At 28.6% G+C, this 58,257-nt stretch overlaps 23 non-coding genes across 23 annotated transcripts; all 23 read right to left on the reverse strand.

The window, feature by feature from the left end:
• Positions 1–13,820: 13,820 nt before the first annotated feature.
• Positions 13,821–13,893, reverse strand: TRNAF-GAA (transfer RNA phenylalanine (anticodon GAA)). The gene has a single exon. It is a non-coding gene; the product is annotated as a tRNA-Phe (tRNA).
• A 4,034-nt stretch (positions 13,894–17,927) lies between these two features.
• TRNAF-GAA (transfer RNA phenylalanine (anticodon GAA)) lies at positions 17,928–18,000 on the reverse strand. Its single transcript has one exon. It is a non-coding gene; the product is annotated as a tRNA-Phe (tRNA).
• Positions 18,001–18,977: 977 nt separating this feature from the next.
• Positions 18,978–19,050, reverse strand: TRNAF-GAA (transfer RNA phenylalanine (anticodon GAA)). The gene has a single exon. It is a non-coding gene; the product is annotated as a tRNA-Phe (tRNA).
• Positions 19,051–20,027: 977 nt separating this feature from the next.
• TRNAF-GAA (transfer RNA phenylalanine (anticodon GAA)) lies at positions 20,028–20,100 on the reverse strand. The gene has a single exon. It is a non-coding gene; the product is annotated as a tRNA-Phe (tRNA).
• Positions 20,101–21,077: 977 nt separating this feature from the next.
• TRNAF-GAA (transfer RNA phenylalanine (anticodon GAA)) lies at positions 21,078–21,150 on the reverse strand. Its single transcript has one exon. It is a non-coding gene; the product is annotated as a tRNA-Phe (tRNA).
• A 949-nt stretch (positions 21,151–22,099) lies between these two features.
• TRNAF-GAA (transfer RNA phenylalanine (anticodon GAA)) lies at positions 22,100–22,172 on the reverse strand. The gene has a single exon. It is a non-coding gene; the product is annotated as a tRNA-Phe (tRNA).
• A 977-nt stretch (positions 22,173–23,149) lies between these two features.
• Positions 23,150–23,222, reverse strand: TRNAF-GAA (transfer RNA phenylalanine (anticodon GAA)). Its single transcript has one exon. It is a non-coding gene; the product is annotated as a tRNA-Phe (tRNA).
• A 977-nt stretch (positions 23,223–24,199) lies between these two features.
• TRNAF-GAA (transfer RNA phenylalanine (anticodon GAA)) lies at positions 24,200–24,272 on the reverse strand. Its single transcript has one exon. It is a non-coding gene; the product is annotated as a tRNA-Phe (tRNA).
• Positions 24,273–25,249: 977 nt separating this feature from the next.
• TRNAF-GAA (transfer RNA phenylalanine (anticodon GAA)) lies at positions 25,250–25,322 on the reverse strand. Its single transcript has one exon. It is a non-coding gene; the product is annotated as a tRNA-Phe (tRNA).
• A 976-nt stretch (positions 25,323–26,298) lies between these two features.
• Positions 26,299–26,371, reverse strand: TRNAF-GAA (transfer RNA phenylalanine (anticodon GAA)). Its single transcript has one exon. It is a non-coding gene; the product is annotated as a tRNA-Phe (tRNA).
• Positions 26,372–27,348: 977 nt separating this feature from the next.
• On the reverse strand, positions 27,349–27,421 carry TRNAF-GAA (transfer RNA phenylalanine (anticodon GAA)). Its single transcript has one exon. It is a non-coding gene; the product is annotated as a tRNA-Phe (tRNA).
• A 977-nt stretch (positions 27,422–28,398) lies between these two features.
• Positions 28,399–28,471, reverse strand: TRNAF-GAA (transfer RNA phenylalanine (anticodon GAA)). Its single transcript has one exon. It is a non-coding gene; the product is annotated as a tRNA-Phe (tRNA).
• A 977-nt stretch (positions 28,472–29,448) lies between these two features.
• On the reverse strand, positions 29,449–29,521 carry TRNAF-GAA (transfer RNA phenylalanine (anticodon GAA)). Its single transcript has one exon. It is a non-coding gene; the product is annotated as a tRNA-Phe (tRNA).
• Positions 29,522–30,498: 977 nt separating this feature from the next.
• Positions 30,499–30,571, reverse strand: TRNAF-GAA (transfer RNA phenylalanine (anticodon GAA)). Its single transcript has one exon. It is a non-coding gene; the product is annotated as a tRNA-Phe (tRNA).
• A 977-nt stretch (positions 30,572–31,548) lies between these two features.
• Positions 31,549–31,621, reverse strand: TRNAF-GAA (transfer RNA phenylalanine (anticodon GAA)). The gene has a single exon. It is a non-coding gene; the product is annotated as a tRNA-Phe (tRNA).
• A 977-nt stretch (positions 31,622–32,598) lies between these two features.
• TRNAF-GAA (transfer RNA phenylalanine (anticodon GAA)) lies at positions 32,599–32,671 on the reverse strand. The gene has a single exon. It is a non-coding gene; the product is annotated as a tRNA-Phe (tRNA).
• A 977-nt stretch (positions 32,672–33,648) lies between these two features.
• TRNAF-GAA (transfer RNA phenylalanine (anticodon GAA)) lies at positions 33,649–33,721 on the reverse strand. The gene has a single exon. It is a non-coding gene; the product is annotated as a tRNA-Phe (tRNA).
• Positions 33,722–34,697: 976 nt separating this feature from the next.
• On the reverse strand, positions 34,698–34,770 carry TRNAF-GAA (transfer RNA phenylalanine (anticodon GAA)). Its single transcript has one exon. It is a non-coding gene; the product is annotated as a tRNA-Phe (tRNA).
• A 977-nt stretch (positions 34,771–35,747) lies between these two features.
• Positions 35,748–35,820, reverse strand: TRNAF-GAA (transfer RNA phenylalanine (anticodon GAA)). Its single transcript has one exon. It is a non-coding gene; the product is annotated as a tRNA-Phe (tRNA).
• Positions 35,821–43,030: 7,210 nt separating this feature from the next.
• Positions 43,031–43,103, reverse strand: TRNAF-GAA (transfer RNA phenylalanine (anticodon GAA)). The gene has a single exon. It is a non-coding gene; the product is annotated as a tRNA-Phe (tRNA).
• A 977-nt stretch (positions 43,104–44,080) lies between these two features.
• Positions 44,081–44,153, reverse strand: TRNAF-GAA (transfer RNA phenylalanine (anticodon GAA)). Its single transcript has one exon. It is a non-coding gene; the product is annotated as a tRNA-Phe (tRNA).
• Positions 44,154–53,584: 9,431 nt separating this feature from the next.
• TRNAF-GAA (transfer RNA phenylalanine (anticodon GAA)) lies at positions 53,585–53,657 on the reverse strand. The gene has a single exon. It is a non-coding gene; the product is annotated as a tRNA-Phe (tRNA).
• A 4,043-nt stretch (positions 53,658–57,700) lies between these two features.
• Positions 57,701–57,773, reverse strand: TRNAF-GAA (transfer RNA phenylalanine (anticodon GAA)). The gene has a single exon. It is a non-coding gene; the product is annotated as a tRNA-Phe (tRNA).
• Between the last annotated feature and the right edge of the window lie 484 nt (positions 57,774–58,257).

A 58,257-nucleotide genomic window follows, 5' to 3' on the forward strand; every position in this document is an offset into this window, starting at 1 on the left:
TATCTTTAAATCGTATCAATTCAAATCCCTTAAGCTTTATGATAAGATAGTAATAGGGTCATCACTTTACCTTTGAAGGCGAGAAAGTTTAAGAGTTTGGTTTTTGTTTAACAAATCATAGAACAAAAAATTTACCCAATTTCGATTTTATATGCCTCTCATTCCGCAATATGTTATAAATAGATGTTATTACCTTTCAAATATACCCGATAAATCATATAAACATGATTTTCAAATTTACTAAATAAAATATATAAGCATATTATAATGTGGTGAGTGTGGATCGAACACGTGACCTTCAGATCTTCAGTCTGACGCTCTCCCAACTAACCTATCCCTGCTAGTCATTCTTTTGGGCTTCTTAGTGATATATTTTGCGTATGATACATTAGTTGTTAATTTTCTACTCTCAGATGATACTAAACAAATGAAAAACAAGAATAACGTTATTTTGACACAAATTTTTGACCTAAATTAGATGTTAGTCACAAATTTCATATGTAATTATTGTTAATTTGAATGATGGGTCTTAAGGATAACAAGGTCTTCTAACTTATTAGCCTTAAACATGATTTAATGAACCATACATTTTAATATTATTTTAAGTGTTGAAATACAGATATGTGTCTTTCAATCATCCAAATTCTATTGAGCTTAATGGTTTTAAACTGATTGGTTATTTATGTTGAGTATGTTGTAATGAGCTCCTAAGAATTTTAGTATTCATTAGACTTCAACTAATTGTGTACATTTTTTCATATTAGTATTGCATTAACCATATAGCTTTATTTATTTAATTTGTGTTAGATTTATGAAATAAAGCAAAACCATTATAATTGTTCCAATATTAGTGGGTCGCGTTCATTGTGTTTAACGCCTTGTGTCATCCCGTTGTGAAAGTGAAACTTACAAAATTGATAAAATACAAAATGCTGACAAAAAATAATACGACTCCCATTATCTAACCTATTCCTACAGAAGATGACTTTCTTTAGAATGTATATAATGATATATAACTCATCACTTTTGTCACAATATAAAAGCAAAATGTATCTTTAAATCGTATCAATTCAAATCCCTTAAGCTTTATGATAAGATAGTAATAGGGTCATCACTTTACCTTTGAAGGCGAGAAAGTTTAAGAGTTTGGTTTTTGTTTAACAAATCATAGAACAAAAAATTTACCCAATTTCGATTTTATATGCCTCTCATTCCGCAATATGTTATAAATAGATGTTATTACCTTTCAAATATACCCGATAAATCATATAAACATGATTTTCAAATTTACTAAATAAAATATATAAGCATATTATAATATGGTGAGCATGGATCGAACACGTGACCTTCAGATCTTCAATCTGACGCTCTCCCAACTAACATATCCCTGCTAGTCATTCTTTTGGGCTTCTTAGTGATATATTTTGCGTATGATACATTAGTTGTTAATTTTCTACTCTCAGATGATACTAAACAAATGAAAAACAAGAATAACGTTATTTTGACACAAATTTTTGACCTAAATTAAATGTTAGTCACAAATTTCATATGTAATTATTGTTAATTTGAATGATGGGTCTTAAGGATAACAAGGTCCTCTAACTTATTAGCCTTAAACATGATTTAATGAACCATACATTTTAATATTATTTTAAGTGTTGAAATACAGATATGTGTCTTTCAATCATCCAAATTCTGTTGAGGTTAATGGTTTTAAACTGATTGGTTATTTATGTTGAGTATGTTGTAATGAGCTCCTAGGAATTTTAGTATTCATTAGACTTCAACTAATTGTGTACATTTTTTCATATTAGTATTGCATTAACCATATAGCTTTATTTATTTAATTTGTGTTAGATTTATGAAATAAAGCAAAACCATTATAATTGTTCCAATATTAGTGGGTCGCGTTCATTGTGTTTAAGGCCGTGTGTCATCCCGATGTGAAAGTGAAACTTACAAAATTGATAAATTTCAAAATGCTGACCAAAAATAACAGGACTCCCATTATCTAACCTATTCCTACAGAAGATGACTTTCTTTAGAATGTATATAATGATATAGAACTCATCACTTTAGTCACAATATAAAAGCAAAATGTATCTTTAAATCGTATCAATTCAAATCCCTTAAGCTTTATGATAAGATAGTAATAGGGTCATCACTTTACCATTGTAGGCGAGGAAGTTTAAGAGTTTGGTTTTTGTTTAACAAATAGAACATAAAATTTACCCAATTTTGATTTTATATGCCTCTCATTCCGCAATATGTTATAAATAGATGTTATTACCTTTCAAATATACCCGATAAATCATATAAACATGATTTTCAAATTTACTAAATAAAATATATAAGCATATTATAATGTGGTGAGCGTGGATCAAACACGTGACCTTCAGATCTTCAATCTGACGCTCTCCCAACTAACCTATCCCCGCTAGTCATTCTTTTGGGCTTCTTAGTGATATGTTTTGTGTATGATACATTAGTTGTTAATTTTCTACTCTCAGATGATACTAAACAAATGAAAAACAAGAATAATGTTATTTTGACACAAATTTTTGACCTAAATTAGATGTTAGTCACAAATTTCATATGTCATTATTGTTAATTTGAATGATGGGTCTTAAAGATTACAAGGTCCTTTAACTTATTAACCTTAAACATGATTTAATTAACCACACATTATAATATTATTTTAAGTGTTGAAATACAGATTGTATCTTTCAATCATCCAAATTCTGTTGAGGTTAATGGTTTTAAACTGATTGATTATTTATGTGGAGTATGTTGTAATGAACTCCTAAAAAATTTAGTATTCATTAGACTTCAACTAATTGTGTACATTTTTCATATTAGTATTGCATTAACCATAAAGCTTTATTTATTTAATTTGTGTTAGATTTATGAAATAAAGCAAAACCATTATAATTGTTCCAATATGAGTGGGTATCGTTCATTGTGTTTAAGGCCGTGTGTCATCCCGATGTGAAAGTGAAACTTACAAAATTGATAAATTTCAAAATGCTGAACAAAAATAATACGACTCCCATTATCTAACTTATTCCTACAGGACATGACTTTCTTTAGAATGTATATAATGAAATAGAACTCATCACTTTTGTCACAATATAAAATTAATATGTATCTTTAAATCGTATAAATTCAAATCCCTTAAGCTTTATGATAAGATAGTAATAGGGTCATCACTTTACCTTTGAAGGCGAGAAAGTTTAAGAGTTTGGTTTTCGTTTAACAAATCATAGAACATAAAATTTAGCCAATTTCGATTTTATATGCCTCTCATTCCGCTGTGTTATAAATCAATGATATTACCTATCAAATGTAGCTGATAAATCGTATAAATCGTATAAAAATGATTTTCAAATTTACTAAATAAAATATATAAGCATACTATAATGCGGTGCACATGGATAAAACACCTGACATTCAGATCTTCAGTCTGACGCTTTCCAAACTGAGCTATCCCCGCTAGTCATTCTTTTGGGCTACTTAGTGATATATTTTGTGTATGGTACATTAATTGTTAATTTTCTACTCTGAGAAGATAGTAAACGAATGAAAAACAAGAATAGTGTTATTTTGACACAAATTTTTGACACAAATTAGATGTTAGTCACAAATTTAATATGTCATTAATGTTAATTTGAATGATGGGTCTTAAAGATAACAAGGACCTTTAGCTTATTAACTTTAAACATGATTTAATGAACCACACATTTTAATATTATTTTAAGTGTTGAAATATTATAAATCAATGATATTACCTATCAAATGTAACTGATAAATCGTATAAAATTGATTTTCAAATTTACTAAATAAAATATATAAGCATATTATAATGCGGTGCACATGGATCGAACACCTGACATTCAGATCTTCAGTCTGACACTTTCCCAACTGAGCTATTCCCGCCGGTCATTCTTTTGGGCTACTTAGTGATATATTTTGTGTATGGTACATTAATTGTTAATTTTCTACTCTGAGATGATAGTAAACGAATGAAAAACAAGAATAGTGTTATTTTGACACAAATTTTTGACCTAAATTAGATGTTAGTCACAAATTTAATATGTCATTAATGTTAATTTGAATGATGGGTCTTAAAGATAACAAGGACCTTTAGCTTATTAACTTTAAACATGTATCTTTAATTTGTCACAATATAAAAGCAATATGTATCTTTAAATCGTATAAATTCAAATCCCTTAAGCTTTATGATAAGATAGTAATAGGGTCATCACTTTACCTTTGAAGGCGAGAAAGTTTAAGAGTTTGGTTTTCGTTTAACAAATCATAGAACATAAAATTTACCCAATTTCGATTTTATATGCCTCTCATTCCACTGTGTTATAAATCGATGATATTACCTATCAGATGTAGCTGATAAATCGTATACAAATGATTTTCGAATTTACTAAATAAAATATATAAGCATATTATAATGCGGTGCACATGGATCGAACACCTGACACTCAGATCTTCAGTCTGACGTTTCCCAACTGAGGTATCCCCGCTAGTCATTCTTTTGGGCTACTTAGTGATATATTTTGTGTATGTTACATTAATTGTTAAATTTCTACTCTTAGGTGATAGTAAACGAATGAAAAACAAGAATAATGTTATTTTGACACAAATTTTTGACCTAAATTAAATGTTAGTCACAAATTTCATATGTCATTAATGTTAATTTGAATGATGGGTCTTAAAGATAACAATGACCTTTGACTTATTAACCTTAAACATGATTTAATGAACCACACATTTTAATATTATTTTAAGTGTTGAAATACAGATATGTGTCTTTCAATCATCCAAATTGTGTTGAGGTTAATGGTTTTAAATTGATTGGTTATTTACGTTGAGTATGTTGTAATGAGCTCCTAAGAATTTTAGTATTCATTAGACTTCAGCTAATTGTGTACATTTTTTCATATTAGTATTGCATTAACCATATAGCTTTATATATATAATTTGTGTTAGATTTATGAAATAAAGCAAAACCATTATAATTGTTCCAATATGAGTGGGTCGCGTTCATTGTGTTTAAGGCCGTGTGTCATCCCGATGTGAAAGTGAAACTTACAAAATTGATAAATTTCAAAATGCTGACCAAAAATAACAGGACTCCCATTATCTAACCTATTCCTACAGGACATGACTTTCTTTAGAATGTATATAATGATATAGAACTCATCACTTTAGTCACAATATAAAAGCAATATGTATCTTTAAATCGTATCAATTCAAATCCCTTAAGCTTTATAATAAGATAGTAATAGGGTCATCACTTTACCATTGTAGGCGAGGAAGCTTAAGAGTTTGGTTTTTGTTTAACAAATAGAACATAAAATTTACCCAATTTTGATTTTATATGCCTCTCATTCCGCAATATGTTATAAATAGATGTTATTACCTTTCAAATATACCCGATAAATCATATAAACATGATTTTCAAATTTACTAAATAAAATATATAAGCATATTATAATGTGGTGAGCGTGGATCAAACACGTGACCTTCAGATCTTCAATCTGACGCTCTCCCAACTAACCTATCCCCGCTAGTCATTCTTTTGGGCTTCTTAGTGATATGTTTTGTGTATGATACATTAGTTGTTAATTTTCTACTCTCAGATGATACTAAACAAATGAAAAACAAGAATAATGTTATTTTGACACAAATTTTTGACCTAAATTAGATGTTAGTCACAAATTTCATATGTCATTATTGTTAATTTGAATGATGGGTCTTAAAGATTACAAGGTCCTTTAACTTATTAACCTTAAACATGATTTAATTAACCACACATTATAATATTATTTTAAGTGTTGAAATACAGATTGTATCTTTCAATCATCCAAATTCTGTTGAGGTTAATGGTTTTAAACTGATTGATTATTTATGTGGAGTATGTTGTAATGAACTCCTAAAAAATTTAGTATTCATTAGACTTCAACTAATTGTGTACATTTTTCCATATTAGTATTGCATTAACCATAAAGCTTTATTTATTTAATTTGTGTTAGATTTATGAAATAAAGCAAAACCATTATAATTGTTCCAATATGAGTGGGTATCGTTCATTGTGTTTAAGGCCGTGTGTCATCCCGATGTGAAAGTGAAACTTACAAAATTGATAAATTTCAAAATGCTGAACAAAAATAATACGACTCCCATTATCTAACTTATTCCTACAGGACATGACTTTCTTTAGAATGTATATAATGAAATAGAACTCATCACTTTTGTCACAATATAAAATTAATATGTATCTTTAAATCGTATAAATTCAAATCCCTTAAGCTTTATGATAAGATAGTAATAGGGTCATCACTTTACCTTTGAAGGCGAGAAAGTTTAAGAGTTTGGTTTTCGTTTAACAAATCATAGAACATAAAATTTAGCCAATTTCGATTTTATATGCCTCTCATTCCGCTGTGTTATAAATCAATGATATTACCTATCAAATGTAGCTGATAAATCGTATAAATCGTATAAAAATGATTTTCAAATTTACTAAATAAAATATATAAGCATACTATAATGCGGTGCACATGGATAAAACACCTGACATTCAGATCTTCAGTCTGACGCTTTCCAAACTGAGCTATCCCCGCTAGTCATTCTTTTGGGCTACTTAGTGATATATTTTGTGTATGGTACATTAATTGTTAATTTTCTACTCTGAGAAGATAGTAAACGAATGAAAAACAAGAATAGTGTTATTTTGACACAAATTTTTGACACAAATTAGATGTTAGTCACAAATTTAATATGTCATTAATGTTAATTTGAATGATGGGTCTTAAAGATAACAAGGACCTTTAGCTTATTAACTTTAAACATGATTTAATGAACCACACATTTTAATATTATTTTAAGTGTTGAAATATTATAAATCAATGATATTACCTATCAAATGTAACTGATAAATCGTATAAAATTGATTTTCAAATTTACTAAATAAAATATATAAGCATATTATAATGCGGTGCACATGGATCGAACACCTGACATTCAGATCTTCAGTCTGACACTTTCCCAACTGAGCTATTCCCGCCGGTCATTCTTTTGGGCTACTTAGTGATATATTTTGTGTATGGTACATTAATTGTTAATTTTCTACTCTGAGATGATAGTAAACGAATGAAAAACAAGAATAGTGTTATTTTGACACAAATTTTTGACCTAAATTAGATGTTAGTCACAAATTTAATATGTCATTAATGTTAATTTGAATGATGGGTCTTAAAGATAACAAGGACCTTTAGCTTATTAACTTTAAACATGTATCTTTAATTTGTCACAATATAAAAGCAATATGTATCTTTAAATCGTATAAATTCAAATCCCTTAAGCTTTATGATAAGATAGTAATAGGGTCATCACTTTACCTTTGAAGGCGAGAAAGTTTAAGAGTTTGGTTTTCGTTTAACAAATCATAGAACATAAAATTTACCCAATTTCGATTTTATATGCCTCTCATTCCACTGTGTTATAAATCGATGATATTACCTATCAGATGTAGCTGATAAATCGTATACAAATGATTTTCGAATTTACTAAATAAAATATATAAGCATATTATAATGCGGTGCACATGGATCGAACACCTGACACTCAGATCTTCAGTCTGACGTTTTCCCAACTGAGGTATCCCCGCTAGTCATTCTTTTGGGCTACTTAGTGATATATTTTGTGTATGTTACATTAATTGTTAAATTTCTACTCTTAGGTGATAGTAAACGAATGAAAAACAAGAATAATGTTATTTTGACACAAATTTTTGACCTAAATTAAATGTTAGTCACAAATTTCATATGTCATTAATGTTAATTTGAATGATGGGTCTTAAAGATAACAATGACCTTTTGACTTATTAACCTTAAACATGATTTAATGAACCACACATTTTAATATTATTTTAAGTGTTGAAATACAGATATGTGTCTTTCAATCATCCAAATTGTGTTGAGGTTAATGGTTTTAAATTGATTGGTTATTTACGTTGAGTATGTTGTAATGAGCTCCTAAGAATTTTAGTATTCATTAGACTTCAGCTAATTGTGTACATTTTTTCATATTAGTATTGCATTAACCATATAGCTTTATATATAAATTTGTGTTAGATTTATGAAATAAAGCAAAACCATTATAATTGTTCCAATATGAGTGGGTCGCGTTCATTGTGTTTAAGGCCGTGTGTCATCCCGATGTGAAAGTGAAACTTACAAAATTGATAAATTTCAAAATGCTGACCAAAAATAACAGGACTCCCATTATCTAACCTATTCCTACAGGACATGACTTTCTTTAGAATGTATATAATGATATAGAACTCATCACTTTAGTCACAATATAAAAGCAATATGTATCTTTAAATCGTATCAATTCAAATCCCTTAAGCTTTATAATAAGATAGTAATAGGGTCATCACTTTACCATTGTAGGCGAGGAAGCTTAAGAGTTTGGTTTTTGTTTAACAAATAGAACATAAAATTTACCCAATTTTGATTTTATATGCCTCTCATTCCGCAATATGTTATAAATAGATGTTATTACCTTTCAAATATACCCGATAAATCATATAAACATGATTTTCAAATTTACTAAATAAAATATATAAGCATATTATAATGTGGTGAGCGTGGATCAAACACGTGACCTTCAGATCTTCAATCTGACGCTCTCCCAACTAACCTATCCCCGCTAGTCATTCTTTTGGGCTTCTTAGTGATATGTTTTGTGTATGATACATTAGTTGTTAATTTTCTACTCTCAGATGATACTAAACAAATGAAAAACAAGAATAATGTTATTTTGACACAAATTTTGACCTAAATTAGATGTTAGTCACAAATTTCATATGTCATTATTGTTAATTTGAATGATGGGTCTTAAAGATTACAAGGTCCTTTAACTTATTAACCTTAAACATGATTTAATTAACCACACATTATAATATTATTTTAAGTGTTGAAATACAGATTGTATCTTTCAATCATCCAAATTCTGTTGAGGTTAATGGTTTTAAACTGATTGATTATTTATGTGAGTATGTTGTAATGAACTCCTAAAAAATTTAGTATTCATTAGACTTCAACTAATTGTGTACATTTTTCCATATTAGTATTGCATTAACCATAAAGCTTTATTTATTTAATTTGTGTTAGATTTATGAAATAAAGCAAAACCATTATAATTGTTCCAATATGAGTGGGTATCGTTCATTGTGTTTAAGGCCGTGTGTCATCCCGATGTGAAAGTGAAACTTACAAAATTGATAAATTTCAAAATGCTGAACAAAAATAATACGACTCCCATTATCTAACTTATTCCTACAGGACATGACTTTCTTTAGAATGTATATAATGAATAGAACTCATCACTTTTGTCACAATATAAAATTAATATGTATCTTTAAATCGTATAAATTCAAATCCCTTAAGCTTTATGATAAGATAGTAATAGGGTCATCACTTTACCTTTGAAGGCGAGAAAGTTTAAGAGTTTGGTTTTCGTTTAACAAATCATAGAACATAAAATTTAGCCAATTTCGATTTTATATGCCTCTCATTCCGCTGTGTTATAAATCAATGATATTACCTATCAAATGTAGCTGATAAATCGTATAAATCGTATAAAAATGATTTTCAAATTTACTAAATAAAATATATAAGCATACTTTAATGCGGTGCACATGGATAAAACACCTGACATTCAGATCTTCAGTCTGACGCTTTCCAAACTGAGCTATCCCCGCTAGTCATTCTTTTGGGCTACTTAGTGATATATTTTGTGTATGGTACATTAATTGTTAATTTTCTACTCTGAGAAGATAGTAAACGAATGAAAAACAAGAATAGTGTTATTTTGACACAAATTTTTGACCAAATTAGATGTTAGTCACAAATTTAATATGTCATTAATGTTAATTTGAATGATGCGTCTTAAAGATAACAAGGACCTTTAGCTTATTAACTTTAAACATGATTTAATGAACCACACATTTTAATATTATTTTAAGTGTTGAAATATTATAAATCAATGATATTACCTATCAAATGTAACTGAAAAATCGTATAAAATTGATTTTCAAATTTACTAAATAAAATATATAAGCATATTATAATGCGGTGCACATGGATCGAACACCTGACATTCAGATCTTCAGTCTGACACTTTCCCAACTGAGCTATTCCCGCCAGTCATTCTTTTGGGCTACTTAGTGATATATTTTGTGTATGGTACATTAATTGTTAATTTTCTACTCTGAGATGATAGTAAACGAATGAAAAACAAGAATAGTGTTATTTTGACACAAATTTTTGACCTAAATTAGATGTTAGTCACAAATTTAATATGTCATTAATGTTAATTTGAATGATGGGTCTTAAAGATAACAAGGACCTTTAGCTTATTAACTTTAAACATGTATCTTTAATTTGTCACAATATAAAAGCAATATGTATCTTTAAATCGTATAAATTCAAATCCCTTAAGCTTGATGATAAGATAGTAATAGGGTCATCACTTTACCTTTGAAGGCGAGAAAGTTTAAGAGTTTGGTTTTCGTTTAACAAATCATAGAACATAAAATTTACCCAATTTCGATTTTATATGCCTCTCATTCCACTGTGTTATAAATCGATGATATTACCTATCAGATGTAGCTGATAAATCGTATACAAATGATTTTCGAATTTACTAAATAAAATATATAAGCATATTATAATGCGGTGCACATGGATCGAACACCTGACACTCAGATCTTCAGTCTGACGTTTTCCCAACTGAGGTATCCCCGCTAGTCATTCTTTTGGGCTACTTAGTGATATATTTTGTGTATGTTACATTAATTGTTAAATTTCTACTCTTAGGTGATAGTAAACGAATGAAAAACAAGAATAATGTTATTTTGACACAAATTTTTGACCTAAATTAAATGTTAGTCACAAATTTCATATGTCATTAATGTTAATTTGAATGATGGGTCTTAAAGATAACAATGACCTTTTGACTTATTAACCTTAAACATGATTTAATGAACCACACATTTTAATATTATTTTAAGTGTTGAAATACAGATATGTGTCTTTCAATCATCCAAATTGTGTTGAGGTTAATGGTTTTAAATTGATTGGTTATTTACGTTGAGTATGTTGTAATGAGCTCCTAAGAATTTTAGTATTCATTAGACTTCAGCTAATTGTGTACATTTTTTCATATTAGTATTGCATTAACCATATAGCTTTATATATATAATTTGTGTTAGATTTATGAAATAAAGCAAAACCATTATAATTGTTCCAGTATGAGTGGGTCGCGTTCATTGTGTTTAAGGTCGTGTGTCATCCCGATGCGAAAGTGAAACTTACAAAATTAATAAAATTCAAAATGCTGACCAAAAATAATACGACTCCCATTATCTAACCTATTCCTACAGGACATGCCTTTCTTTAGAATGTATATATGGATAAAGAACTCAACACTTTTGTCACAATATAAAAGCAATTTGTATCTTTAAATAATATCAATTCAAATCCCTTAAGCATTATGATAAGATAGTAATAGGGTCATAACTTTACCTTTGAAGGCGAGAAAGTTTATGAGTTTGGTTTTCGTTTAACAAATCATAGAACATAAAATTGACCCAATTTCGATTTTATATGCCCTTCATTCCGCTGTGTTATAAATCGATGATATTGCCTATCAAATATAGTTGATAAATCGTATAAAAATGATTTTAAAATTTAATTAATAAGTATATAAGTATATTATATTTGCGGTTAATATGGATCAAACACGTGACCTTCAGATCTTCAGTCTGACGCTCTCCCAACTGAGCTATCCCCGCTAGTCATTCTTTTGGGCTACTTAGTGATATATTTTGTGTATGATACATTAATTGTAAAATTTCTACTCTGAGGTGATAGTAAACGAATGAAGAAGGAGAATAATGTTATTTTGACACAAATGTTTGACCTAAATTAGATGTTAGTCACAAATTTCATATGTCATAATGTTAATTTGAATGATGGGTCTTAAAGATAACAAGGTCCTTTAACTTATTAACCTTAAACATGATTTAATGAACCACACATTTTAATATTATTTTAAGTGTTGAAATACAGAAATGTGTCTTTCGATCATCCAAATTTTTTTGAGGTGAATGGTTTTAAACTGATTGGTTATTTACGTTGAGCATGTTGGAATGAGCTCCTAAGAATTTTAGTATTCATTAGACTTCAACTAATTGTGTACATTTTTTCATATTAGTATTGAATTAACCATATAGCTTTATTTATTTAATTTGTGTTAGATTTATGAAATAAAGCAAAACCATTATAATTGTTCCAATATGAGTGGGTCGCGTGCATTGTGTTTAAGGTCGTGTGTCATCCCGATGTGAAAGTGAAACTTACAAAATTGATAAAATTTAAAAATTCTGACCAAAAATAATACGACTCCCATTATCTAACCTATTCCTACAGGACATGCCTTTCTTTAGAATGTATGATAAGATAGTAATAGGGTCATAACTTTACCTTTGAAGGCGAGAAAGTTTAAGAGTTTGGTTTTCGTTTAACAAATCATAGAACATAAAATTTACCCAATTTCGATTTTATATGCCTCTCATTTCGCAATATGTTATAAATAGATGTTATTACCTTTCAAATATAGCCGATAAATCATATAAACATGATTTTCAAATATACTAAATAAAATATATAAGCATATTATAATGTGGTGAGCGTGGATCGAACACGTGACCTTTAGATCTTCAGTCTGACGCTCTCCCAACTAAGCTATCCCCGCTAGTCATTCTTTTGGGCTACTTAGTGATATATTTTGTGTATGATACATAAATTGTTAATTTTCTACTCTGAAATGATAGTAAACGAATAAAAAACAACAATAATGTTATTTTGACACAAATTTTTGTCCTAAATTAGATGTTAGTCACAAATTTCATATGTCATTAATGTTAATTTGAATGATGGGTCTTAAAGATAACAAGGACCTTTAACTTATGAACCTTAAACATGATTTAATGAACCACACATTTTAATATTATTTTAAGTGTTGAAATACAAATATGTGTCTTTCAATCATCCAAATTCTGTTGAGGTTAATGGTTTTAAACTGATTGATTATTTATGTTGAGTATGTTGTAAGGAGCTCCTAAGAATTTCAGTATTCATTAGACTTCAACTAATTGTTTACATTTTTTCATATTAGTATTGCATTAACCATATAGCTTTATTTATTTAATTTGTGTTAGATTAATGAAATAAAGCAAAACCATTATAATTGTTCCAATATGAGTGGGTCGCGTTCATTGTGTTTAAGGTCGTGTGTCATCCCGATGTGAAAGTGAAACTTACAAAATTGATAAAATTCAAAATGCTGACCAAAAATAATACGACTCCCATTATCTAACCTATTCCTACAGGACATGCCTTTCTTTAGAATGTATATAATGATATAGAACTCAACACTTTTGTCACAATATAAAAGCAATTTGTATCTTTAAATCGTATCAATTCAAATCCCTTAAGCATTATGATAAGATAGTAATAGGGTCATAACTTTACCTTTGAAGGCGAGAAAGTTTAAGAGTTTGGTTTTCGTTTAACAAATCATAGAACATAAAATTTACCCAATTTCGATTTTATATGCCTCTCATTCCGCAATATGTTATAAATAGATGTTATTACCTTTCAAATATAGCCGATAAATCATATAAACATGATTTTCAAATATACTAAATAAAATATATAAGCATATTATAATGTGGTGAGCGTGGATCGAACACGTGACCTTCAGATCTTCAGTCTGACGCTCTCCCAACTAAGCTATCCCCGCTAGTCATTCTTTTGGGCTACTTAGTGATATATTTTGTGTATGATACATAAATTGTTAATTTTCTACTCTGAGATGATAGTAAACGAATGAAAAACAACAATAATGTTATTTTGACACAAATTTTTGTCCTAAATTAGATGTTAGTCACAAATTTCATATGTCATTAATGTTAATTTGAATGATGGGTCTTAAAGATAACAAGGACCTTTAACTTATTAACCTTAAACATGATTTAATGAACCACACATTTTAATATTATTTTAAGTGTTGAAATACAAATATGTGTCTTTCAATCATCCAAATTCTGTTGAGGTTAATGGTTTTAAACTGATTGATTATTTATGTTGAGTATGTTGTAATGAGCTCCTAAGAATTTCAGTATTCATTAGACTTCAACTAATTGTTTACATTTTTTCATATTAGTATTGCATTAACCATATAGCTTTATTTATTTAATTTGTGTTAGATTAATGAAATAAAGCAAAACCATTATAATTGTTCCAATATGAGTGGGTCGCGTTCATTGTGTTTAAGGTCGTGTGTCATCCCGATGTGAAAGTGAAACTTACAAAATTGATAAAATTCAAAATGCTGACCAAAAATAATACGACTCCCATTATCTAACCTATTCCTACAGGACATGCCTTTCTTTAGAATGTATATAATGATATAGAACTCAACACTTTTGTCACAATATAAAAGCAATTTGTATCTTTAAATCGTATCAATTCAAATCCCTTAAGCATTATGATAAGATAGTAATAGGGTCATAACTTTACCTTTGAAGGCGAGAAAGTTTAAGAGTTTGGTTTTCGTTTAACAAATCATAGAACATAAAATTTACCCAATTTCGATTTTATATGCCTCTCATTCCGCAATATGTTATAAATAGATGTTATTACCTTTCAAATATAGCCGATAAATCATATAAACATGATTTTCAAATATACTAAATAAAATATATAAGCATATTATAATGTGGTGAGCATGGATCGAACACGTGACCTTCAGATCTTCAGTCTGACGCTCTCCCAACTAAGCTATCCCCGCTAGTCATTCTTTTGGGCTACTTAGTGATATATTTTGTGTATGATACATAAATTGTTAATTTCTACTCTGAAATGATAGTAAACGAATGAAAAACAACAATAATGTTATTTTGACACAAATTTTTGTCCTAAATTAGATGTTAGTCACAAATTTCATATGTCATTAATGTTAATTTGAATGATGGGTCTTAAAGATAACAAGGACCTTTAACTTATTAACCTTAAACATGATTTAATGAACCACACATTTTAATATTATTTTAAGTGTTGAAATACAAATATGTGTCTTTCAATCATCCAAATTCTGTTGAGGTTAATGGTTTTAAACTGATTGATTATTTATGTTGAGTATGTTGTAATGAGCTCCTAAGAATTTCAGTATTCATTAGACTTCAACTAATTGTTTACATTTTTTCATATTAGTATTGCATTAACCATATAGCTTTATTTATTTAATTTGTGTTAGATTAATGAAATAAAGCAAAACCATTATAATTGTTCCAATATGAGTGGGTCGCGTTCATTGTGTTTAAGGTCGTGTGTCATCCCGATGTGAAAGTGAAACTTACGAAATTGATAAAATTCAAAATGCTGACCAAAAATAATACGACTCCCATTATCTAACCTATTCCTACAGGACATGCCTTTCTTTAGAATGTATATAATGATATAGAACTCAACACTTTTGTCACAATATAAAAGCAATTTGTATCTTTAAATCGTATGAATTCAAATCCCTTAAGCATTATGATAAGCAATTTGTATCTTTAAATCGTATGAATTCAAATCCCTTAAGCATTATGATAAGATAGTAATAGGGTCATAACTTTACCTTTGAAGGCGAGAAAGTTTAAGAGTTTGGTTTTCAAATATAGCCGATAAATCATATAAACATGATTTTCAAATATACTAATTAAAATATATAAGCATATTATAATGTGGTGAGCGTGGATCGAACACGTGACCTTCAGATCTTCACGCTCTCCCAACTAAGCTATCCCCGCTAGTGATTCTTTTGGGCTACTTAGTGATATATTTTGTGTATGATACATAAATTTTTAGTTTTCTACTCTGAGATGATAGTAAACGAATGAAAAACAACAATAATGTTATTTTGACACAAATTTTTGTCCTAAATTAGATGTTAGTCACAAATTTCATATGTCATTAATGTTAATTTGAATGATGGGTCTTAAAGATAACAAGGACCTTTAACTTATTAACCTTAAACATGATTTAATGAACCACACATTTTAATATTATTTTAAGTGTTGAAATACAAATATGTGTCTTTCAATCATCCAAATTCTGTTGAGGTTAATGGTTTTAAACTGATTGATTATTTATGTTGAGTATGTTGTAATGAGCTCCTAAGAATTTCAGTATTCATTAGACTTCAACTAATTGTTTACATTTTTTCATATTAGTATTGCATTAACCATATAGCTTTATTTATTTAATTTGTGTTAGATTAATGAAATAAAGCAAAACCATTATAATTGTTCCAATATGAGTGGGTCGCGTTCATTGTGTTTAAGGTCGTGTGTCATCCCGATGTGAAAGTGAAACTTACAAAATTGATAAAATTCAAAATGCTGACCAAAAATAATACGACTCCCATTATCTAACCTATTCCTACAGGACATGCCTTTCTTTAGAATGTATATAATGATATAGAACTCAACACTTTTGTCACAATATAAAAGCAATTTGTATCTTTAAATCGTATGAATTCAAATCCCTTAAGCATTATGATAAGCAATTTGTATCTTTAAATCGTATGAATTCAAATTTGTTAAGCATTATGATAAGATAGTAATAGGGTCATAACTTTACCTTTGAAGGCGAGAAAGTTTAAGAGTTTGGTTTTCAAATATAGCCGATAAATCATATAAACATGATTTTCAAATATACTAATTAAAATATATAAGCATATTATAATGTGGTGAGCGTGGATCGAACACGTGACCTTCAGATCTTCACGCTCTCCCAACTAAGCTATCCCCGCTAGTGATTCTTTTGGGCTACTTAGTGATATATTTTGTGTATGATACATAAATTTTTAGTTTTCTACTCTGAGATGATAGTAAACGAATGAAAAACAACAATAATGTTATTTTGACACAAATTTTTGTCCTAAATTAGATGTTAGTCACAAATTTCATATGTCATTAATGTTAATTTGAATGATGGGTCTTAAAGATAACAAGGACCTTTAACTTATTAACCTTAAACATGATTTAATGAACCACACATTTTAATATTATTTTAAGTGTTGAAATACAAATATGTGTCTTTCAATCATCCAAATTCTGTTGAGGTTAATGGTTTTAAACTGATTGATTATTTATGTTGAGTATGTTGTAATGAGCTCCTAAGAATTTCAGTATTCATTAGACTTCAACTAATTGTTTACATTTTTTCATATTAGTATTGCATTAACCATATAGCTTTATTTATTTAATTTGTGTTAGATTAATGAAATAAAGCAAAACCATTATAATTGTTCCAATATGAGTGGGTCGCGTTCATTGTGTTTAAGGTCGTGTGTCATCCCGATGTGAAAGTGAAACTTACAAAATTGATAAAATTCAAAATGCTGACCAAAAATAATACGACTCCCATTATCTAACCTATTCCTACAGGACATGCCTTTCTTTAGAATGTATATAATGATATAGAACTCAACACTTTTGTCACAATATAAAAGCAATTTGTATCTTTAAATCGTATCAATTCAAATCCCTTAAGCATTATGATAAGATAGTAATAGGGTCATAACTTTACCTTTGAAGGCGAGAAAGTTTAAGAGTTTGGTTTTCGTTTAACAAATCATAGAACATAAAATTTACCCAATTTCGATTTTATATGCCTCTCATTCCGCAATATGTTATAAATAGATGTTATTACCTTTCAAATATAGCCGATAAATCATATAAACATGATTTTCAAATATACTAAATAAAATATATAAGCATATTATAATGTGGTGAGCGTGGATCGAACACGTGACCTTCAGATCTTCAGTCTGACGCTCTCCCAACTAAGCTATCCCCGCTAGTCATTCTTTTGGGCTACTTAGTGATATATTTTGTGTATGATACATAAATTGTTAATTTTCTACTCTGAGATGATAGTAAACGAATGAAAAACAACAATAATGTTATTTTGACACAAATTTTTGTCCTAAATTAGATGTTAGTCACAAATTTCATATGTCATTAATGTTAATTTGAATGATGGGTCTTAAAGATAACAAGGACCTTTAACTTATTAACCTTAAACATGATTTAATGAACCACACATTTTAATATTATTTTAAGTGTTGAAATACAAATATGTGTCTTTCAATCATCCAAATTCTGTTGAGGTTAATGGTTTTAAACTGATTGATTATTTATGTTGAGTATGTTGTAATGAGCTCCTAAGAATTTCAGTATTCATTAGACTTCAACTAATTGTTTACATTTTTTCATATTAGTATTGCATTAACCATATAGCTTTATTTATTTAATTTGTGTTAGATTAATGAAATAAAGCAAAACCATTATAATTGTTCCAATATGAGTGGGTCGCGTTCATTGTGTTTAAGGTCGTGTGTCATCCCGATGTGAAAGTGAAACTTACAAAATTGATAAAATTCAAAATGCTGACCAAAAATAATACGACTCCCATTATCTAACCTATTCCTACAGGACATGCCTTTCTTTAGAATGTATATAATGATATAGAACTCAACACTTTTGTCACAATATAAAAGCAATTTGTATCTTTAAATCGTATCAATTCAAATCCCTTAAGCATTATGATAAGATAGTAATAGGGTCATAACTTTACCTTTGAAGGCGAGAAAGTTTAAGAGTTTGGTTTTCGTTTAACAAATCATAGAACATAAAATTTACCCAATTTCGATTTTATATGCCTCTCATTCCGCAATATGTTATAAATAGATGTTATTACCTTTCAAATATAGCCGATAAATCATATAAACATGATTTTCAAATATACTAAATAAAATATATAAGCATATTATAATGTGGTGAGCGTGGATCGAACACGTGACCTTCAGATCTTCAGTCTGACGCTCTCCCAACTAAGCTATCCCCGCTAGTCATTCTTTTGGGCTACTTAGTGATATATTTTGTGTATGATACATAAATTGTTAATTTTCTACTCTGAGATGATAGTAAACGAATGAAAAACAACAATAATGTTATTTTGACACAAATTTTTGTCCTAAATTAGATGTTAGTCACAAATTTCATATGTCATTAATGTTAATTTGAATGATGGGTCTTAAAGATAACAAGGACCTTTAACTTATTAACCTTAAACATGATTTAATGAACCACACATTTTAATATTATTTTAAGTGTTGAAATACAAATATGTGTCTTTCAATCATCCAAATTCTGTTGAGGTTAATGGTTTTAAACTGATTGATTATTTATGTTGAGTATGTTGTAATGAGCTCCTAAGAATTTCAGTATTCATTAGACTTCAACTAATTGTTTACATTTTTTCATATTAGTATTGCATTAACCATATAGCTTTATTTATTTAATTTGTGTTAGATTAATGAAATAAAGCAAAACCATTATAATTGTTCCAATATGAGTGGGTCGCGTTCATTGTGTTTAAGGTCGTGTGTCATCCCGATGTGAAAGTGAAACTTACAAAATTGATAAAATTCAAAATGCTGACCAAAAATAATACGACTCCCATTATCTAACCTATTCCTACAGGACATGCCTTTCTTTAGAATGTATATAATGATATAGAACTCAACACTTTTGTCACAATATAAAAGCAATTTGTATCTTTAAATCGTATCAATTCAAATCCCTTAAGCATTATGATAAGATAGTAATAGGGTCATAACTTTACCTTTGAAGGCGAGAAAGTTTAAGAGTTTGGTTTTCGTTTAACAAATCATAGAACATAAAATTTACCCAATTTCGATTTTATATGCCTCTCATTCCGCAATATGTTATAAATAGATGTTATTACCTTTCAAATATAGCCGATAAATCATATAAACATGATTTTCAAATATACTAAATAAAATATATAAGCATATTATAATGTGGTGAGCGTGGATCGAACACGTGACCTTCAGATCTTCAGTCTGACGCTCTCCCAACTAAGCTATCCCCGCTAGTCATTCTTTTGGGCTACTTAGTGATATATTTTGTGTATGATACATAAATTGTTAATTTTCTACTCTGAGATGATAGTAAACGAATGAAAAACAACAATAATGTTATTTTGACACAAATTTTTGTCCTAAATTAGATGTTAGTCACAAATTTCATATGTCATTAATGTTAATTTGAATGATGGGTCTTAAAGATAACAAGGACCTTTAACTTATTAACCTTAAACATGATTTAATGAACCACACATTTTAATATTATTTTAAGTGTTGAAATACAAATATGTGTCTTTCAATCATCCAAATTCTGTTGAGGTTAATGGTTTTAAACTGATTGATTATTTATGTTGAGTATGTTGTAATGAGCTCCTAAGAATTTCAGTATTCATTAGACTTCAACTAATTGTTTACATTTTTTCATATTAGTATTGCATTAACCATATAGCTTTATTTATTTAATTTGTGTTAGATTAATGAAATAAAGCAAAACCATTATAATTGTTCCAATATGAGTGGGTCGCGTTCATTGTGTTTAAGGTCGTGTGTCATCCCGATGTGAAAGTGAAACTTACAAAATTGATAAAATTCAAAATGCTGACCAAAAATAATACGACTCCCATTATCTAACCTATTCCTACAGGACATGCCTTTCTTTAGAATGTATATAATGATATAGAACTCAACACTTTTGTCACAATATAAAAGCAATTTGTATCTTTAAATCGTATCAATTCAAATCCCTTAAGCATTATGATAAGATAGTAATAGGGTCATAACTTTACCTTTGAAGGCGAGAAAGTTTAAGAGTTTGGTTTTCGTTTAACAAATCATAGAACATAAAATTTACCCAATTTCTATTTTATATGCCTCTCATTCCGCAATATGTTATAAATAGATGTTATTACCTTTCAAATATAGCCGATAAATCATATAAACATGATTTTCAAATATACTAAATAAAATATATAAGCATATTATAATGTGGTGAGCGTGGATCGAACACGTGACCTTCAGATCTTCAGTCTGACGCTCTCCCAACTAAGCTATCCCCGCTAGTCATTCTTTTGGGCTACTTAGTGATATATTTTGTGTATGATACATAAATTGTTAATTTTCTACTCTGAGATGATAGTAAACGAATGAAAAACAACAATAATGTTATTTTGACACAAATTTTTGTCCTAAATTAGATGTTAGTCACAAATTTCATATGTCATTAATGTTAATTTGAATGATGGGTCTTAAAGATAACAAGGACCTTTAACTTATTAACCTTAAACATGATTTAATGAACCACACATTTTAATATTATTTTAAGTGTTGAAATACAAATATGTGTCTTTCAATCATCCAAATTCTGTTGAGGTTAATGGTTTTAAACTAATTGATTATTTATGTTGAGTATGTTGTAATGAGCTCCTAAGAATTTCAGTATTCATTAGACTTCAACTAATTGTTTACATTTTTTCATATTAGTATTGCATTAACCATATAGCTTTATTTATTTAATTTGTGTTAGATTAATGAAATAAAGCAAAATCATTATAATTGTTCCAATATGAGTGGGTCGCGTTCATTGTGTTTAAGGTCGTGTGTCATCCCGATGTGAAAGTGAAACTTACAAAATTGATAAAATTCAAAATGCTGACCAAAAATAATACGACTCCGCCTTTCTTTAGAATGTATATAATGATATAGAACTCAACACTTTTGTCACAATATAAAAGCAATTTGTATCTTTAAATCGTATCAATTCAAATCCCTTAAGCATTATGATAAGATAGTAATAGGGTCATAACTTTACCTTTGAAGGCGAGAAAGTTTAAGAGTTTGGTTTTTGTTTAACAAATCATAGAACATAAAATTTACCCAATTTCTATTTTATATGCCTCTCATTCCGCAATATGTTATAAATAGATGTTATTACCTTTCAAATATAGCCGATAAATCATATAAACATGATTTTCAAATATACTAAATAAAATATATAAGCATATTATAATGTGGTGAGCGTGGATCGAACACGTGACCTTCAGATCTTCAGTCTGACGCTCTCCCAACTAAGCTATCCCCGCTAGTCATTCTTTTGGGCTACTTAGTGATATATTTTGTGTATGATACATAAATTGTTAATTTTCTACTCTGAGATGATAGTAAACGAATGAAAAACAACAATAATGTTATTTTGACACAAATTTTTGTCCTAAATTAGATGTTAGTCACAAATTTCATATGTCATTAATGTTAATTTGAATGATGGGTCTTAAAGATAACAAGGACCTTTAACTTATTAACCTTAAACATGATTTAATGAACCACACATTTTAATATTATTTTAAGTGTTGAAATACAAATATGTGTCTTTCAATCATCCAAATTCTGTTGAGGTTAATGGTTTTAAACTGATTGATTATTTATGTTGAGTATGTTGTAATGAGCTCCTAAGAATTTCAGTATTCATTAGACTTCAACTAATTGTTTACATTTTTTCATATTAGTATTGCATTAACCATATAGCTTTATTTATTTAATTTGTGTTAGATTAATGAAATAAAGCAAAACCATTATAATTGTTCCAATATGAGTGGGTCGCGTTCATTGTGTTTAAGGTCGTGTGTCATCCCGATGTGAAAGTGAAACTTACAAAATTGATAAAATTCAAAATGCTGACCAAAAATAATACGACTCCCATTATCTAACCTATTCCTACAGGACATGCCTTTCTTTAGAATGTATATAATGATATAGAACTCAACACTTTTGTCACAATATAAAAGCAATTTGTATCTTTAAATCGTATCAATTCAAATCCCTTAAGCATTATGATAAGATAGTAATAGGGTCATAACTTTACCTTTGAAGGCGAGAAAGTTTAAGAGTTTGGTTTTCGTTTAACAAATCATAGAACATAAAATTTACCCAATTTCGATTTTATATGCCTCTCATTCCGCAATATGTTATAAATAGATGTTATTACCTTTCAAATATAGCCGATAAATCATATAAACATGATTTTCAAATATACTAAATAAAATATATAAGCATATTATAATGTGGTGAGCGTGGATCGAACACGTGACCTTCAGATCTTCAGTCTGACGCTCTCCCAACTAAGCTATCCCCGCTAGTCATTCTTTTGGGCTACTTAGTGATATATTTTGTGTATGATACATAAATTGTTAATTTTCTACTCTGAGATGATAGTAAACGAATGAAAAACAACAATAATGTTATTTTGACACAAATTTTTGTCCTAAATTAGATGTTAGTCACAAATTTCATATGTCATTAATGTTAATTTGAATGATGGGTCTTAAAGATAACAAGGACCTTTAACTTATTAACCTTAAACATGATTTAATGAACCACACATTTTAATATTATTTTAAGTGTTGAAATACAAATATGTGTCTTTCAATCATCCAAATTCTGTTGAGGTTAATGGTTTTAAACTGATTGATTATTTATGTTGAGTATGTTGTAATGAGCTCCTAAGAATTTCAGTATTCATTAGACTTCAACTAATTGTTTACATTTTTTCATATTAGTATTGCATTAACCATATAGCTTTATTTATTTAATTTGTGTTAGATTAATGAAATAAAGCAAAACCATTATAATTGTTCCAATATGAGTGGGTCGCGTTCATTGTGTTTAAGGTCGTGTGTCATCCCGATGTGAAAGTGAAACTTACAAAATTGATAAAATTCAAAATGCTGACCAAAAATAATACGACTCCCATTATCTAACCTATTCCTACAGGACATGCCTTTCTTTAGAATGTATATAATGATATAGAACTCAACACTTTTGTCACAATATAAAAGCAATTTGTATCTTTAAATCGTATCAATTCAAATCCCTTAAGCATTATGATAAGATAGTAATAGGGTCATAACTTTACCTTTGAAGGCGAGAAAGTTTAAGAGTTTGGTTTTCGTTTAACAAATCATAGAACATAAAATTTACCCAATTTCTATTTTATATGCCTCTCATTCCGCAATATGTTATAAATAGATGTTATTACCTTTCAAATATAGCCGATAAATCATATAAACATGATTTTCAAATATACTAAATAAAATATATAAGCATATTATAATGTGGTGAGCGTGGATCGAACACGTGACCTTCAGATCTTCAGTCTGACGCTCTCCCAACTAAGCTATCCCCGCTAGTCATTCTTTTGGGCTACTTAGTGATATATTTTGTGTATGATACATAAATTGTTAATTTTCTACTCTGAGATGATAGTAAACGAATGAAAAACAACAATAATGTTATTTTGACACAAATTTTTGTCCTAAATTAGATGTTAGTCACAAATTTCATATGTCATTAATGTTAATTTGAATGATGGGTCTTAAAGATAACAAGGACCTTTAACTTATTAACCTTAAACATGATTTAATGAACCACACATTTTAATATTATTTTAAGTGTTGAAATACAAATATGTGTCTTTCAATCATCCAAATTCTGTTGAGGTTAATGGTTTTAAACTGATTGATTATTTATGTTGAGTATGTTGTAATGAGCTCCTAAGAATTTCAGTATTCATTAGACTTCAACTAATTGTTTACATTTTTTCATATTAGTATTGCATTAACCATATAGCTTTATTTATTTAATTTGTGTTAGATTAATGAAATAAAGCAAAACCATTATAATTGTTCCAATATGAGTGGGTCGCGTTCATTGTGTTTAAGGTCGTGTGTCATCCCGATGTGAAAGTGAAACTTACAAAATTGATAAAATTCAAAATGCTGACCAAAAATAATACGACTCCCATTATCTAACCTATTCCTACAGGACATGCCTTTCTTTAGAATGTATATAATGATATAGAACTCAACACTTTTGTCACAATATAAAAGCAATTTGTATCTTTAAATCGTATCAATTCAAATCCCTTAAGCATTATGATAAGATAGTAATAGGGTCATAACTTTACCTTTGAAGGCGAGAAAGTTTAAGAGTTTGGTTTTCGTTTAACAAATCATAGAACATAAAATTTACCCAATTTCGATTTTATATGCCTCTCATTCCGCAATATGTTATAAATAGATGTTATTACCTTTCAAATATAGCCGATAAATCATATAAACATGATTTTCAAATATACTAAATAAAATATATAAGCATATTATAATGTGGTGAGCGTGGATCGAACACGTGACCTTCAGATCTTCAGTCTGACGCTCTCCCAACTAAGCTATCCCCGCTAGTCATTCTTTTGGGCTACTTAGTGATATATTTTGTGTATGATACATAAATTGTTAATTTTCTACTCTGAGATGATAGTAAACGAATGAAAAACAACAATAATGTTATTTTGACACAAATTTTTGTCCTAAATTAGATGTTAGTCACAAATTTCATATGTCATTAATGTTAATTTGAATGATGGGTCTTAAAGATAACAAGGACCTTTAACTTATTAACCTTAAACATGATTTAATGAACCACACATTTTAATATTATTTTAAGTGTTGAAATACAAATATGTGTCTTTCAATCATCCAAATTCTGTTGAGGTTAATGGTTTTAAACTGATTGATTATTTATGTTGAGTATGTTGTAATGAGCTCCTAAGAATTTCAGTATTCATTAGACTTCAACTAATTGTTTACATTTTTTCATATTAGTATTGCATTAACCATATAGCTTTATTTATTTAATTTGTGTTAGATTAATGAAATAAAGCAAAACCATTATAATTGTTCCAATATGAGTGGGTCGCGTTCATTGTGTTTAAGGTCGTGTGTCATCCCGATGTGAAAGTGAAACTTACAAAATTGATAAAATTCAAAATGCTGACCAAAAATAATACGACTCCCATTATCTAACCTATTCCTACAGGACATGCCTTTCTTTAGAATGTATATAATGATATAGAACTCAACACTTTTGTCACAATATAAAAGCAATTTGTATCTTTAAATCGTATCAATTCAAATACCTTAAGCATTATGATAAGATAGTAACAGGGTCATAACTTTACCTTTGAAGGCGAGAAAGTTTAAGAGTTGGTTTTCGTTTAACAAATCATAGAACATAAAATTTACCCAATTTCGATTTTATATGCCTCTCATTCCGCAATATGTTATAAATAGATGTTATTACCTTTCAAATATAGCCGATAAATCATATAAACATGATTTTCAAATATACTAAATAAAATATATAAGCATATTATAATGTGGTGAGCGTGGATCGAACACGTGACCTTCAGATCTTCAGTCTGACGCTCTCCCAACTAAGCTATCCCCGCTAGTCATTCTTTTGGGCTACTTAGTGATATATTTTGTGTATGATACATAAATTGTTAATTTTCTACTCTGAGATGATAGTAAACGAATGAAAAACAACAATAATGTTATTTTGACACAAATTTTTGTCCTAAATTAGATGTTAGTCACAAATTTCATATGTCATTAATGTTAATTTGAATGATGGGTCTTAAAGATAACAAGGACCTTTAACTTATTAACCTTAAACATGATTTAATGAACCACACATTTTAATATTATTTTAAGTGTTGAAATACAAATATGTGTCTTTCAATCATCCAAATTCTGTTGAGGTTAATGGTTTTAAACTGATTGATTATTTATGTTGAGTATGTTGTAATGAGCTCCTAAGAATTTCAGTATTCATTAGACTTCAACTAATTGTTTACATTTTTTCATATTAGTATTGCATTAACCATATAGCTTTATTTATTTAATTTGTGTTAGATTAATGAAATAAAGCAAAACCATTATAATTGTTCCAATATGAGTGGGTCGCGTTCATTGTGTTTAAGGTCGTGTGTCATCCCGATGTGAAAGTGAAACTTACAAAATTGATAAAATTCAAAATGCTGACCAAAAATAATACGACTCCCATTATCTAACCTATTCCTACAGGACATGCCTTTCTTTAGAATGTATATAATGATATAGAACTCAACACTTTTGTCACAATATAAAAGCAATTTGTATCTTTAAATCGTATCAATTCAAATCCCTTAAGCATTATGATAAGATAGTAATAGGGTCATAACTTTACCTTTGAAGGCGAGAAAGTTTAAGAGTTTGGTTTTCGTTTAACAAATCATAGAACATAAAATTTACCCAATTTCGATTTTATATGCCTCTCATTCCGCAATATGTTATAAATAGATGTTATTACCTTTCAAATATAGCCGATAAATCATATAAACATGATTTTCAAATATACTAAATAAAATATATAAGCATATTATAATGTGGTGAGCGTGGATCGAACACGTGACCTTCAGATCTTCAGTCTGACGCTCTCCCAACTAAGCTATCCCCGCTAGTCATTCTTTTGGGCTACTTAGTGATATATTTTGTGTATGATACATAAATTGTTAATTTTCTACTCTGAGATGATAGTAAACGAATGAAAAACAACAATAATGTTATTTTGACACAAATTTTTGTCCTAAATTAGATGTTAGTCACAAATTTCATATGTCATTAATGTTAATTTGAATGATGGGTCTTAAAGATAACAAGGACCTTTAACTTATTAACCTTAAACATGATTTAATGAACCACACATTTTAATATTATTTTAAGTGTTGAAATACAAATATGTGTCTTTCAATCATCCAAATTCTGTTGAGGTTAATGGTTTTAAACTGATTGATTATTTATGTTGAGTATGTTGTAATGAGCTCCTAAGAATTTCAGTATTCATTAGACTTCAACTAATTGTTTACATTTTTTCATATTAGTATTGCATTAACCATATAGCTTTATTTATTTAATTTGTGTTAGATTAATGAAATAAAGCAAAACCATTATAATTGTTCCAATATGAGTGGGTCGCGTTCATTGTGTTTAAGGTCGTGTGTCATCCCGATGTGAAAGTGAAACTTACAAAATTGATAAAATTCAAAATGCTGACCAAAAATAATACGACTCCCATTATCTAACCTATTCCTACAGGACATGCCTTTCTTTAGAATGTATATAATGATATAGAACTCAACACTTTTGTCACAATATAAAAGCAATTTGTATCTTTAAATCGTATCAATTCAAATCCCTTAAGCATTATGATAAGATAGTAATAGGGTCATAACTTTACCTTTGAAGGCGAGAAAGTTTAAGAGTTTGGTTTTCGTTTAACAAATCATAGAACATAAAATTTACCCAATTTCGATTTTATATGCCTCTCATTCCGCAATATGTTATAAATAGATGTTATTACCTTTCAAATATAGCCGATAAATCATATAAACATGATTTTCAAATATACTAAATAAAATATATAAGCATATTATAATGTGGTGAGCGTGGATCGAACACGTGACCTTCAGATCTTCAGTCTGACGCTCTCCCAACTAAGCTATCCCCGCTAGTCATTCTTTTGGGCTACTTAGTGATATATTTTGTGTATGATACATAAATTGTTAATTTTCTACTCTGAGATGATAGTAAACGAATGAAAAACAACAATAATGTTATTTTGACACAAATTTTTGTCCTAAATTAGATGTTAGTCACAAATTTCATATGTCATTAATGTTAATTTGAATGATGGGTCTTAAAGATAACAAGGACCTTTAACTTATTAACCTTAAACATGATTTAATGAACCACACATTTTAATATTATTTTAAGTGTTGAAATACAAATATGTGTCTTTCAATCATCCAAATTCTGTTGAGGTTAATGGTTTTAAACTGATTGATTATTTATGTTGAGTATGTTGTAATGAGCTCCTAAGAATTTCAGTATTCATTAGACTTCAACTAATTGTTTACATTTTTTCATATTAGTATTGCATTAACCATATAGCTTTATTTATTTAATTTGTGTTAGATTAATGAAATAAAGCAAAACCATTATAATTGTTCCAATATGAGTGGGTCGCGTTCATTGTGTTTAAGGTCGTGTGTCATCCCGATGTGAAAGTGAAACTTACAAAATTGATAAAATTCAAAATGCTGACCAAAAATAATACGACTCCCATTATCTAACCTATTCCTACAGGACATGCCTTTCTTTAGAATGTATATAATGATATAGAACTCAACACTTTTGTCACAATATAAAAGCAATTTGTATCTTTAAATCGTATCAATTCAAATCCCTTAAGCATTATGATAAGATAGTAATAGGGTCATAACTTTACCTTTGAAGGCGAGAAAGTTTAAGAGTTTGGTTTTCGTTTAACAAATCATAGAACATAAAATTTACCCAATTTCGATTTTATATGCCTCTCATTCCGCAATATGTTATAAATAGATGTTATTACCTTTCAAATATAGCCGATAAATCATATAAACATGATTTTCAAATATACTAAATAAAATATATAAGCATATTATAATGTGGTGAGCGTGGATCGAACACGTGACCTTCAGATCTTCAGTCTGACGCTCTCCCAACTAAGCTATCCCCGCTAGTCATTCTTTTGGGCTACTTAGTGATATATTTTGTGTATGATACATAAATTGTTAATTTTCTACTCTGAGATGATAGTAAACGAATGAAAAACAACAATAATGTTATTTTGACACAAATTTTTGTCCTAAATTAGATGTTAGTCACAAATTTCATATGTCATTAATGTTAATTTGAATGATGGGTCTTAAAGATAACAAGGACCTTTAACTTATTAACCTTAAACATGATTTAATGAACCACACATTTTAATATTATTTTAAGTGTTGAAATACAAATATGTGTCTTTCAATCATCCAAATTCTGTTGAGGTTAATGGTTTTAAACTGATTGATTATTTATGTTGAGTATGTTGTAATGAGCTCCTAAGAATTTCAGTATTCATTAGACTTCAACTAATTGTTTACATTTTTTCATATTAGTATTGCATTAACCATATAGCTTTATTTATTTAATTTGTGTTAGATTAATGAAATAAAGCAAAACCATTATAATTGTTCCAATATGAGTGGGTCGCGTTCATTGTGTTTAAGGTCGTGTGTCATCCCGATGTGAAAGTGAAACTTACAAAATTGATAAAATTCAAAATGCTGACCAAAAATAATACGACTCCCATTATCTAACCTATTCCTACAGGACATGCCTTTCTTTAGAATGTATATAATGATATAGAACTCAACACTTTTGTCACAATATAAAAGCAATTTGTATCTTTAAATCGTATCAATTCAAATCCCTTAAGCATTATGATAAGATAGTAATAGGGTCATAACTTTACCTTTGAAGGCGAGAAAGTTTAAGAGTTTGGTTTTCGTTTAACAAATCATAGAACATAAAATTTACCCAATTTCGATTTTATATGCCTCTCATTCCGCAATATGTTATAAATAGATGTTATTACCTTTCAAATATAGCCGATAAATCATATAAACATGATTTTCAAATATACTAAATAAAATATATAAGCATATTATAATGTGGTGAGCGTGGATCGAACACGTGACCTTCAGATCTTCAGTCTGACGCTCTCCCAACTAAGCTATCCCCGCTAGTCATTCTTTTGGGCTACTTAGTGATATATTTTGTGTATGATACATAAATTGTTAATTTTCTACTCTGAGATGATAGTAAACGAATGAAAAACAACAATAATGTTATTTTGACACAAATTTTTGTCCTAAATTAGATGTTAGTCACAAATTTCATATGTCATTAATGTTAATTTGAATGATGGGTCTTAAAGATAACAAGGACCTTTAACTTATTAACCTTAAACATGATTTAATGAACCACACATTTTAATATTATTTTAAGTGTTGAAATACAAATATGTGTCTTTCAATCATCCAAATTCTGTTGAGGTTAATGGTTTTAAACTGATTGATTATTTATGTTGAGTATGTTGTAATGAGCTCCTAAGAATTTCAGTATTCATTAGACTTCAACTAATTGTTTACATTTTTTCATATTAGTATTGCATTAACCATATAGCTTTATTTATTTAATTTGTGTTAGATTAATGAAATAAAGCAAAACCATTATAATTGTTCCAATATGAGTGGGTCGCGTTCATTGTGTTTAAGGTCGTGTGTCATCCCGATGTGAAAGTGAAACTTACAAAATTGATAAAATTCAAAATGCTGACCAAAAATAATACGACTCCCATTATCTAACCTATTCCTACAGGACATGCCTTTCTTTAGAATGTATATAATGATATAGAACTCAACACTTTTGTCACAATATAAAAGCAATTTGTATCTTTAAATCGTATCAATTCAAATCCCTTAAGCATTATGATAAGATAGTAATAGGGTCATAACTTTACCTTTGAAGGCGAGAAAGTTTAAGAGTTTGGTTTTCGTTTAACAAATCATAGAACATAAAATTTACCCAATTTCGATTTTATATGCCTCTCATTCCGCAATATGTTATAAATAGATGTTATTACCTTTCAAATATAGCCGATAAATCATATAAACATGATTTTCAAATATACTAAATAAAATATATAAGCATATTATAATGTGGTGAGCGTGGATCGAACACGTGACCTTCAGATCTTCAGTCTGACGCTCTCCCAACTAAGCTATCCCCGCTAGTCATTCTTTTGGGCTACTTAGTGATATATTTTGTGTATGATACATAAATTGTTAATTTTCTACTCTGAGATGATAGTAAACGAATGAAAAACAACAATAATGTTATTTTGACACAAATTTTTGTCCTAAATTAGATGTTAGTCACAAATTTCATATGTCATTAATGTTAATTTGAATGATGGGTCTTAAAGATAACAAGGACCTTTAACTTATTAACCTTAAACATGATTTAATGAACCACACATTTTAATATTATTTTAAGTGTTGAAATACAAATATGTGTCTTTCAATCATCCAAATTCTGTTGAGGTTAATGGTTTTAAACTGATTGATTATTTATGTTGAGTATGTTGTAATGAGCTCCTAAGAATTTCAGTATTCATTAGACTTCAACTAATTGTTTACATTTTTTCATATTAGTATTGCATTAACCATATAGCTTTATTTATTTAATTTGTGTTAGATTAATGAAATAAAGCAAAACCATTATAATTGTTCCAATATGAGTGGGTCGCGTTCATTGTGTTTAAGGTCGTGTGTCATCCCGATGTGAAAGTGAAACTTACAAAATTGATAAAATTCAAAATGCTGACCAAAAATAATACGACTCCCATTATCTAACCTATTCCTACAGGACATGCCTTTCTTTAGAATGTATATAATGATATAGAACTCAACACTTTTGTCACAATATAAAAGCAATTTGTATCTTTAAATCGTATCAATTCAAATCCCTTAAGCATTATGATAAGATAGTAATAGGGTCATAACTTTACCTTTGAAGGCGAGAAAGTTTAAGAGTTTGGTTTTCGTTTAACAAATCATAGAACATAAAATTTACCCAATTTCGATTTTATATGCCTCTCATTCCGCAATATGTTATAAATAGATGTTATTACCTTTCAAATATAGCCGATAAATCATATAAACATGATTTTCAAATATACTAAATAAAATATATAAGCATATTATAATGTGGTGAGCGTGGATCGAACACGTGACCTTCAGATCTTCAGTCTGACGCTCTCCCAACTAAGCTATCCCCGCTAGTCATTCTTTTGGGCTACTTAGTGATATATTTTGTGTATGATACATAAATTGTTAATTTTCTACTCTGAGATGATAGTAAACGAATGAAAAACAACAATAATGTTATTTTGACACAAATTTTTGTCCTAAATTAGATGTTAGTCACAAATTTCATATGTCATTAATGTTAATTTGAATGATGGGTCTTAAAGATAACAAGGACCTTTAACTTATTAACCTTAAACATGATTTAATGAACCACACATTTTAATATTATTTTAAGTGTTGAAATACAAATATGTGTCTTTCAATCATCCAAATTCTGTTGAGGTTAATGGTTTTAAACTGATTGATTATTTATGTTGAGTATGTTGTAATGAGCTCCTAAGAATTTCAGTATTCATTAGACTTCAACTAATTGTTTACATTTTTTCATATTAGTATTGCATTAACCATATAGCTTTATTTATTTAATTTGTGTTAGATTAATGAAATAAAGCAAAACCATTATAATTGTTCCAATATGAGTGGGTCGCGTTCATTGTGTTTAAGGTCGTGTGTCATCCCGATGTGAAAGTGAAACTTACAAAATTGATAAAATTCAAAATGCTGACCAAAAATAATACGACTCCCATTATCTAACCTATTCCTACAGGACATGCCTTTCTTTAGAATGTATATAATGATATAGAACTCAACACTTTTGTCACAATATAAAAGCAATTTGTATCTTTAAATCGTATCAATTCAAATCCCTTAAGCATTATGATAAGATAGTAATAGGGTCATAACTTTACCTTTGAAGGCGAGAAAGTTTAAGAGTTTGGTTTTCGTTTAACAAATCATAGAACATAAAATTTACCCAATTTCGATTTTATATGCCTCTCATTCCGCAATATGTTATAAATAGATGTTATTACCTTTCAAATATAGCCGATAAATCATATAAACATGATTTTCAAATATACTAAATAAAATATATAAGCATATTATAATGTGGTGAGCGTGGATCGAACACGTGACCTTCAGATCTTCAGTCTGACGCTCTCCCAACTAAGCTATCCCCGCTAGTCATTCTTTTGGGCTACTTAGTGATATATTTTGTGTATGATACATAAATTGTTAATTTTCTACTCTGAGATGATAGTAAACGAATGAAAAACAACAATAATGTTATTTTGACACAAATTTTTGTCCTAAATTAGATGTTAGTCACAAATTTCATATGTCATTAATGTTAATTTGAATGATGGGTCTTAAAGATAACAAGGACCTTTAACTTATTAACCTTAAACATGATTTAATGAACCACACATTTTAATATTATTTTAAGTGTTGAAATACAAATATGTGTCTTTCAATCATCCAAATTCTGTTGAGGTTAATGGTTTTAAACTGATTGATTATTTATGTTGAGTATGTTGTAATGAGCTCCTAAGAATTTCAGTATTCATTAGACTTCAACTAATTGTTTACATTTTTTCATATTAGTATTGCATTAACCATATAGCTTTATTTATTTAATTTGTGTTAGATTAATGAAATAAAGCAAAACCATTATAATTGTTCCAATATGAGTGGGTCGCGTTCATTGTGTTTAAGGTCGTGTGTCATCCCGATGTGAAAGTGAAACTTACAAAATTGATAAAATTCAAAATGCTGACCAAAAATAATACGACTCCCATTATCTAACCTATTCCTACAGGACATGCCTTTCTTTAGAATGTATATAATGATATAGAACTCAACACTTTTGTCACAATATAAAAGCAATTTGTATCTTTAAATCGTATCAATTCAAATCCCTTAAGCATTATGATAAGATAGTAATAGGGTCATAACTTTACCTTTGAAGGCGAGAAAGTTTAAGAGTTTGGTTTTCGTTTAACAAATCATAGAACATAAAATTTACCCAATTTCGATTTTATATGCCTCTCATTCCGCAATATGTTATAAATAGATGTTATTACCTTTCAAATATAGCGATAAATCATATAAACATGATTTTCAAATATACTAAATAAAATATATAAGCATATTATAATGTGGTGAGCGTGGATCGAACACGTGACCTTCAGATCTTCAGTCTGACGCTCTCCCAACTAAGCTATCCCCGCTAGTCATTCTTTTGGGCTACTTAGTGATATATTTTGTGTATGATACATAAATTGTTAATTTTCTACTCTGAGATGATAGTAAACGAATGAAAAACAACAATAATGTTATTTTGACACAAATTTTTGTCCTAAATTAGATGTTAGTCACAAATTTCATATGTCATTAATGTTAATTTGAATGATGGGTCTTAAAGATAACAAGGACCTTTAACTTATTAACCTTAAACATGATTTAATGAACCACACATTTTAATATTATTTTAAGTGTTGAAATACAAATATGTGTCTTTCAATCATCCAAATTCTGTTGAGGTTAATGGTTTTAAACTGATTGATTATTTATGTTGAGTATGTTGTAATGAGCTCCTAAGAATTTCAGTATTCATTAGACTTCAACTAATTGTTTACATTTTTTCATATTAGTATTGCATTAACCATATAGCTTTATTTATTTAATTTGTGTTAGATTAATGAAATAAAGCAAAACCATTATAATTGTTCCAATATGAGTGGGTCGCGTTCATTGTGTTTAAGGTCGTGTGTCATCCCGATGTGAAAGTGAAACTTACAAAATTGATAAAATTCAAAATGCTGACCAAAAATAATACGACTCCCATTATCTAACCTATTCCTACAGGACATGCCTTTCTTTAGAATGTATATAATGATATAGAACTCAACACTTTTGTCACAATATAAAAGCAATTTGTATCTTTAAATCGTATCAATTCAAATCCCTTAAGCATTATGATAAGATAGTAATAGGGTCATAACTTTACCTTTGAAGGCGAGAAAGTTTAAGAGTTTGGTTTTCGTTTAACAAATCATAGAACATAAAATTTACCCAATTTCGATTTTATATGCCTCTCATTCCGCAATATGTTATAAATAGATGTTATTACCTTTCAAATATAGCCGATAAATCATATAAACATGATTTTCAAATATACTAAATAAAATATATAAGCATATTATAATGTGGTGAGCGTGGATCGAACACGTGACCTTCAGATCTTCAGTCTGACGCTCTCCCAACTAAGCTATCCCCGCTAGTCATTCTTTTGGGCTACTTAGTGATATATTTTGTGTATGATACATAAATTGTTAATTTTCTACTCTGAGATGATAGTAAACGAATGAAAAACAACAATAATGTTATTTTGACACAAATTTTTGTCCTAAATTAGATGTTAGTCACAAATTTCATATGTCATTAATGTTAATTTGAATGATGGGTCTTAAAGATAACAAGGACCTTTAACTTATTAACCTTAAACATGATTTAATGAACCACACATTTTAATATTATTTTAAGTGTTGAAATACAAATATGTGTCTTTCAATCATCCAAATTCTGTTGAGGTTAATGGTTTTAAACTGATTGATTATTTATGTTGAGTATGTTGTAATGAGCTCCTAAGAATTTCAGTATTCATTAGACTTCAACTAATTGTTTACATTTTTTCATATTAGTATTGCATTAACCATATAGCTTTATTTATTTAATTTGTGTTAGATTAATGAAATAAAGCAAAACCATTATAATTGTTCCAATATGAGTGGGTCGCGTTCATTGTGTTTAAGGTCGTGTGTCATCCCGATGTGAAAGTGAAACTTACAAAATTGATAAAATTCAAAATGCTGACCAAAAATAATACGACTCCCATTATCTAACCTATTCCTACAGGACATGCCTTTCTTTAGAATGTATATAATGATATAGAACTCAACACTTTTGTCACAATATAAAAGCAATTTGTATCTTTAAATCGTATCAATTCAAATCCCTTAAGCATTATGATAAGATAGTAATAGGGTCATAACTTTACCTTTGAAGGCGAGAAAGTTTAAGAGTTTGGTTTTCGTTTAACAAATCATAGAACATAAAATTTACCCAATTTCGATTTTATATGCCTCTCATTCCGCAATATGTTATAAATAGATGTTATTACCTTTCAAATATAGCGATAAATCATATAAACATGATTTTCAAATATACTAAATAAAATATATAAGCATATTATAATGTGGTGAGCGTGGATCGAACACGTGACCTTCAGATCTTCAGTCTGACGCTCTCCCAACTAAGCTATCCCCGCTAGTCATTCTTTTGGGCTACTTAGTGATATATTTTGTGTATGATACATAAATTGTTAATTTTCTACTCTGAGATGATAGTAAACGAATGAAAAACAACAATAATGTTATTTTGACACAAATTTTTGTCCTAAATTAGATGTTAGTCACAAATTTCATATGTCATTAATGTTAATTTGAATGATGGGTCTTAAAGATAACAAGGACCTTTAACTTATTAACCTTAAACATGATTTAATGAACCACACATTTTAATATTATTTTAAGTGTTGAAATACAAATATGTGTCTTTCAATCATCCAAATTCTGTTGAGGTTAATGGTTTTAAACTGATTGATTATTTATGTTGAGTATGTTGTAATGAGCTCCTAAGAATTTCAGTATTCATTAGACTTCAACTAATTGTTTACATTTTTTCATATTAGTATTGCATTAACCATATAGCTTTATTTATTTAATTTGTGTTAGATTAATGAAATAAAGCAAAACCATTATAATTGTTCCAATATGAGTGGGTCGCGTTCATTGTGTTTAAGGTCGTGTGTCATCCCGATGTGAAAGTGAAACTTACAAAATTGATAAAATTCAAAATGCTGACCAAAAATAATACGACTCCCATTATCTAACCTATTCCTACAGGACATGCCTTTCTTTAGAATGTATATAATGATATAGAACTCAACACTTTTGTCACAATATAAAAGCAATTTGTATCTTTAAATCGTATCAATTCAAATCCCTTAAGCATTATGATAAGATAGTAATAGGGTCATAACTTTACCTTTGAAGGCGAGAAAGTTTAAGAGTTTGGTTTTCGTTTAACAAATCATAGAACATAAAATTTACCCAATTTCTATTTTATATGCCTCTCATTCCGCAATATGTTATAAATAGATGTTATTACCTTTCAAATATAGCGATAAATCATATAAACATGATTTTCAAATATAATAAATAAAATATATAAGCATATTATAATGTGGTGAGCGTGGATCGAACACGTGACCTTCAGATCTTCAGTCTGACGCTCTCCCAACTAAGCTATCCCCGCTAGTCATTCTTTTGGGCTACTTAGTGATATATTTTGTGTATGATACATAAATTGTTAATTTTCTACTCTGAGATGATAGTAAACGAATGAAAAACAACAATAATGTTATTTTGACACAAATTTTTGTCCTAAATTAGATGTTAGTCACAAATTTCATATGTCATTAATGTTAATTTGAATGATGGGTCTTAAAGATAACAAGGACCTTTAACTTATTAACCTTAAACATGATTTAATGAACCACACATTTTAATATTATTTTAAGTGTTGAAATACAAATATGTGTCTTTCAATCATCCAAATTCTGTTGAGGTTAATGGTTTTAAACTGATTGATTATTTATGTTGAGTATGTTGTAATGAGCTCCTAAGAATTTCAGTATTCATTAGACTTCAACTAATTGTTTACATTTTTTCATATTAGTATTGCATTAACCATATAGCTTTATTTATTTAATTTGTGTTAGATTAATGAAATAAAGCAAAACCATTATAATTGTTCCAATATGAGTGGGTCGCGTTCATTGTGTTTAAGGTCGTGTGTCATCCCGATGTGAAAGTGAAACTTACAAAATTGATAAAATTCAAAATGCTGACCAAAAATAATACGACTCCCATTATCTAACCTATTCCTACAGGACATGCCTTTCTTTAGAATGTATATAATGATATAGAACTCAACACTTTTGTCACAATATAAAAGCAATTTGTATCTTTAAATCGTATCAATTCAAATCCCTTAAGCATTATGATAAGATAGTAATAGGGTCATAACTTTACCTTTGAAGGCGAGAAAGTTTAAGAGTTTGGTTTTCGTTTAACAAATCATAGAACATAAAATTTACCCAATTTCTATTTTATATGCCTCTCATTCCGCAATATGTTATAAATAGATGTTATTACCTTTCAAATATAGCGATAAATCATATAAACATGATTTTCAAATATAATAAATAAAATATATAAGCATATTATAATGTGGTGAGCGTGGATCGAACACGTGACCTTGAGATCTTCAGTCTGACGCTCTCCCAACTAAGCTATCCCCGCTAGTCATTCTTTTGGGCTACTTAGTGATATATTTTGTGTATGATACATAAATTGTTAATTTTCTACTCTGAGATGATAGTAAACGAATGAAAAACAACAATAATGTTATTTTGACACAAATTTTTGTCCTAAATTAGATGTTAGTCACAAATTTCATATGTCATTAATGTTAATTTGAATGATGGGTCTTAAAGATAACAAGGACCTTTAACTTATTAACCTTAAACATGATTTAATGAACCACACATTTTAATATTATTTTAAGTGTTGAAATACAAATATGTGTCTTTCAATCATCCAAATTCTGTTGAGGTTAATGGTTTTAAACTGATTGATTATTTATGTTGAGTATGTTGTAATGAGCTCCTAAGAATTTCAGTATTCATTAGACTTCAACTAATTGTTTACATTTTTTCATATTAGTATTGCATTAACCATATAGCTTTATTTATTTAATTTGTGTTAGATTTATGAAATAAAGCAAAACCATTATAATTGTTCCAATATGAGTGGGTCGCGTTCATTGTGTTTAAGGCCGTGTGTCATCCCGATGTGAAAGTGAAACTTACAAAATTGATGAAATTCAAAATGCTGACCAAAAATAATACGACTCCCATTATCTAACCTATTCCTACAGGACATGCCTTTCTTTAGAATGTATATAATGATATAGAACTCAACACTTTTGTCACAATATAAAAGCAATTTGTATCTTTAAATCGTATCAATTCAAATCCCTTAAGCATTATGATAAGATAGTAATAGGGTCATAACTTTACCTTTGAAGGCGAGAAAGTTTAAGAGTTTGGTTTTCGTTTAACAAATTCATTCCGCAATATGTTATAAATAGATGTTATTACCTTTCAAATATAGATGATAAATCATATAAACATGATTTTCAAATATAATAAATAAAATATATAAGCATATTATAATGTGGTGAGCGTGGATCGAACACGTGACCTTCAGATCTTCAGTCTGACGCTCTCCCAACTAAGCTATCCCCGCTAGTCATTCTTTTGGGCTACTTAGTGATATATTTTGTGTATGATACATAAATTGTTAATTTTCTACTCTGAGATGATAGTAAACGAATGAAAAACAACAATAATGTTATTTTGACACAAATTTTTGTCCTAAATTAGATGTTAGTCACAAATTTCATATGTCATTAATGTTAATTTGAATGATGGGTCTTAAAGATAACAAGGACCTTTAACTTATTAACCTTAAACATGATTTAATGAACCACACATTTTAATATTATTTTAAGTGTTGAAATACAAATATGTGTCTTTCAATCATCCAAATTCTGTTGAGGTTAATGGTTTTAAACTGATTGATTATTTATGTTGAGTATGTTGTAATGAGCTCCTAAGAATTTCAGTATTCATTAGACTTCAACTAATTGTTTACATTTTTTCATATTAGTATTGCATTAACCATATAGCATTATTTATTTAATTTGTGTTAGATTTATGAAATAAAGCAAAACCATTATAATTGTTCCAATATGAGTGGGTCGCGTTCATTGTGTTTAAGGCCGTGTGTCATCCCGATGTGAAAGTGAAACTTACAAAATTGATGAAATTCAAAATGCTGACCAAAAATAATACGACTCCCATTATCTAACCTATTCCTACAGGACATGCCTTTCTTTAGAATGTATATAATGATATAGAACTCAACACTTTTGTCACAATATAAAAGCAATTTGTATCTTTAAATCGTATCAATTCAAATCCCTTAAGCATTATGATAAGATAGTAATAGGGTCATAACTTTACCTTTGAAGGCGAGAAAGTTTAAGAGTTTGGTTTTCGTTTAACAAATTCATTCCGCAATATGTTATAAATAGATGTTATTACCTTTCAAATATAGATGATAAATCATATAAACATGATTTTCAAATTTAATAAATAAAATATATAAGCATATTATAATGTGGTGAGCGTGGATCGAACACGTGACCTTCAGATCTTCAGTCTGACGCTCTCCCAACTAAGCTATCCCCGCTAGTCATTCTTTTGGGCTACTTAGTGATATATTTTGTGTATGATACATAAATTGTTAATTTTCTACTCTGAGATGATAGTAAACGAATGAAAAACAACAATAATGTTATTTTGACACAAATTTTTGTCCTAAATTAGATGTTAGTCACAAATTTCATATGTCATTAATGTTAATTTGAATGATGGGTCTTAAAGATAACAAGGACCTTTAACTTATTAACCTTAAACATGATTTAATGAACCACACATTTTAATATTATTTTAAGTGTTGAAATACAAATATGTGTCTTTCAATCATCCAAATTCTGTTGAGGTTAATGGTTTTAAACTGATTGATTATTTATGTTGAGTATGTTGTAATGAGCTCCTAAGAATTTCAGTATTCATTAGACTTCAACTAATTGTTTACATTTTTTCATATTAGTATTGCATTAACCATATAGCTTTATTTATTTAATTTGTGTTAGATTTATGAAATAAAGCAAAACCATTATAATTGTTCCAATATGAGTGGGTCGCGTTCATTGTGTTTAAGGTCGTGTGTCATCCCGATGTGAAAGTGAAACTTACAAAATTGATAAAATTCAAAATGCTGACCAAAAATAATACGACTCCCATTATCTAACCTATTCCTACAGGACATGCCTTTCTTTAGAATGTATATAATGATATAGAACTCAACACTTTTGTCACAATATAAAAGCAATTTGTATCTTTAAATCGTATCAATTCAAATCCCTTAAGCATTATGATAAGATAGTAATAGGGTCATAACTTTACCTTTGAAGGCGAGAAAGTTTAAGAGTTTGGTTTTCGTTTAACAAATCATAGAACATAAAATTTACCCAATTTCTATTTTATATGCCTCTCATTCCGCAATATGTTATAAATAGATGTTATTACCTTTCAAATATAGCCGATAAATCATATAAACATGATTTTCAAATATAATAAATAAAATATATAAGCATATTATAATGTGGTGAGCGTGGATCGAACACGTGACCTTGAGATCTTCAGTCTGACGCTCTCCCAACTAAGCTATCCCCGCTAGTCATTCTTTTGGGCTACTTAGTGATATATTTTGTGTATGATACATAAATTGTTAATTTTCTACTCTGAGATGATAGTAAACGAATGAAAAACAACAATAATGTTATTTTGACACAAATTTTTGTCCTAAATTAGATGTTAGTCACAAATTTCATATGTCATTAATGTTAATTTGAATGATGGGTCTTAAAGATAACAAGGACCTTTAACTTATTAACCTTAAACATGATTTAATGAACCACACATTTTAATATTATTTTAAGTGTTGAAATACAAATATGTGTCTTTCAATCATCCAAATTCTGTTGAGGTTAATGGTTTTAAACTGATTGATTATTTATGTTGAGTATGTTGTAATGAGCTCCTAAGAATTTCAGTATTCATTAGACTTCAACTAATTGTTTACATTTTTTCATATTAGTATTGCATTAACCATATAGCATTATTTATTTAATTTGTGTTAGATTTATGAAATAAAGCAAAACCATTATAATTGTTCCAATATGAGTGGGTCGCGTTCATTGTGTTTAAGGCCGTGTGTCATCCCGATGTGAAAGTGAAACTTACAAAATTGATGAAATTCAAAATGCTGACCAAAAATAATACGACTCCCATTATCTAACCTATTCCTACAGGACATGCCTTTCTTTAGAATGTATATAATGATATAGAACTCAACACTTTTGTCACAATATAAAAGCAATTTGTATCTTTAAATCGTATCAATTCAAATCCCTTAAGCATTATGATAAGATAGTAATAGGGTAATAACTTTACCTTTGAAGGCGAGAAAGTTTAAGAGTTTTGTTTTTTCGTATCAACAAATCAAGCATTATGATAGATAAATATTATAACTTTACCTTTCGATTTTATTTGGTTTTCGTCTTCATTCCGCAATATGTTATAAATAGATGTTATTACCTTTCAAATATAGATGATAAATCATATAAACATGATTTTCAAATTAATAAATAAAATATATAAGCATATTATAATGCGGTGAACGTGGATCGAACACGTGACCTTCAGATCTTCAGTCTGACGCTCTCCCAACTAAGCTATCCCCGCTAGTCATTCTTTTGGGCTACTTAGTGATATATTTTGTGTATGATACATAAATTGTTAATTTTCTACTCTGAGATGATAGTAAACGAATGAAAAACAACAATAATGTTATTTTGACACAAATTTTTGTCCTAAATTAGATGTTAGTCACAAATTTCATATGTCATTAATGTTAATTTGAATGATGGGTCTTAAAGATAACAAGGACCTTTAACTTATTAACCTTAAACATGATTTAATGAACCACACATTTTAATATTATTTTAAGTGTTGAAATACAAATATGTGTCTTTCAATCATCCAAATTCTGTTGAGGTTAATGGTTTTAAACTGATTGATTATTTATGTTGAGTATGTTGTAATGAGCTCCTAAGAATTTCAGTATTCATTAGACTTCAACTAATTGTTTACATTTTTTCATATTAGTATTGCATTAACCATATAGCATTATTTATTTAATTTGTGTTAGATTTATGAATTAAAGCAAAACCATTATAATTGTTCCAATATGAGTGGGTCGCGTTCATTGTGTTTAAGGCCGTGTGTCATCCCGATGTGAAAGTGAAACTTACAAAATTGATGAAATTCAAAATGCTGACCAAAAATAATACGACTCCCATTATCTAACCTATTCCTACAGGACATGCCTTTCTTTAGAATGTATATAATGATATAGAACTCAACACTTTTGTCACAATATAAAAGCAATTTGTATCTTTAAATCGTATCAATTCAAATCCCTTAAGCATTATGATAAGATAGTAATAGGGTCATAACTTTACCTTTGAAGGCGAGAAAGTTTAAGAGTTTGGTTTTCGTTTAACAAATCATAGAACATAGAATTTACCCAATTTCTATTTTATATGGCTCTCATTCCGCAATATGTTATAACTAGATGTTATTACCTTTCAAATATAGATGATAAATCATATAAACATGATTTTCAAATTTAATAAATAAAATATATAAGCATATTATAATGCGGTGAACGTGGATCGAACACGTGACCTTCAGATCTTCAGTCTGACGCTCTCCCAACTAAGCTATCCCCGCTAGTCATTCTTTTGGGCTACTTAGTGATATATTTTGTGTATGATACATAAATTGTTAATTTTCTACTCTGAGATGATAGTAAACGAATGAAAAACAACAATAATGTTATTTTGACACAAATTTTTGTCCTAAATTAGATGTTAGTCACAAATTTCATATGTCATTAATGTTAATTTGAATGATGGGTCTTAAAGATAACAAGGACCTTTAACTTATTAACCTTAAACATGATTTAATGAACCACACATTTTAATATTATTTTAAGTGTTGAAATACAAATATGTGTCTTTCAATCATCCAAATTCTGTTGAGGTTAATGGTTTTAAACTGATTGATTATTTATGTTGAGTATGTTGTAATGAGCTCCTAAGAATTTCAGTATTCATTAGACTTCAACTAATTGTTTACATTTTTTCATATTAGTATTGCATTAACCATATAGCATTATTTATTTAATTTGTGTTAGATTTATGAAATAAAGCAAAACCATTATAATTGTTCCAATATGAGTGGGTCGCGTTCATTGTGTTTAAGGCCGTGTGTCATCCCAATGTGAAAGTGAAACTTACAAAATTGATGAAATTCAAAATGCTGACCAAAAATAATACGACTCCCATTATCTAACCTATTCCTACAGGACATGCCTTTCTTTAGAATGTATATAATGATATAGAACTCAACACTTTTGTCACAATATAAAAGCAATTTGTATCTTTAAATCGTATCAATTCAAATCCCTTAAGCATTATGATAAGATAGTAATAGGGTCATAACTTTACCTTTGAAGGCGAGAAAGTTTAAGAGTTTGGTTTTCGTTTAACAAATCATAGAACATAAAATTTACCAATTTCGATTTTATATGCCTCTCATTCCGCAATATGTTATAAATAGATGTTATTACCTTTCAAATATAGATGATAAATCATATAAACATGATTTTCAAATTTAATAAATAAAATATATAAGCATATTATAATGCGGTGAACGTGGATCGAACACGTGACCTTCAATCTTCAGTCTGACGCTCTCCCAACTAAGCTATCCCCACTAGTCATTCTTTTGGGCTACTTAGTGATATATTTTGTGTATGATACATAAATTGTTAATTTTCTACTCTGAGATGATAGTAAACGAATGAAAAACAACAATAATGTTATTTTGACACAAATTTTTGTCCTAAATTAGATGTTAGTCACAAATTTCATATGTCATTAATGTTAATTTGAATGATGGGTCTTAAAGATAACAAGGACCTTTAACTTATTAACCTTAAACATGATTTAATGAACCACACATTTTAATATTATTTTAAGTGTTGAAATACAAATATGTGTCTTTCAATCATCCAAATTCTGTTGAGGTTAATGGTTTTAAACTGATTGATTATTTATGTTGAGTATGTTGTAATGAGCTCCTAAGAATTTCAGTATTCATTAGACTTCAACTAATTGTTTACATTTTTTCATATTAGTATTGCATTAACCATATAGCATTATTTATTTAATTTGTGTTAGATTTATGAAATAAAGCAAAACCATTATAATTGTTCCAATATGAGTGGGTCGCGTTCATTGTGTTTAAGGCCGTGTGTCATCCCAATGTGAAAGTGAAACTTACAAAATTGATGAAATTCAAAATGCTGACCAAAAATAATACGACTCCCATTATCTAACCTATTCCTACAGGACATGCCTTTCTTTAGAATGTATATAATGATATAGAACTCAACACTTTTGTCACAATATAAAAGCAATTTGTATCTTTAAATCGTATCAATTCAAATCCCTTAAGCATTATGATAAGATAGTAATAGGGTAATAACTTTACCTTTGAAGGCGAGAAAGTTTAAGAGTTTGGTTTTCGTTTAACAAATCATAGAACATAAAATTTACCAAATTTCGATTTTATATGCCTCTCATTCCGCAATATGTTATAAATAGATGTTATTACCTTTCAAATATAGATGATAAATCATATAAACATGATTTTCAAATTTAATAAATAAAATATATAAGCATATTATAATGCGGTGAACGTGGATCGAACACGTGACTTTCAATCTTCAGTCTGACGCTCTCCCAACTAAGCTATCCCCACTAGTCATTCTTTTGGGCTACTTAGTGATATATTTTGTGTATGATACATAAATTGTTAATTTTCTACTCTGAGATGATAGTAAACGAATGAAAAACAACAATAATGTTATTTTGACACAAATTTTTGTCCTAAATTAGATGTTAGTCACAAATTTCATATGTCATTAATGTTAATTTGAATGATGGGTCTTAAAGATAACAAGGACCTTTAACTTATTAACCTTAAACATGATTTAATGAACCACACATTTTAATATTATTTTAAGTGTTGAAATACAAATATGTGTCTTTCAATCATCCAAATTCTGTTGAGGTTAATGGTTTTAAACTGATTGATTATTTATGTTGAGTATGTTGTAATGAGCTCCTAAGAATTTCAGTATTCATTAGACTTCAACTAATTGTTTACATTTTTTCATATTAGTATTGCATTAACCATATAGCATTATTTATTTAATTTGTGTTAGATTTATGAAATAAAGCAAAACCATTATAATTGTTCCAATATGAGTGGGTCGCGTTCATTGTGTTTAAGGCCGTGTGTCATCCCGATGTGAAAGTGAAACTTACAAAATTGATGAAATTCAAAATGCTGACCAAAAATAATACGACTCCCATTATCTAACCTATTCCTACAGGACATGCCTTTCTTTAGAATGTATATAATGATATAGAACTCAACACTTTTGTCACAATATAAAAGCAATTTGTATCTTTAAATCGTATCAATTCAAATCCCTTAAGCATTATGATAAGATAGTAATAGGGTCATAACTTTACCTTTGAAGGCGAGAAAGTTTAAGAGTTTGGTTTTCGTTTAACAAATCATAGAACATAAAATTTACCAAATTTCGATTTTATATGCCTCTCATTCCGCAATATGTTATAAATAGATGTTATTACCTTTCAAATATAGATGATAAATCATATAAACATGATTTTCAAATTTAATAAATAAAATATATAAGCATATTATAATGCGGTGAACGTGGATCGAACACGTGACCTTCAATCTTCAGTCTGACGCTCTCCCAACTAAGCTATCCCCACTAGTCATTCTTTTGGGCTACTTAGTGATATATTTTGTGTATGATACATAAATTGTTAATTTTCTACTCTGAGATGATAGTAAACGAATGAAAAACAACAATAATGTTATTTTGACACAAATTTTTGTCCTAAATTAGATGTTAGTCACAAATTTCATATGTCATTAATGTTAATTTGAATGATGGGTCTTAAAGATAACAAGGACCTTTAACTTATTAACCTTAAACATGATTTAATGAACCACACATTTTAATATTATTTTAAGTGTTGAAATACAAATATGTGTCTTTCAATCATCCAAATTCTGTTGAGGTTAATGGTTTTAAACTGATTGATTATTTATGTTGAGTATGTTGTAATGAGCTCCTAAGAATTTCAGTATTCATTAGACTTCAACTAATTGTTTACATTTTTTCATATTAGTATTGCATTAACCCAATAGCATTATTTATTTAATTTGTGTTAGATTTACGAATTAAAGCAAAACCATTATAATTGTTCCAATATGAGTGGGTCGCGTTCATTGTGTTTAAGGCCGTGTGTCATCCCGATGTGAAAGTGAAACTTACAAAATTGATAAAATTCAAAATGCTGACCAAAAATAATACGACTCCCATTATCTAACCTATTCCTACAGGACATGCCTTTCTTTAGAATGTATATAATGATATAGAACTCAACACTTTTGTCACAATATAAAAGCAATTTGTATCTTTAAATCGTATCAATTCAAATCCCTTAAGCATTATGATAAGATAGTAATAGGGTCATAACTTTACCTTTGAAGGCGAGAAAGTTTAAGAGTTTGGTTTTCGTTTAACAAATCATAGAACATAAAATTTACCCAATTTCTATTTTATATGCCTCTCATTCCGCAATATGTTATAAATAGATGTTATTACCTTTCAAATATAGCCGATAAATCATATAAACATGATTTTCAAATATAATAAATAAAATATATAAGCATATTATAATGTGGTGAGCGTGGATCGAACACGTGACCTTGAGATCTTCAGTCTGACGCTCTCCCAACTAAGCTATCCCCGCTAGTCATTCTTTTGGGCTACTTAGTGATATATTTTGTGTATGATACATAAATTGTTAATTTTCTACTCTGAGATGATAGTAAACGAATGAAAAACAACAATAATGTTATTTTGACACAAATTTTTGTCCTAAATTAGATGTTAGTCACAAATTTCATATGTCATTAATGTTAATTTGAATGATGGGTCTTAAAGATAACAAGGACCTTTAACTTATTAACCTTAAACATGATTTAATGAACCACACATTTTAATATTATTTTAAGTGTTGAAATACAAATATGTGTCTTTCAATCATCCAAATTCTGTTGAGGTTAATGGTTTTAAACTGATTGATTATTTATGTTGAGTATGTTGTAATGAGCTCCTAAGAATTTCAGTATTCATTAGACTTCAACTAATTGTTTACATTTTTTCATATTAGTATTGCATTAACCATATAGCATTATTTATTTAATTTGTGTTAGATTTATGAAATAAAGCAAAACAATTATAATTGTTCCAATATGAGTGGGTCGCGTTCATTGTGTTTAAGGCCGTGTGTCATCCCAATGTGAAAGTGAAACTTACAAAATTGATGAAATTCAAAATGCTGACCAAAAATAATACGACTCCCATTATCTAACCTATTCCTACAGGACATGCCTTTCTTTAGAATGTATATAATGATATAGAACTCAACACTTTTGTCACAATATAAAAGCAATTTGTATCTTTAAATCGTATCAATTCAAATCCCTTAAGCATTATGATAAGATAGTAATAGGGTAATAACTTTACCTTTGAAGGCGAGAAAGTTTAAGAGTTTAACAGCAATTTGTATCTTTAAATCGTATCAATTCAAATCCCTTAAGCATTATGATAAGATAGTAATAGGGTAATAACTTTACCTTTTTTAGATTTGGTTTTCGTTTCATCATTCCGCAATATGTTATAAATAGATGTTATTACCTTTCAAATATAGATGATAAATCATATAAACATGATTTTCAAATTTAATAAATAAAATATATAAGCATATTATAATGCGGTGAACGTGGATCGAACACGTGACCTTCAGTTCTTCAGTCTGACGCTCTCCCAACTAAGCTATCCCCACTAGTCATTCTTTTGGGCTACTTAGTGATATATTTTGTGTATGATACATAAATTGTTAATTTTCTACTCTGAGATGATAGTAAACGAATGAAAAACAACAATAATGTTATTTTGACACAAATTTTTGTCCTAAATTAGATGTTAGTCACAAATTTCATATGTCATTAATGTTAATTTGAATGATGGGTCTTAAAGATAACAAGGACCTTTAACTTATTAACCTTAAACATGATTTAATGAACCACACATTTTAATATTATTTTAAGTGTTGAAATACAAATATGTGTCTTTCAATCATCCAAATTCTGTTGAGGTTAATGGTTTTAAACTGATTGATTATTTATGTTGAGTATGTTGTAATGAGCTCCTAAGAATTTCAGTATTCATTAGACTTCAACTAATTGTTTACATTTTTTCATATTAGTATTGCATTAACCATATAGCATTATTTATTTAATTTGTGTTAGATTTATGAAATAAAGCAAAACCATTATAATTGTTCCAATATGAGTGGGTCGCGTTCATTGTGTTTAAGGCCGTGTGTCATCCCAATGTGAAAGTGAAACTTACAAAATTGATGAAATTCAAAATGCTGACCAAAAATAATACGACTCCCATTATCTAACCTATTCCTACAGGACATGCCTTTCTTTAGAATGTATATAATGATATAGAACTCAACACTTTTGTCACAATATAAAAGCAATTTGTATCTTTAAATCGTATCAATTCAAATCCCTTAAGCATTATGATAAGATAGTAATAGGGTAATAACTTTACCTTTGAAGGCGAGAAAGTTTAAGAGTTTGGTTTTCGTTTAACAAATCATAGAACATAAAATTTACCAAATTTCGATTTTATATGCCTCTCATTCCGCAATATGTTATAAATAGATGTTATTACCTTTCAAATATAGATGATAAATCATATAAACATGATTTTCAAATTTAATAAATAAAATATATAAGCATATTATAATGCGGTGAACGTGGATCGAACACGTGACCTTCAATTCTTCAGTCTGACGCTCTCCCAACTAAGCTATCCCCACTAGTCATTCTTTTGGGCTACTTAGTGATATATTTTGTGTATGATACATAAATTGTTAATTTTCTACTCTGAGATGATAGTAAACGAATGAAAAACAACAATAATGTTATTTTGACACAAATTTTTGTCCTAAATTAGATGTTAGTCACAAATTTCATATGTCATTAATGTTAATTTGAATGATGGGTCTTAAAGATAACAAGGACCTTTAACTTATTAACCTTAAACATGATTTAATGAACCACACATTTTAATATTATTTTAAGTGTTGAAATACAAATATGTGTCTTTCAATCATCCAAATTCTGTTGAGGTTAATGGTTTTAAACTGATTGATTATTTATGTTGAGTATGTTGTAATGAGCTCCGAAGAATTTCAGTATTCATTAGACTTCAACTAATTGTTTACATTTTTTCATATTAGTATTGCATTAACCATATAGCATTATTTATTTAATTTGTGTTAGATTTATGAAATAAAGCAAAACCATTATAATTGTTCCAATATGAGTGGGTCGCGTTCATTGTGTTTAAGGCCGTGTGTCATCCCAATGTGAAAGTGAAACTTACAAAATTGATGAAATTCAAAATGCTGACCAAAAATAATACGACTCCCATTATCTAACATTCCTACAGGACATGCCTTTCTTTAGAATGTATATAATGATATAGAACTCAACACTTTTGTCACAATATAAAAGCAATTTGTATCTTTAAATCGTATCAATTCAAATCCCTTAAGCATTATGATAAGATAGTAATAGGGTAATAACTTTACCTTTGAAGGCGAGAAAGTTTAAGAGTTTGGTTTTCGTTTAACAAATCATAGAACATAAAATTTACCAAATTTCGATTTTATATGCCTCTCATTCCGCAATATGTTATAAATAGATGTTATTACCTATCAAGTATAGATGATAAATCATATAAACATGATTTTCAAATTTAATAAATAAAATATATAAGCATATTATAATGCGGTGAACGTGGATCGAACACATGACTTCAATCTTCAGTCTGACGCTCTCCCAACTAAGCTATCCCCACTAGTCATTCTTTTGGGCTACTTAGTGATATATTTTGTGTATGATACATAAATTGTTAATTTTCTACTCTGAGATGATAGTAAACGAATGAAAAACAACAATAATGTTATTTTGACACAAATTTTTGTCCTAAATTAGATGTTAGTCACAAATTTCATATGTCATTAATGTTAATTTGAATGATGGGTCTTAAAGATAACAAGGACCTTTAACTTATTAACCTTAAACATGATTTAATGAACCACACATTTTAATATTATTTTAAGTGTTGAAATACAAATATGTGTCTTTCAATCATCCAAATTCTGTTGAGGTTAATGGTTTTAAACTGATTGATTATTTATGTTGAGTATGTTGTAATGAGCTCCTAAGAATTTCAGTATTCATTAGACTTCAACTAATTGTTTACATTTTTTCATATTAGTATTGCATTAACCATATAGCATTATTTATTTAATTTGTGTTAGATTTATGAAATAAAGCAAAACCATTATAATTGTTCCAATATGAGTGGGTCGCGTTCATTGTGTTTAAGGCCGTGTGTCATCCCGATGTGAAAGTGAAACTTACAAAATTGATAAAATTCAAAATGCTGACCAAAAATAATACGACTCCCATTATCTAACCTATTCCTACAGGACATGCCTTTCTTTAGAATGTATATAATGATATAGAACTCAACACTTTTGTCACAATATAAAAGCAATTTGTATCTTTAAATCGTATCAATTCAAATCCCTTAAGCATTATGATAAGATAGTAATAGGGTCATAACTTTACCTTTGAAGGCGAGAAAGTTTAAGAGTTTGGTTTTCGTTTAACAAATCATAGAACATAAAATTTACCCAATTTCTATTTTATATGCCTCTCATTCCGCAATATGTTATAAATAGATGTTATTACCTTTCAAATATAGCCGATAAATCATATAAACATGATTTTCAAATATAATAAATAAAATATATAAGCATATTATAATGTGGTGAGCGTGGATCGAACACGTGACCTTCAGATCTTCAGTCTGACGCTCTCCCAACTAAGCTATCCCCGCTAGTCATTCTTTTGGGCTACTTAGTGATATATTTTGTGTATGATACATAAATTGTTAATTTTCTACTCTGAGATGATAGTAAACGAATGAAAAACAACAATAATGTTATTTTGACACAAATTTTTGTCCTAAATTAGATGTTAGTCACAAATTTCATATGTCATTAATGTTAATTTGAATGATGGGTCTTAAAGATAACAAGGACCTTTAACTTATTAACCTTAAACATGATTTAATGAACCACACATTTTAATATTATTTTAAGTGTTGAAATACAAATATGTGTCTTTCAATCATCCAAATTCTGTTGAGGTTAATGGTTTTAAACTGATTGATTATTTATGTTGAGTATGTTGTAATGAGCTCCTAAGAATTTCAGTATTCATTAGACTTCAACTAATTGTTTACATTTTTTCATATTAGTATTGCATTAACCATATAGCATTATTAATTTAATTTGTGTTAGATTTATGAAATAAAGCAAAACCATTATAATTGTTCCAATATGAGTGGGTCGCGTTCATTGTGTTTAAGGCCGTGTGTCATCCCGATGTGAAAGTGAAACTTACAAAATTGATGAAATTCAAAATGCTGACCAAAAATAATACGACTCCCATTATCTAACCTATTCCTACAGGACATGCCTTTCTTTAGAATGTATATAATGATATAGAACTCAACACTTTTGTCACAATATAAAAGCAATTTGTATCTTTAAATCGTATCAATTCAAATCCCTTAAGCATTATGATAAGATAGTAATAGGGTCATAACTTTACCTTTGAAGGCGAGAAAGTTTAAGAGTTTAACAGTTTGTTTTCGTATTTCAACAAATCATAGAATATAAAATTTACCCAATTTCGATTTTTTTCGTTTCTCATTCATTCCGCAATATGTTATAAATAGATGTTATTACCTTTCAAATATAGATGATAAATCATATAAACATGATTTTCAAATTTAATAAATAAAATATATAAGCATATTATAATGCGGTGAACGTGGATCGAACACGTGACCTTCAGATCTTCAGTCTGACGCTCTCCCAACTAAGCTATCCCCACTAGTCATTCTTTTGGGCTACTTAGTGATATATTTTGTGTATGATACATAAATTGTTAATTTTCTACTCTGAGATGATAGTAAACGAATGAAAAACAACAATAATGTTATTTTGACACAAATTTTTGTCCTAAATTAGATGTTAGTCACAAATTTCATATGTCATTAATGTTAATTTGAATGATGGGTCTTAAAGATAACAAGGACCTTTAACTTATTAACCTTAAACATGATTTAATGAACCACACATTTTAATATTATTTTAAGTGTTGAAATACAAATATGTGTCTTTCAATCATCCAAATTCTGTTGAGGTTAATGGTTTTAAACTGATTGATTATTTATGTTGAGTATGTTGTAATGAGCTCCTAAGAATTTCAGTATTCATTAGACTTCAACTAATTGTTTACATTTTTTCATATTAGTATTGCATTAACCATATAGCATTATTTATTTAATTTGTGTTAGATTTATGAAATAAAGCAAAACCATTATAATTGTTCCAATATGAGTGGGTCGCGTTCATTGTGTTTAAGGCCGTGTGTCATCCCGATGTGAAAGTGAAACTTACAAAATTGATGAAATTCAAAATGCTGACCAAAAATAATACGACTCCCATTATCTAACCTATTCCTACAGGACATGCCTTTCTTTAGAATGTATATAATGATATAGAACTCAACACTTTTGTCACAATATAAAAGCAATTTGTATCTTTAAATCGTATCAATTCAAATCCCTTAAGCATTATGATAAGATAGTAATAGGGTAATAACTTTACCTTTGAAGGCGAGAAAGTTTAAGAGTTTGGTTTTCGTTTAACAAATTCATTCCGCAATATGTTATAACTAGATGTTATTACCTTTCAAATATAGATGATAAATCATATAAACATGATTTTCAAATTTAATAAATAAAATATATAAGCATATTATAATGCGGTGAACGTGGATCGAACACGTGACCTTCAGTTCTTCAGTCTGACGCTCTCCCAACTAAGCTATCCCCACTAGTCATTCTTTTGGGCTACTTAGTGATATATTTTGTGTATGATACATAAATTGTTAATTTTCTACTCTGAGATGATAGTAAACGAATGAAAAACAACAATAATGTTATTTTGACACAAATTTTTGTCCTAAATTAGATGTTAGTCACAAATTTCATATGTCATTAATGTTAATTTGAATGATGGGTCTTAAAGATAACAAGGACCTTTAACTTATTAACCTTAAACATGATTTAATGAACCACACATTTTAATATTATTTTAAGTGTTGAAATACAAATATGTGTCTTTCAATCATCCAAATTCTGTTGAGGTTAATGGTTTTAAACTGATTGATTATTTATGTTGAGTATGTTGTAATGAGCTCCTAAGAATTTCAGTATTCATTAGACTTCAACTAATTGTTTACATTTTTTCATATTAGTATTGCATTAACCATATAGCATTATTTATTTAATTTGTGTTAGATTTATGAAATAAAGCAAAACCATTATAATTGTTCCAATATGAGTGGGTCGCGTTCATTGTGTTTAAGGCCGTGTGTCATCCCAATGTGAAAGTGAAACTTACAAAATTGATGAAATTCAAAATGCTGACCAAAAATAATACGACTCCCATTATCTAACATATTCCTACAGGACATGCCTTTCTTTAGAATGTATATAATGATATAGAACTCAACACTTTTGTCACAATATAAAAGCAATTTGTATCTTTAAATCGTATCAATTCAAATCCCTTAAGCATTATGATAAGATAGTAATAGGGTAATAACTTTACCTTTGAAGGCGAGAAAGTTTAAGAGTTTGGTTTTCGTTTAACAAATTCATTCCGCAATATGTTATAAATAGATGTTATTACCTTTCAAGTATAGATGATAAATCATATAAACATGATTTTCAAATTTAATAAATAAAATATATAAGCATATTATAATGCGGTGAACGTGGATCGAACACGTGACCTTCAATTCTTCAGTCTGACGCTCTCCCAACTAAGCTATCCCCACTAGTCATTCTTTTGGGCTACTTAGTGATATATTTTGTGTATGATACATAAATTGTTAATTTTCTACTCTGAGATGATAGTAAACGAATGAAAAACAACAATAATGTTATTTTGACACAAATTTTTGTCCTAAATTAGATGTTAGTCACAAATTTCATATGTCATTAATGTTAATTTGAATGATGGGTCTTAAAGATAACAAGGACCTTTAACTTATTAACCTTAAACATGATTTAATGAACCACACATTTTAATATTATTTTAAGTGTTGAAATACAAATATGTGTCTTTCAATCATCCAAATTCTGTTGAGGTTAATGGTTTTAAACTGATTGATTATTTATGTTGAGTATGTTGTAATGAGCTCCGAAGAATTTCAGTATTCATTAGACTTCAACTAATTGTTTACATTTTTTCATATTAGTATTGCATTAACCATATAGCATTATTTATTTAATTTGTGTTAGATTTATGAAATAAAGCAAAACCATTATAATTGTTCCAATATGAGTGGGTCGCGTTCATTGTGTTTAAGGCCGTGTGTCATCCCAATGTGAAAGTGAAACTTACAAAATTGATGAAATTCAAAATGCTGACCAAAAATAATACGACTCCCATTATCTAACATATTCCTACAGGACATGCCTTTCTTTAGAATGTATATAATGATATAGAACTCAACACTTTTGTCACAATATAAAAGCAATTTGTATCTTTAAATCGTATCAATTCAAATCCCTTAAGCATTATGATAAGATAGTAATAGGGTAATAACTTTACCTTTGAAGGCGAGAAAGTTTAAGAGTTTGGTTTTCGTTTAACAAATCATAGAACATAAAATTTACCAAATTTCGATTTTATATGCCTCTCATTCCGCAATATGTTATAAATAGATGTTATTACCTATCAAGTATAGATGATAAATCATATAAACATGATTTTCAAATTTAATAAATAAAATATATAAGCATATTATAATGCGGTGAACGTGGATTGAACACATGACTTTCAATTCTTCAGTCTGACGCTCTCCCAACTAAGCTATCCCCACTAGTCATTCTTTTGGGCTACTTAGTGATATATTTTGTGTATGATACATAAATTGTTAATTTTCTACTCTGAGATGATAGTAAACGAATGAAAAACAACAATAATGTTATTTTGACACAAATTTTTGTCCTAAATTAGATGTTAGTCACAAATTTCATATGTCATTAATGTTAATTTGAATGATGGGTCTTAAAGATAACAAGGACCTTTAACTTATTAACCTTAAACATGATTTAATGAACCACACATTTTAATATTATTTTAAGTGTTGAAATACAAATATGTGTCTTTCAATCATCCAAATTCTGTTGAGGTTAATGGTTTTAAACTGATTGATTATTTATGTTGAGTATGTTGTAATGAGCTCCTAAGAATTTCAGTATTCATTAGACTTCAACTAATTGTTTACATTTTTTCATATTAGTATTGCATTAACCATATAGCATTATTTATTTAATTTGTGTTAGATTTATGAAATAAAGCAAAACCATTATAATTGTTCCAATATGAGTGGGTCGCGTTCATTGTGTTTAAGGCCGTGTGTCATCCCGATGTGAAAGTGAAACTTACAAAATTGATAAAATTCAAAATGCTGACCAAAAATAATACGACTCCCATTATCTAACCTATTCCTACAGGACATGCCTTTCTTTAGAATGTATATAATGATATAGAACTCAACACTTTTGTCACAATATAAAAGCAATTTGTATCTTTAAATCGTATCAATTCAAATCCCTTAAGCATTATGATAAGATAGTAATAGGGTCATAACTTTACCTTTGAAGGCGAGAAAGTTTAAGAGTTTGGTTTTCGTTTAACAAATCATAGAACATAAAATTTACCCAATTTCGATTTTATATGCCTCTCATTCCGCAATATGTTATAAATAGATGTTATTACCTTTCAAATATAGCCGATAAATCATATAAACATGATTTTCAAATATAATAAATAAAATATATAAGCATATTATAATGTGGTGAACGTGGATCGAACACGTGACCTTCAGATCTTCAGTCTGACGCTCTCCCAACTAAGCTATCCCCGCTAGTCATTCTTTTGGGCTACTTAGTGATATATTTTGTGTATGATACATAAATTGTTAATTTTCTACTCTGAGATGATAGTAAACGAATGAAAAACAACAATAATGTTATTTTGACACAAATTTTTGTCCTAAATTAGATGTTAGTCACAAATTTCATATGTCATTAATGTTAATTTGAATGATGGGTCTTAAAGATAACAAGGACCTTTAACTTATTAACCTTAAACATGATTTAATGAACCACACATTTTAATATTATTTTAAGTGTTGAAATACAAATATGTGTCTTTCAATCATCCAAATTCTGTTGAGGTTAATGGTTTTAAACTGATTGATTATTTATGTTGAGTATGTTGTAATGAGCTCCTAAGAATTTCAGTATTCATTAGACTTCAACTAATTGTTTACATTTTTTCATATTAGTATTGCATTAACCATATAGCATTATTTATTTAATTTGTGTTAGATTTACGAATTAAAGCAA

This window comes from Lathyrus oleraceus, unplaced genomic scaffold (genome assembly GCF_024323335.1).
Source record: "Lathyrus oleraceus cultivar Zhongwan6 unplaced genomic scaffold, CAAS_Psat_ZW6_1.0 chrUn0049, whole genome shotgun sequence".
In the NCBI taxonomy this organism is placed as follows: Eukaryota; Viridiplantae; Streptophyta; class Magnoliopsida; order Fabales; family Fabaceae; genus Lathyrus; species Lathyrus oleraceus.